General features: G+C 55.4%; 1 pseudogene and 3 gene segments (V, D, J or C); all 4 read right to left on the bottom strand.

Annotated features, from left to right (window-relative positions):
• Positions 1 to 3,614: 3,614 nt before the first annotated feature.
• Positions 3,615 to 15,404, bottom strand: LOC129514715 (immunoglobulin heavy constant alpha 2-like). The segment is given in 8 exon segments: positions 3,615 to 4,006; positions 4,208 to 4,540; positions 4,776 to 5,081; positions 10,199 to 10,224; positions 14,548 to 14,627; positions 14,722 to 14,855; positions 14,962 to 15,025; positions 15,366 to 15,404. Coding segments are annotated over 8 exon segments (1,374 nt in total).
• Positions 15,405 to 16,701: 1,297 nt separating this feature from the next.
• LOC129514714 (immunoglobulin heavy constant epsilon-like) lies at positions 16,702 to 33,516 on the bottom strand. The segment is given in 5 exon segments: positions 16,702 to 17,146; positions 17,221 to 17,541; positions 17,634 to 17,957; positions 18,141 to 18,437; positions 33,480 to 33,516. Coding segments are annotated over 5 exon segments (1,320 nt in total).
• A 550-nt stretch (positions 33,517 to 34,066) lies between these two features.
• LOC129514726 (Ig gamma-3 chain C region-like) lies at positions 34,067 to 38,043 on the bottom strand. The segment is given in 6 exon segments: positions 34,067 to 34,150; positions 34,998 to 35,128; positions 36,536 to 36,859; positions 36,954 to 37,283; positions 37,409 to 37,450; positions 37,756 to 38,043. Coding segments are annotated over 6 exon segments (1,002 nt in total).
• Positions 38,044 to 66,836: 28,793 nt separating this feature from the next.
• The window catches only part of LOC129514723 (immunoglobulin heavy constant gamma 4-like), a 5,413-nt pseudogene continuing 2,358 nt past the window's right edge, over positions 66,837 to 69,891 (bottom strand).

Raw genomic sequence — 69,891 nt, 5'->3', positions numbered from 1 at the left:
CTAGTGATGAGAACTAGGGCTCAGTGACCAGTACCAGGGTTCAGTGACAAGGACCAAGGCCCAGTGATGAGGACTAGGGTCTAGTGGTCAGCACCAGGCCTCAGTGATCATGACCAGGGCCTAGTGATGAGGACTAGGGATAAGTTACCATGACCAGGGCCTAGTGATGAGGACTAGGGTCTAGTGGTCAGCACCAGGCCTCAGTGATCATGACAGGGCCCAGTGATGAGGACCAAGGCTCAGTGATCATGACCAGGACCAGGTCTCAGTGACCAGGATCAGGGACCAATGATGAAACCAAGGTCTAGTGATTAAAACTAGGGCTCAGTGACCAGTACCAGGGTTCAGTGACAAGGACCAAGGCCCAGTGATGAGGACTAGGGTCTAGTGGTCAGCACCAGGCCTCAGTGATCATGACCAGGGCCTAGTGATGAGGACCAGGGCCCAGTGACCAGGACCAGGGCTCAGTGATCATGACCAGGGCCTAGTGATGAGGACTAGGGTCCAGTGATCATGATCAGGACCAGGGCTCGGTGATCATGACAAGGGTCTGGTGATGAGGAGCAGGGCTCAGTGACCAGGAAAAGGTCCTGGGTGCAGTGCTTAGGAAGGTTTTGTTTCATACTGTCCTTGGTGAAGGACGACTTTTGTCCTAAGCCTGTGGCTTATGCAGGACCAGATCAGGTAGACTATAGGTGAAGGGAGCCTCAACCTGGGTCATGAGGCTGATGTCCCCCCTCTCCCAAGCCTCTATCCCTCTCCTCTCCCCTCCTCTCATTTAGAGTCTGAGAACCTTTGCCTTTGAGATCAGTTTATTGCACCAGCAAGGCCTGTGTGGGGGGCGGGTGGGCAGCTTCTGAGCAGGGCTGAGCTCTGACATCCAGCTGGGCTTCCAGGAGGCTCCTCCAGGCTCCTCCCTGCAAACACAGTGGGATCAGGGCCCAGGGGAACTCCTCACCAATGCCCTGTCCCCCACCCTGCCTGCCTCAGGGGAGATGGTTCGAGTCCTGCTGTGACTGGAGCCCAGGGGAAGCTAACTCCCTGATGCTGCTGGGAGATATCTAAGCTCTGACCCCAGGACTGCCCATAATCCTCAGTGTCAGACCCCCAGGGGTGGGGAATAGGCAGGTGCCCTGGTGGGCGACCTCCCTGCCCCAGTCAGCCCAGCACTCTGCCTCCTTGCCCCTACCTGTGCCTGGCTGGCTTCTGCTCAGTACTGGGGGCCCTCTCTGCTGTCAGTTGGGCCCCGCACACTTGTCACAGTCAGTGCTGTGCTGTAGAAGAGACTCAGTAGGAAGAGGGTGAGAAGGGTGACGGTAGTGGGCCACAGGCTGGCTCCTGGGGCATCCTCCTCCAGGTCCTCCTGCGGCAGGTCCAGCACCAGCCAGGGAAGTGGCTCCCGGTAACCTGCAAGACACTGTGAGTCTGCCAGGCCCATGCCTGCATGGACGGGGGCTGAGCCAATGCCTTCCCCTCCCACACACTCTTAGGGTCAGGACAGGGGCAATGGGGGTGCCCTCTCTGAGGTCTGAGGCTGCCTTGGGGAGGATGAGGTGACAGGTGCCCAGGGAAAGGGCTGGGGCCCTTATAGCAATTTAGATAGCCAAAGAGCCCCCATCTCTAAAGGAGTCCTGGCAGGACCGTAGGGAGAGGGACCTGGCAAGGCAAGAGGGTGGGCACTGGCTCTGCTGCCGTAAACAGAGCTCAAACCCAAAGCCTCCTGGATCCCAGCTCCATGTGTTTGCTCACCAAGTCCTCACTCTTGGCTTGGCCTTGGTCTGGACCCTGAGTGGCACCAGAGAGGACCAGACTTGCCACCCTCAGGGTGCTCCAGGTTGAGACGTAAATCTGGGTCTGTAGTTCAATGTGTCAAGGGCTAGACAGGCACGTTGCCTTCCCATAAGCTACAAGGAGCAGGAGGGGGGCCCAGGTGAAGGCCACCAGCACAGGCTATTTTCAGGATCCCAGGGCACAGACCTTCTAGGTTAAATGGGATTTGGACTTGCTTGTCATTGATGACACATCCAATTATCCATCCATCCATCCATCCATCCATCCATCATCTATCTGTCCATCCATCCATCCACCTGTCTGTCCATCTGTCCATCCATCACCATCATACAACCATCCATCCATCACCCACCCATCTATCCATCTGTCCATCCATCCATCCATTCATCCATCATCCACCCATCCATCTATCCCTCCTTCCCTCCATCCACCCACCCATCCATCCATCCCTTCTTCCCTCCCTCCATGCTTCCATCCACTACATGTCCTATGATCTGTCCATCTACTGACTCTTCCTCCCCTCTCCCTCTCTAGAATACTCCTGCTTCGGGCTGGGTGCTAGCTCCCTTGGTGGCTGGAGTACCTTCTCTATGGCAGCACCTCCCCTGCAATGAACCTGTTGTTCCCTCTATTACCCTTTGGTGATTAGACCCTTGAAAGGGGAGCAGTGAGCCTGTGGGTGTGTGTGTGTGTGGGTCCCACCTCACTTTGGCCCTGGGAGCAGAGAGAGGAGCAGAAGGCCAGGTCCCACGGGGAAGCCCAGAAGGTGTCTGAGACAAGAGCAGGGGCCCCGCTGCCCCCTTGTGGGAGCGGTAAGGCCAGGTGTCCCACAGTGTCCCCGTACCGCCTCTATGCTGTCTCCTCAAACCTCCCTTTCTACCAGACCATCCAGGAGCAGCTGCACAGGGGCCCTGGGTGGGAGGTTTCTCTGCTGACTCCTCTCTAACCTGCCCCCCACCCCTACCCTATCTGTGGTTTGGGCTACCCTTGGGCTCAGGAAGGGATGGGAGACTTGAGTCTGGGCGTCAGGCGGGGGGTAGAGGCTGCCTGTGTGGGGTCAGTGGGGCACACAGGGAAGGCCTGGGGAGGTGGCCCTGGGCCTGGGAAATCTTGCTGGGGCTAGGGTGGGGATCCCCCTCACTTTCCTGGGGCTGGGGCTGGGCTAGGGACTTCCTGCAGCTGGAGGGCTCCGGTGTGTGTACAGATGCGTGAGCGTGAGCATAGAGGGGGTGGCTGTGTGTGTCTGTGAGTGAGCCGTGTACGGAGCAGTGTGGCACAGGGCAGCTCCCTGTCCAGGGCACCAGTGGGGCAACTGCATGCACCGCACCCACCAAGGGTGGTGTGGGTCCCTCTGGAATCCTGCCTCGACCCCTGACAGTGACACCAGCCTCTTCACTGGTCACCTGCTCTCCTGCCTCCCTCTGGCCCCTCAAGGCTGCCCCTAGAGGCATCTTCTGAGACACAAGAAACTGCATCATTGCCCGCAGAGGACTTACCCACTGTGCTGTGCCCTCCCCCGACTGTCAACTGCAGGTTTTGCTCCCAGCTTGTCTAACTACCATGCACACCATACGCTCACACTAATGCTCACACTCTTACACACACACACACCCATGGGTGTGAGAGGCACGTTGAGGTGCCAGGCTGAGCAAGACAAGTGAGGCCCCAAAGGGTCAGGGGCGCAGGTACCCTTTCCTCTTTGGGCCCTACCCCTGCCTCAGTATGCCACAGACCCCGAATATGGACAGACAGGCGGCCTGATGGAAGCACGGGGCTGCTTTGGGCGAGCATGGAGTTTATTTAGGGAGGGAAGGCTGGGCGGTTCAGTAGCAGATGCCGTCCACCTCTGCCATGACCACAGACACGTTGACGTGGGTGGGTTTACCCGCCAGGCGGTCGATGGTCTTCTGGGTGAAGGACAGGGGCAGGGCCTCGTGGCCCACCATGCAGGAGAACTTCTCCCCCTGCTTCCAGTCTTCGGCTGTCACCCTCAGCATGCTGGTCACGGCAAACATGTTGGTCTGGTCGGGCTCCTTCAGGGGCTCCCAGGTCAAGTACTTCTCTTGGGGTAGCTCCTGGGTCCCTCGCAGCCATCGTACGAGCACATCTTTTGGGTTGAAGCCCCTCACCAAGCACGTCAGTGTCACCAGCTCATTGAGGGCCAGCTCTTCCGACGGCGGCGGCAGCAGGTGGACCTGGGGCGGGAAGATGTTCTCTGCAAGACAGAGAGCCAGGTCAGGGATCTGGGGTGGGGGAAGAGCCTTCTTCCCCATAGCACCCCATGCCACAGTTTCCCTTTGTAAAATGTGGATGGGAGCACCCAAGCCCAGGGGCTAGAGGAAGGAAGCAGGCTTAGGAGATGCCTCACAAACTTTTGTGTGCCAAGCAGTGCCTCACGGGCAGGGTCTGGGCCCACCTATGGGTTTGGTGATGCTGACGGTGATCGGGCTCTTGGATTCAGGGTGGGTGGCTGTGCAGGAGAAGGTGTCCCCACGGTTCCATGGATCAGAACAGCCTGGTAGGACACTGGACACACTGTAGCAGCCACAGGAGTCACGCTCAGGAGTCTTCTGGATGGGTTTCTTCCCGTTGGAGGGGTTCCAGGTGAAGGTGGCACCCTTGGGGTCTTTCAGGCCACTCAGTGTGCATGTGAGGCTGGCATTGGAGCCTAGAAGCAGATCCTCGAGGGCTGGCTTCTGTAGTGACAGGCGGGGCTCATTGCACGAGGGACACGGATAAGGACAGTTACCTTCAGGAGCAGAGAGAGAGAGAGAGAGAGTGGAACAGGTCAGTGTGTGCCCTCTGCCCGCCTGCCCCCTGCCACCCTCCAGCTCCTTCATGGGGGCCCCACCTTGGCCGCTTGCTGGGAGCTCAGCCCAGCAGCCCACTGCCCTCCCCGTGGAGTGCCCTTGGGGACACGGCTCCAGGTGGAGGGTCAGAGTGAGGATGTGGGGCCCCTGCCCCTCCCCAGCCTGCCCTCTGACCTTTGCAGGGCACAGACACGGCCGTGCTGGGGCTGGAAGCGTGCTGCACTTGGCATTTCACAGATGAGTCAGCAGGGCACTGGGAGGCTGGCAGGGTCAACTGGCTGCTCATGGTGTATAGGCTCCCGGTAGCAGCCTTCACGGGGGGGAAGTTCTTGACAGATGTGCTGTCCTTGCCGGCGTTCCAGGTCACGTTCACAGGCTCCGGAGGGAAGAATCCCTGCACCAGGCAGCCGATGACCACGTACCCTTCTGACTCCTGGCGGCTGAGGCTCAGCGGGAACACACTGGGGCTGGTTTTGGACTCTGTGACACAGGACACTCTGTGAGCCAGTGGGCCAGTGCTGCCTGGACCCCTGACACGGCCTCACAGGCCAGGGTGAGGCCTATTTTTTCTTTGCACTAGAGGAAACTGCACAGAGATGGTCAGTGACAGCCCCAAGGTCATGCAGCTCATATGCCGAGGACTCAGAACGACACGCCTGGGTCCAACTGGACATGCTCGTCAGGGTTCTAGCATGACCACCTGGACAGGTTCCTCGGGGAGGGCCTCTGGTCCAAGCCACCCCCAGATTGGATCTGTGGTTATTGAACGTGGCTCTCCCGCTCACTGAGTCTGCAGGTACTCCTGGAGCCTCAGTTTCCCATCCATGCAGTGGGCCCAGACATGCTCTGCTGGGCTTTGGGTATCACCAGAGATGGGCCCAGAGGGAGAGCACGGGCCAGGACAGAGCAGCCCAGGCTTCAAGCAAGGCTGTGTAGGGGGTGACACAGGGGAGGAGAAGGCGCCGGCTCCTTCTGGGACCCCCTTCCTCTTACCAGTCAGGGTCCCAGTCAAACCACCCACCCTCACTAGTCCCATGTCTAGCCTCCCTGTTACTGACAGGTGACATCTGTGGCTTATGAGGTTTTGGAGGTTAGAGGCCCAATTCAAACTCCATCCAAAGGTGTCCCTGCTGGAAAAGCCAGAAATACAGAGTGTGGTCTACTCACATATACAGGACCAGTTCCCTGAAGTGATGGTGGGGAAAGAGGGCATTATGGGTACAACCTAACTAGCATGATCCCATGGACCCCTAAGAACACACAGAAAAATGGGGCTGAGGACTGGATCTCTGGGGGGTGATACAAACCCAACTTATTCCTTTACATTCACCTCAGTCACTAGCCTGAACAGCGCAGCTCAACCCAATACGGTCCAGTTTAGACCAGCTCAGTCCAACTCATCCTAGTTCAGCACAGTTCAGCCTAGCTCAGCCCAGCCCAGCTCAGCCCAGGTCAGCCCGGCCCAGTTCACCCCAAACCAGTTCAGCCCAGCCCAGCCCAGTTCAGCACAGCTCATCTTGGCCCATTCAGCTCAGCTCAGCCCAGTCCAGCCCAGTTTAGCCCAGCTTGGCCCATTCAGTTCAGCTCATCCAAGCCCAGCTTAGCCCAGCCTAGCCCGGCCCAGCCCGGCCCAGCCCGGCCCAGCTTGGCCCAGTTCGGCCCAGCTCATCCCAGTTCAGTGCAGCTCAGCTTAGCCCAGCCCAGGCCAGTTCAGCCCAGTTTAGCCCAGCTCAGCTCAGCCCAGCTCAGCCAATTCAGCCTAGCTCAGCTCAGCCCAGCTCAGCTTAGCCTAGTTCAGCTCAGCCCAGCTCAGCCCAGCCCATTTTAGCCCAGGTCAGCTCAGATCAGCTCAGCCCAGGTCAGCCCGGCCCAGTTCACCCCAACCCAGTTCAGCCCATCCCAGCCCTGTTCAGCACAGCTCATCTTGGCCCATTCAGCTCAGCTCAGCCCAGCCCAGCCCAGTTTAGCCCAGCTTGGCCCATTTAGTTCAGCTCATCCCAGCCCAGCCTAGCCCAGCCTAGCCCGGCCCAGCCCGGCCCGGCCCAGCCCGGCCCAGCTCGGCCCAGCTCACCCCAGCCCAGCCCAGTTCAGCCCACCCCATTCTAGCCCAGCTCTGCTTGACCCATTCAGCTCAGCTCTTCCCAGGCCAGCTCAGCCCAGGTCAGCCCGGCCCAGTTCACCCCAACCCAGTTCAGCCCAGCCCAGTTCAGCACAGCTCAGCTTGGCCCATTCAGCTCAGCTCAGCTCAGCCCAGCCCAGCTCAGCCCAGTTCAGGGCAGCTTAGCTTGGCCCATTCAGCTCAGCTCAGCCTAGTTCAGCTCAGCCCAGCTTAGCCCAGTTCAGCCCAGCTCAGCCCAGTTCAGTTCAGTTCAGTGCAGCTCAGCTCATCCCAGCCCAGCCTAGCCCAGCCTAGCCCGGCCCAGCCTGGCCCAGCTTGGCCCAGTTCAGCCCAGCTCAGCCCGGTTCAGTTCAGTTCAGTACAGCTCAGCTTAGCCCAGCCCAGGCCAGTTCAGCCCAGTTTAGCCCAGCTCAGCTCAGCCCAGCTTGGCCCAGCTCACCCCAGCCCAGCCCAGTTCAGCCCACCCCATTCTAGCCCAGCTCTGCTTGACCCATTCAGCTCAGCTCTTTCCAGGCCAGCTCAGCCCAGGTCAGCCCAGCCCAGTTCACCCCAACCCAGTTCAGCCCAGTTCAGCTCAGCTCAGCTCAGCTCAGCCCAGCCCAGCTCAGCCCAGTTCAGGGCAGCTTAGCTTGGCCCATTCAGCTCAGCTCAGCCTAGTTCAGCTCAGCCCAGCTTAGTCCAATTTAGCTCAGCTCAGCCCAGTTCAGCACAGCTCAGCTCAGCTCAGCCCAGCCCAGCCCGGTTTAGCCCAGCTTGGCCCATTCAGTTCAGCTCATCCCAGCCTAGCCTAGCCCAGCCCAGCCCGGCCCAGCTTGGCCCAGCTTGGCCCAGTTCAGCCCAGCTCAGCCCAGTTCAGTTCAGTTCAGTGCAGCTCAGCTTAGCCCAGCCCAGCCCAGCCCAGCCCAGCCCAGCTCAGCCCAGCCCAGCCCAGCCCAGGCCAGCTCAGCCCAGCTCGGCCCAGCTCACCCCAGCCCAGCCCAGTTCAGCTCACCCCATTTTAGCCCAGCTCAGCTAAGCTCTTCCCAGCCCAGCTCAGCCCAGGCCAGCTCAGCCGTTTAGCCCTGCTTAGCTTTGCCCAGCTCAGCCCAGTCCACCCCACTCAGCTGAGCCCAGCTCAGTGCAACTCAGTTCAGCCCAGCCCAGTTCGGCCCAGCTCAGCCCAACTCGGCCCAGCTTGGCCCAACTCAGCCCAGCTCAACTCAGTTTAGCCCAGCCCAGCTCAGCCCAGTTCGGCCCAGCTCAGCCTAGTTCGGTCCAGCTCAGCCCAGCCCAGTTCAGTCCAGCCCAGCCCAGCTCAGCCCAGCTCAGCCCAGCCCAGTCCAGCCCAGCCCAGCCCAGTTGGCCCAGCTGAGCCCAACTTGGCCCAGCTTGGTCCAACTCAGCCCAGCTCAGCTCAGTTTAGCCCAGCCCAGCTCAGCCCATTTTGGCCCAGCTAAGCCTACTTCGGCCCAGCTCAGCCCAGCCCAGTTCAGTCCAGCCCAGCCCAACTCGGCCCAGCTCAGCCCAGCTTGGCCCAACTCAGCCCAGCTCAGCTCAGTTTAGCCTAGCCCAGCTCAGCCCAGTCCGGCCCAGCTCAGCCTAGTTCGGCCCAGCTCAGCCCAGCCCAGCCCAGTTCAGCCCAACTTGGCCCAGCTTGGCCCAACTCAGCCCAGCGCAGCTCAGTTTACCCCAGCCCAGATCAGCCTAGTTCAGCCCAGCTCAGCTCAGTTCAGTCCAGCCCAGCCCAACTCGGCCCAGCTCAGCCCAGCCCAGCTCAGCCCAGCTCAGCCCAGCTCAGCCCAGCCCGGCCTAGAGTAGCCCCCGGTAGTCTAGACGACTGTGCTTCTCCCAGCTCTCTGCTCGGTGATTCAATGGCTTCCAGGCCCATCGTCCCTCCTTCCTCTGCTCGCTGTCCCTTCTGCCTGTCTCCATCCTCTTGGGCCCAGCAGGGTTCAGGATGGTCTGACTGAGGAGAAAAGGTCTGGACCACGTTCGGACCCACCTGCTGTAGGCCGCCCGGGGGTCTATTGCATCTGAGAGGCCCGGCCTCCCTCTGCCAGGCGGTGCACTGCTGCATGTCCCCCAGCCTGCCTCCCTCGGGGACTGGAGTGAGGATGGGGCCGAGGCCTCCTGTCAGCCTGCCTGACGGCCCTGTGGTCTCAGCAGCCCCCTGCCCTGCTCTGGGGCATTTGCCGCTATAGGCGGGCTGAGGCTGTGAGGGGTGGGCTGGGAGGGATTGCATGACTGTGCCTGGCCCACAGACGGGGTCACTTGCCCACTTCCTGTCCCACAGTGGTGGCTGCTTGCCTCCACGTCATGTCTGGTCTGTGGTCTGGCTGTGGTGGGGCCAGGTGTATGTGGCCTGGCCTGTGAGACCCCCAAGAGTCTGACTCTGGCTTGAGGCCATGTGGGTGCGAGGCAGGTGGCCCAGTCGAGGTCATTGCTTCATGTGGCTGGCTGGGGGCCGAGGTGCAAGGAAGCGAAGGCTGAGGTGGACGTGGTGGGGGGCTCAGGGACACTGATGTAGAGGTGGCCTGGGAGGTGGAGATGGAGTGAAGGCTTGCAAACGCGCCCTGGAGGGAGAAGGCTTGCCCAGAGTGACCCCTGGGGGACCTGCGGGCCTCAGTAGGCCTTATGGCCACAGGGGCGGGTGTGAGGGTGAAAAGCCAGGCCAGTCTGGCCATGACCAGTGGCTGCCTTCCTCAGCCAGGGCTATGAGCAGGTGGCGGGGGTGGCAGGCTGTACCTGTCTGGGCCCCTGGAGCCCAGGTGGGAGGGGGCAGCTGCAGGGCCACCCGTGCCCTACCCTCCCAGCCCAGGGCTCTCCTGCCGGCGCCCGGGCGGCACCCACGTGTCTGCTCCCCTGCACCCTGTGTGGCTGTCCCTGGTGCAGATCGGGTCCAGCTGGTGTCTGTGCCCATCTGATCCTTCATTCCTGCAAGCAAGGAAGATTCTGGAGCCACACACAGGAGCCCTTGGTCCGCCCCCAGGAAGGACACCACCAGGGGGAGTGGCAGCAAGCTGCAGGCTGAATGGAGGTGTCTGCTAACCATGCTGCTTCCCTGTGGGCTGGGGGGGCCCGGGGACGGGGAGTCTGGGCAGGCGGAAGGGGGAGGAGGAGGTGGATTCCGGGAGGGCGGCCCAGGGTGCTGCACACACTGCGGCCGGCTCCAGGGGTGGGGGGCTTCACTAAGAGCCCCAGGGTCCCTGCAGCAGCATCACCTGTGGGGGATGTTCCCTCCCAGGCCGCCTGCCACTTGTCCCCCGCCTGCACCCTGTGAGCACTGCTGTGCGGATGACGCCCCTGGAGCTTTCCCTTTTTGCCTGCCTGTTGGCCCCTGGATTCTGCAGCCTCTCAGGGTCTGAAGCAGTAGAGTCCCCCAAAGCAGCCCGGGCCTAGGGAGCAGGAGAAATGAGAGGCAGGGTGGGCAGCACCCACAGGTCCGGCAGATGGTCCACCTTCTCCGTCAGCCGCCCTGCTCCTCAGCCCAGGCACCCACCTGTGGGCATCGTGGGCACAGGCAGCCTGGAACACAGGGCAGAAGAGGTGTTGTTTGGCCCTGGAGGTGACATCACAGTATTGCCCACCTGGCTGCAGCCATGAATGGAGTCCCTGGGAGCTCAGGAAGCAGGTCTGAAGTGCACTCTGCTGACACTGACCCAGCGCCCTCCATGGTCAGGCCTCTGCCCAGTGTGACCCAGCTCCCTCCAGGTGTCAGTGGCTGTCCCCAGGGCGACTCAGCCACCTCAGGGTTAAGGGGATGTGCCCTGTGTGACCAGCACCCTGCAGGGTCAGGGGCTCTGGACAGCACTGGGCCCATGCGGCTTGAAAAGACCCAGGAGTCTCCTGAACCTCCTCTTGGCCAAGCCCTTCTGGCTGCGTGTGCAAGTGTCCTGGGGCTGCTGTGACAGGGGCCACAGATGGACTTGAGCAGTGGAAATTTCCCTTCCCAGCTCTGGAGGCCAGATGTCTCAGGTCCGGGGGGACAGGACCGCCCTCCCCCCACAGGCTCCACGGAGGGTCCTTCCTGCCTCTTCCAGCCTCTGTGGGCCCCACACGCCCCGGGTTGTGGCCCCGTCCCTCCGGCCTCTGCCTCCGTCTTCATGAGGCTCCTCCTCTGCGTCTGTGTGTCTCCTTGTATGTGTCTTGTAGGACACGTACCATCGGGTGTAGGCCTGGAGCTTCTCATCCTAAGCTCGTTGACTTGAATCAGATGTGCAAGACCCTTTTTCCAAACAAGGTCACATCCACAGGTGCCACGGCATTGGGGGTGGACATAGCCTCTGGGCGCCAGCGTTCAGCCCACTGTGCTGGGTCCATAAGAGAAGGAGAGAGAGAGGGACAGAGGGACCTGACGTGGTGGCCTCTTGGTGCCCGAGGGCATGTGAAGGTAGCATCCCTGGTACTGTCCCCCACGCCCTGCTCCCAGGCTGTGCTCCCCGCGTGACAGGCCGCTGCTGGCCCCGCCTGACCGGTGACCGGCACACCTCCTCCCAGGCTCGGGCAGATGCCTTCTTCCCCTGTGCAGGGGTCTCTGGTGCTCGGGTCCTGTGTGAGCCGAGCCCTGGTTGTCCTCGAGCTGGGGGCCACAAGGCAGGTCTCCTGAACTGGGGCACCAGTCAGACAAGGGAGACGCTCAGCGCTGCCCTGAGGGACCCCCAGTCCAGGGGATGGGAGGAAGGCCCCCAGGCCTGGGCCTCTGAGAACCTGCCAGGTGGGGGTGGGTCTTGTGGCAGGAAATGAGTCATGTCTCTTGTAACATTATCTATCATCTCTCTATCATCTATTCATATATCTCTCCATCTCATATCTACCTACCTACCCAAGCATCGTCGTCATCTGTTTATCTTCGATTCATCTATCTAGTCATCTAGTTACCCATCCACTTATGTATTGTTCATCCATTCATAAAACTCTCTATCATGTATCACTCATCCTTCTATTATCTATCTCTCCACCATCCATCCATTGATCTGTCCATGTATCATCTATTGGTCTATCCTTCATCTATCTATCATCTATCCATCTGTCCATCCATCCATGCATCCATCCACCCACCCAACCATCCTTCCATCCCTTTCTTTCTTTCTATCCTTCCATTCATCCCATCCTTCTATCTATCATCTATCATCTATCTATCTATCTATCTATCTATCTATCTATCTATCTATCATTTTGGATGATACTCAGGTCCCAGGGCTGCCATATACTCCGCCTCCTAGCTATGCCTCTACAGGGCCTAGGCCCATGTAGGGAGAATACAGTTCCACCCTGCACCCTCTGCAAAATTTTTTTATTTATTTAAAGTTTACTCAGTTCACATGCAGTGCAATATTGTTTTCTGGAGTAGAATTCAGTGAATCATCACGTACATGTGACTCTCGGTGCTCATCACAAGAAGCCTGCACCCTTTGTGAAAATTGTAACAAAAAAGGAGAAGGCAGTGAGGACGGTGGCCGGGACCCTGCCTGCCCCGGGAGCGGTATTTCCTACAGGGTCTGTCTCCCATCAGGAGTTACAGATCATCGCGACCAAGGTCATTTCAGAAAGCGACAGATCACCTCCTGGTTTTGGTACATGCAAGGCTGCGTGATGCAACCCAGCGGGGACTTGGGGCGGCCTTCCTCTTATCTTGGCGTCTGCCCTGTTTCCCGCAGGTCACCCACAGCTGAAGCAGATGGACAGCATGTGCTGGGGGCGGCGATAGAGCCCCTGCTCTGAGGTCTGGTTGCGTCCCTGTGACCTTGGTCACAATCGAAGTAGAGCCTTCCTGGGAGCTCAGAAATAGTCTTAAAGCTGAAAATATCCTTTACTTTACCAGCGTGGGGCCCGGGTTCCTGAGAGCGTGTGTGCCTGTGTGTGAGCGCCGTGTGGGGCTGCAGCGTGGCCTCCTCCAGTTCTTAGACCCCGCCCCGGCTTCCTTCTTTTTAGGCCAAATCCTCCGAGGCTGGAAGGAGCCCCCGAGCCGCCCGATCCTGGGTGTTCTCCCCGCCCCCCGTGGGAGGCCAGTAGCCCAGGTGTGACCCCCACAGGCTGCAGGCAAGCTGTCACTCACTTCGATTCAGATCTGTGTGACATGAGCCAGGGATGGGGCTTGTCTCGGAGGGCCACTGGCACACGTGTCGCCTCCCGTGCACAGCATCCTGGGCATTTGTACGCTGGGCGTGCGGCCAGGGCCTGAGCGATGGTGCTAAGAGTTCACATGGCCTCAGACGGGGCTGAGAGGGCTGCCTCTCCCTGGCGTCCCTCTTAGTGTAGCTTTCGTAGCTATTTTAATGTTTTCTTCCCATAGTTGGCCACTTGGTTTTCCCTTTCTGCAAAGGACCCACGGCTCACTTTCTTTCCTTGTATTGGTTCCTGAGCACTCTTTGTATATGAGGGATTAATCCTTTCATCACGTGTGTGCACATGTTGTCCCCCCTTTTCCAGGGCACTTCAGGCAGACCCTAGAGGGAAGGTGTATCCAGCCAGGGAACCACCTCTTTATTCTGAGGAGGGGCACAGCCTCACACCCAGCACTGTGCTTGGCCAGCTGGCCGTCTCTCCAGCCCCTGGGCTCCTGCCTTCCAGGCTCGTTGGGTTTCTTGTTGAGGACGGCGCTGGCTGGCCCCCAGCAGCTCTTGCTTGCACGTCTGACTTGCTCAGCTCGCTGGGCATCCCAGGCTGGCTGGTGGGGTGGGGCCCAGGATGGCCTGTGTGTGTGCTCAGGGGGTGGACAGTCTGGGGTGGGTGCCCGGTGTCCCCGGAGGCTGATGGAGGCCCTGTGCTTGGTGATTGTGCAGCTGTATTCCTATGGCCTCCTGCACTGACCATGGAAGTAGCTACTTTGGGTTTGCCCGGGGAGATGTTGCTTTTGTGTTAGCGTGGAAGGGGCAGTGAGCCCTGCTGGAGGCCAGCAGAGGTGTGAGGGACTGAGCTGTGGTGTCTCTGGGGGTGTCCAAGGCAGCAGGGAGCAGCTGGCCGGCCCCCTGGGCTGTCAGGGTCAGACCTGACCCCTGCTCCCTTCCTCGGCCCCTTGTCCACATCCTGTGGGAGACTCTGCCTCGTGGCGCCTCGCAGGACCATCAGGACCCCTTCCAGCGCTTGCTCAGGTGGCACGGGATTTGTAAAAACGAACTTTACTAAGAAACTCAGAAGGAAGGCAACAGGGCCGCCAGGCGGGGAGCGAGGGTTCAGGTGAGGCCAGGGCGGGGTGGGCAGCTGCGGGCTGAGGCGGGACCCGTGGGAAGCTCCTTCTGCTGGGCGCTCCCTCGTCCCCCAGCCCCGAGCAGTCCTGCGGCCTCTGCCCAGCCATGCTTCTCTGTCCTGGCCTTCTGCAGGGACGGAGCTGCCAGTGGATGGCAGGAAGGCGGGGCAGGGGGCCCGGGGCTGGGCACAGGGCCGGGGGGACTTGAGCTGGTGCCAGGGAGGTGGACTGAGTCTGGGCGCCGAGGTCTTGCCCTGGACTTGGACTCTGAGTCGCGGGGTTGGCTCTGGGCCAGGCCATGGGCATCCCCCTCCCTGTGCTTTGGGGGGAGTTGCTCAGGGAGATGAGGAGTGGTCCTGACCCTAGGACAGGGAGGAGCCCGGGGGTCAGCGCCCAGGCCCAGCTCAGGTCACGGTGGCAGGGACAGATGCTCTTCTGAGGCTTGTTGCCAAGTGTGGGGGGGGGGGTAGGGGCTGTGACTGGCAGGTCCCATCGGTGCCTTGGAGCTGAGCTGGAAGCTTCTGGATGCCTGTGTGCTGGGCGTCTGGCTCTGGCCCCTCCGGGGCTTTGTCTGCTTTCCTCCTCCCGCTCAGGGCCAGCAGATTGCCCTCAGCCAGGGGGAGGGAGAAAGCAAGGCCTCATCGCCGTGTCTCTGGGCCTACTGTGCCGGTCGCACGATGTTGGCGTAGTCTCGGGCGGCCTGTGGCTTCTCCTGCAGGACGGTGGCGAGTACCCACTTCACCTGGGGGGAGGGCACGTGTGAGGACAGCTCTGCCGGGAGCTCTCCCTCCCTCCGGGCTGCCCCCGCCCCCGGCACAGGGGCTCCGCATGCCCACCTTGAAGAGGGTGCTGGTGGCGCCGTAGCTCACGCTGAGCAGGAAGAGGGTGATGAAGACGAGCAGGCTGGCCCACAGCTCGTCCAGCTCCTCGCTCTCAGTGGCGTCCGCGCACAGCTCCTGGAGCTCTAGCTCTGCGGGCACCGGCCAGTCAGCCCTCCCCGGTCCAGCCGCTTCATGCGCTGGTGGGGGGAAGGCAGGCCCACCCCCCCCCAGGGGACAAGAGAATGATGCCCTGGCCTCGGCAGCCCTGCCAGCGGCTGGAGTGGCAGGCCGCCTGGTCCAGCCCGTTCTGCAGGTGCAGCTGCCCCCAGAGGGTTGGGGTCCGAGGCCCTGCGTGGTGGCCGGTGGCCGTGGGAGTGCCCTGCCCTCTCTCACCCACCCCCCGCCCTCTGGGACGGCTCTGCTTTCTGCTGCATGGCCTGGGGCCACCGGCCTGGCCACCCCAGCCCTGTGCCCACTTCCTTTATACTCCTGCCAGCCTGAGGATGTGTGTGAACTGTCCTGGGATTGCCGCCCTGCCAGGAGCCCTGAGGAGCCTGAGCTCGGGAGCCCATCTCAGAGGACCTGGAATAACCCCAGGAAGCAGTGGACTGGGTGCTCTGAGGTGCCAGGTGGGCCATGTGGACCTGCTGAGGCCTGACAGTGCCCAGAGCTGCCACCTGGCCGCACACCGGGCCCATGGCCGTCCCCAGCCTCCTGGCCCTCCCGGCCTTGCACAGGTGGGCATCCACTCTGCAGGGTGACAGTGGGCCACGTGCATTGCCCAAGGGCTCCCGCGGGGAATGCAGGAGCTGCTGTTTCCAGGCTTGTCTTCAGAAGGTGGGCCGTGTGTGGGGGGGGAGGGGCATGCCTGGGCTGGGGGTCTAGGGCTAGCAGAGACCTGTACGCAGGCTTGGCGCTTGGGTGGGGGGGGGGGGCTCAGGCCCTGGGATGGGGCCAGCGCCTGTTCTGGGTCCAGTGGGAGAAGAGGACAGAGCCCACGCTCTAGGCGTGTGCATGCGTGTGTGTGTGTGTGTGTGTCCTGGAGTGTCGGTGTGTGCGTTCTTTCATCCTTGGGGTGCAGCCTACAGGGGGTGTCTGGACTAGGGAGGCCAGGGACACAGAGGAGGCTCCCGGGTGGGGGGCGGGAGGCCTCTCCATGTCCATCCTGGATGCAGCGGTCCAGATGGGACAGGGAGGTAGGAGCCACGTGTGTCCCTGTAGGGTGCGTCTGCCCTATGGTGCTTGGTGGTGGTGGGTGATTGTTGGAGCCACTTTGCTACTTGGTGTGCCTTGAAGGACGGCTGAGGTGTGTGTGACCCCGTGTGAGGCTCATGGGAACTTTTGTGCAAGGGCTGGGGGCTTCCCTGGCATCAGTTCAGGGCGGAGTGAGGCTGAACAGCAAGACAGGGCACTGGGTGCTGACCCCGCCTGGCGTGGCCGTGTAGGCAGGGGGGCGATTAGAGGGGCCGTGTGGGAGTAGGTGTGCAGTGGCCCCAGTGTGGGGTCGGGGGCCTGTCTGGCCCGTGTGTACGAGGGAGGTGACGCTGAGGGCCTGCCGGGGTGGGGCTGTCTGGGTTTCTGTGTGCAGGCACCCGTGTGGGGGTCTGGCTTGGCTGATTTCCCCTCTCAGAGGGCCTGCGTGCGTGTGTGCAGCTGGACCTGGTGATAGGTCCGTGTCTGGAGCGGCTGACAGGAGACTTGGTGAGGGTGGAGGCTGAGACCTCGGGGGCCTTCAGGAGAGGGAGGGGCCCCGGGCTGGCTGGGGTGTCTGTGGTCCCTCCCCTGGGACCCCTCTGAGCGGGCATACTCCATAGAGGGGTGGCAGGGAGGGCCCCCCACATGGATGGCTATGGTGGACAGAGCCATAGCCACACCTCCGCCCTGCCTCGTCCCCTCCTGTCCCCTCTCCTGGGGGTCCCTTCTGTGCCAAGACATCCCTGCTCTGCAACCCTGCCCACCCCCAAGAATGGGTGTGCCCAGGGCTCTGAGCAGACACTGGAGTGTTTATTGACAAGGACAGATGGAGGGTCTTGCCAGCCCCCCTCCCCTGCCCCAGCAGGGTGGAGCCCTGGGGGGTGGCGGCGGGAGGAGGGTGGGCATCATTTACCGGGGCTTTTGGACACCCATTTCTGGAGGATCCTAGAGCCGGACAGCGCCTCATGCACCACTTGGCACGTGAATTTGTTCTTCTGCTCCCAGTCCGCCCGGCTAACCTCCAGGCGGCTGAAGATGAAGAAGGCAGGCCTGGAGCCCGAGACCTTGTGGGGCCCCGTGGTGGTGTACTGGTCTGTCTGGATGGGGCTGTCGTTTCGCAGCCATTGCACCGAAATGTCAGCGGGGAAGAAGTTCTGGATCAGGCACGTGAGGGTGACTCTGTCCTTGGTCCCCTGCTCCTCCTCCGGTGGCAGGAACAAGTACACATCCGGGGGGGCACGCTTGCCTGTGGACAGGTGTGGGGTCAGCCCAGGCTCCGGCTCAGGAGGCCCGCCCACCTCCCCTGGGCCCGTGGCTCACCGGGGGCCTTGGCAATGGAGCGCACGATGTCCTTGGGCAGGTCCGGGTGGGTCACCCTGCAATAGTAGGTCTCGCCCTCGATCCAGTCATTGGTGTTCACTGGCAGGGTGGACGTGACTGTGATCGTCCCATTGAAGTGATTCTTCTTGTTCAAAGGGCCCGGGTTCACGGGTTCATTGCTCTCCCGGGACCAGGTCAGGCTCATGCCTTCTATCCTGGCCAGGTCCACTACCAGGCAGGTGATCTTGGGCGCCTTGTGGACATACAGGTCAAGGGGGCTGGGCGGGCTCAGGTAGCTGCTCACGCCTCGGGGGTCGGACTCTGCAGTGTGTGAGAGGCTGCATGAGGGCGTGCCTTGGCCCTCATCTCTGAGCCCTGCGCATCTGGGTGTCGGGGGGACAGGGGGGTCATACCTGTGCACTTGCGAGCCTCATCTTTAAAGGTAAAGCCTTGATAGGTGACCTGGCAGGTGTAGGTTTTTTGGGATACCCACTCGCCCTGGGTGATGTTGAGCTCGCTGTGGGTAGAGGTCACGTTGCCCTCCTTTGTGCCAGGCGCAGTGTATGGGAATATGTTTGTAGCCTTTTGCCCATCCACCAGCCAGATGACCTCCATGTCACCTGGGACGTAGCCAGAGATGAGGCACAGGAGCTGGATGGTGGTGTGGGTGTCACCGACGGGGTTGCAGGAGGAGTGGAAGAGCTTCACGGTAGGCGGAATGAAGTTTAAGGCACATGCTAGGAGTAGAGGCAGCCATGTGGAGTGGCGTCTCTGAGCCCACGGGACTCATGTGTCAGCCAAGTTACCATGTTACCAGCCATGGCGGCATTCGGGCCCGCCACCACCCCTCTCCTACCGCTCCCGCCCAGCCTGTCCCTCCTCCCTCCGGTGTCATGTGGGCCAGCCCAACCCTGGCTCACCACTGAAGGTCTTGTTGATGGCGGTGGACTCAGCGTGAGCCACGCTGCAGGTGAACCTCTGTTTGGCCCACTCGCCCGAGGCGGTCACCTGGCTGACGGTGCTGTGGAGGCCGGAGGTCTCGTGGAAGGTGGTGGGGAAGGTTGTGACATTCTTACTTAGAGACCCCGCGTCCCAGGTCACAGTTGTCGACATGGGGAGATAGCCGGTGACCAGGCAGCCCAGTGTCACAGAGGTACTGGCGATGTTGTCTTTACAGCAGGAGGCCAAGGGGAACACAGACAGGCCCTGGCTGGAGGCTGTGGGGACGGGGCCAGTGTCAGTGCCTGCCTTGGGACTGTCACCCCATCATATGCCAGGCCCGCTGTTGACCTGGGGTATCCCGCTCCTGGCCGCCTGGCGGGGGGCGTCTGAGAAGGAAAAGCGTGGGGGCAGAGATGGAGGGTCACTGGGACCCCTTCTCCAGCCTTGGGGGATAGATGCTCGTTTTGGACTCTTTCCTTATTCCCTGCTTCTGCTTGGAACACTTTCTGATGAACCACTTGTCGGAAGTAGTTGCTGCCCTTACCTTTGGCCAGGACTCCCTGCCCTCAGCCCTGAGAGGCAGGAACGTGGGGTTCTTGGGGACTCCTCCTCTCCTGACCAGACAGCCCTCTCTGGTTCTCTACTGTCCCTGCAGAGCTTCCAGGAGGCCTGACAATGGGCCCCATTCATAGAAGAGGAGACCCCGTCAGAGCCCAGGTCAATCTTCCCCAGTTGATGACTTGGGTTTGCACACCTGCCTGTGCTCCCTTGGCCTAGGAGCCCAGACCCCAGGTCATGTTGGTCCTGCCTCTCAGCTCCACTCTGCCCAGCCAGTCCAGTGAGACCAGTCCCATGGCCTTGTGTCAGGAGAGAGGGCGCCAGGGACACAAACCAGCTCCACACACAGCCTCACCAGCTCTGCCTAGTCAGATTACCTAAGTTCAAGGGGGCCACCTTGGCCTAGCCTGGCCCAGGTCAGCCTAGGATAACCCATTTCAAGCAAGCCGACTCATCTGATCAGTCTGCAAGTTCAACCAAGTTCATCCAGCTCAGCTTAACTTAGCGAGCCAGCCAGGCTTGTTCCACTAGGTCAGTTCCACTCACATTATTCCCATGGACCCCTGCCACTGGGCCTAGGAACACCCTACATGACTCAGGGCCAGGCCAAACCAACTAGCGAAATAAATTTAGTCTTACTCAGCTCAGCCCGGTTCAGCCCAGCTCAGCCCAGTTCAACCTAGTTAAGCCAAGTGCAGCTCAGCTCAGCCCTGTCCAGCTCAGCCTAGTTAAGCTCATCCCAGATCAGCCCATTTCAACCCAGTTCAGTCCAACCCAGCTCAGCCTAGTCCAGTCCAGCTCAGCCTAGTTAAGCTTGTCCCAGCTCAGCCAATTTCAGCCCCGCTCAGCTTAGTTCAGCCCAGCTCAGCCCAGTTCTGCCCAGCACAGATCATCCCAGCTTAGTTCAGGTCGGTTCAGGTCAGCTCAGCCCAGCTCAACTCAGCCCAGTTCAGCTCATCCCAGCTCAGTTCAACACTGCTCTCAGCTCAGTTCAGTCCAACTCAGCCTAGTTAGGCTCATCCCAGCTCAGCCAATTTCAGCCCAGTTCAGCCTGGTTCAGCCCAGCCCAGCTCAGCCCAGCTCAGGAGAGCTCAGGCCAGTTCAACCCAGTTCAGCCCAGCTCAGCCCCGTTCAGCCCCGTTCAGCTCAGCCTCAGTCCAGCCCAGTTCAATTCAACTCAGCTCAGCCCAGTCCAGCCCAGCTCAGCCCAGTTCACCCAGCTTAGCTCAGCCCGGCTCAACTCAGCCCAGTTCAGCTCAGCCCAGCCCAGTTCAGCACTGCTCAGCTCAGTTCAGCCCAGCTCAGCCTAATTAGGCTCATCCCAGCTCAGCCAATTTCAGCCCAGTTCAGCCTGGTTCAGCCTGGTTCAGCCTGGTTCAGCCCAGCCCAGCTCAGCTCAGCCCAGCTCAGCCCAGCTCAGGAGAGCTCAGGCCAGTTCAACCCAGTTCAGATCAGTTCAGCCCAGTTCAGCCCAGCTGAGCTCAGGCTGGTTCAGGTCAGCTCAGCCCAGCTCAACTCAGCCCAGTTCAGCTCAGCCCAGCCCAGTTCACTTCTCAGCTCAGTTCAGTCCAGCTCAGCCTAGTTAGGCTCATCCCAGCTCAGCCAATTTCAGCCCAGCTCAGCTTGGTTCAGCCTAGCCCTGCTCAGCTCAACCCAGCTCAGGAGAGCTCAGGCCAGTTCAACCCAGTTCAGCCCAGCTCAGCTCAGTCCAGCTCAGGAGAGCTCAGGCCAGTTCAGCCCAGCTCAGCCCAGCTCAGCCCAGTTCGCCCCAGCTCAGATCAGCCAAGTTCAGCCCAGTTCACCACAGCTCAGCTCAGCCCAGCTCAGGCCAGCTCAGCCCAGCCCAGGTCAGCCTAACTCAGTCCAGCCCACTTCAGTTCAACTCAGCTCAGCCTAGTTCAGCCCAGTCCAGCCCAGCTCAGCCCAGTTCAGTCCAGCTGAGCTCAGGCTGGTTCAGATCAGCTCTGCCCAGCTCAACTCAGCCCAGTTTAGCTTAGCCCAGCCCAGCTCAGCACTGCTCAGCTCAGTTCAGTCCAGCTCAGCCTAGTTAGGCTCATCCCAGCTCAGCCAATTTCAGCCCAGTTCAGCCTGGTTCAGCCTGATTCAGCCCAGCCCAGCCCAGCTCAGCCCAGCTCAGGAGAGCTCAGGCCAGTTCAACTCAGTTCAGCCCAGTTTAGCCCAGCTCAGCCCAGTTCAGCCCCATTCAGCTCAGCTTAGCCCAGCTCAGCCCAGTTCATTTCAGCCCAGCTCAGTGCAATTCAGCCCAGCTCAGCCCAGCACAGCCCAGTTCCATCCAGCTTAGCTCAGGCTGGTTCAGATCAGCTCAGCCCAGCTCAACTCAGTCCAGTTCAGCTGAGCCCAGCCCAGTTCATCACTGCTCAGCTCAGTTCAGTCCAGCTCAGCCTACTTAGGCTCATCCCAGTTCAGCCAATTTCAGCCCAGCTCAGCCCCGTTCTGGCCATTTCAGCCCAGTCCAGTCCAGTTCAGCCCAGCTCAGCTCAGCCCAGTTCAGTCCAGCTCAGTGCAGTTCAGTAGAGTTCAGTGCAGCCCAGCTTAGGCCAGTTCATCCCAGCTTAGCTCAGCTCAACTCAGTTCAGCCCAGCTCAGCTCAGCCTGGTTCAGCCCAGCTCAGCTCAGCTCAGCTCAGCCCAGCTCAGCCCATTTCAGCGCAGCCCAGCGCAGCCCAGCCCAGCTCAGGTCAGCCTAGCCCATTTAGCCAAGTGCAGCTCAGCTCAGCTCAGCTCAGCCCAGTTCAGGGCAGCTCAGCCCAAGCCAGCCCAGCCCAGTCCAGTCCAGTTCAGCTCAACTCAGCCCAGCTCAGCCTAGTTCCTTCTAGCTGAGCCCAGATCAGTCCACTTCAGCCCAGCTCAGCCCAGTTCAGCTCAGTTCAGCCCAGTTCAGCTTAGCCCAGTTCAGCCAGTTTATCTCAGTACAGCCTAGCCCAGCTCAGCCCAGTTCAGCTCAGTTCAGCCCTGCTCAGCCCAGCTCAGCTCATCCCAGTTCAGCCCAGATCAGCCCAGCCCAGCCCAGTTCAGCTCAGCTCAGCCCTGCTCAGTCCAGCTCAGCCCAGGCAAGCCCAGCCCTGGTCAGTGCAGCCCAGCGGAGCCGAGCCCTGTCCAGGTCAGACAGACTTAGCTCATTTAGGCACAGGTAGCCCATCTGTTTGCCAGCCTAAATCTTGCTGGTCTGGTCAGGTTGCCCAGGTTTTCCTGACTCAGCTCAACAATGCTGCGTGCAGTGCAGCTCAGGTTAGCCTAGTTCAGCTATTTGAGCCAAGGTGAGTCAACCCAGGACAGTCCTGCCAGGCTGCCTCAGATCTGCTCAGTTGGACCTGCTTGCCCAAGCCCTTTCCATCCACATCAGCCCAGCCCAGGACAGTCCTCACTGAAGAGAGCGTTTCACCTGACCCAAGTCTCCCCGACTCCCTGAGCCGCTCAGCTTGGTTCAGATCATCTTGGCTCAGGATAGCCCAGCACCGCCACAAGTACCCAGACTGGTCAAGCCTGTCCTGTGCTCTGTCCACCAAGCTCACCCCAGCTTAGCTCACCCCAGCTTTCCCCATCCACCCTGGTTCTGTAAAGTCAGCCCAGCCTGGCCCATCTCAGTCCACTCACACAGTGGAGCCCAGAGAGACCAGCCTGGTCCAGCTGAGCCTGGAGTAGTTTGACCTCTTTCACTTAACTCCTTCCCCTCAAGCTGTATAGGGCAGACCCAGGCAACCTGGCCCACCTTATTCAGGCTGGCTCAGGCAACCCAGCTCACACACCTGAGGATGTGGGCCAGTCCAGCCTGCCGCCTAGTCCACCATAGGGACAGCTCCCTGGTGCTTCCCCCCGACCTTGGGCTGGTGGTCATTGCCCTGCTGGTTGCAGGCAGCTCCATGCTCAGGCCCTCTCTCCATGCCCTCTGCATGGTCCTGGACCTTCTCAGCCTTGGGCTCTGCCCTAGTCCTGTCGTGTCTTTGATTCTTGGCCCCTAGTCTTCTCCAGATCAGCTTTGGGCAGAGTCTTGCTCCCGTGTGTCCATGTGCAGGGAAGAGACATCTGGGAGATGAGCAGTGACCAGGAAGCTCTGTTCCTCCTGGCTGCGTAGTGGACTGCAGCTTGGGCCAGCTTGAGTGGCTGGGATACCTGAGGTGCCTGGTGCTCCAAGAGGGGGCCTGGCCTGGCTGTCTGCAGCTCCCTGGATAGGCTCCTGGACAGATGAGGTGAATCATTAGTACAATGGCTGTTATTTTTGTGTCCAGATAATAGGGCCTGGGGGGAGGGGAGCTCTGCCTCAGTGCCCTGGCTAAAAATGGGGTGGGAACCCCCAGGGCCTCAGCAGCCCTGGAAATTCCCTTTCTTTATGTTCTTGGGAAGTGTACAGCAATGGTGGGGTTGCAGGTGAGACTCCTGTGCCATGGGTGAAGTGGGCTCCTCTCTGAGGCCTCTGCTGCCCAGCTCATGGCCTCTGCCTTGATACCATGGCTGACTCTGTGCACTGCAATACTGTGGTGACCACCGGGATGCCCCAGGAAGGGAGAAGGCCCCGGGCACCACCACCACTGCCTTGAGGCAGCCCTGTGAGGAAGGGGGGGCTGTTGTGTGCATGAGAAGCCAAAGCCCACATGGCCACGTGTCTGAGACATGGATGCAGGGCTTCCTGGTGGCATGCCACCCTTGTTCCTGTGTCCCACTGCCTAGAGGAGCAGGTTGGTGGCTGGCCCCATGGGAGGGGCTGTGCGTGTGAGTGTGCAGGGCCAGAGTCCCCAGTGGCCTTTGGGGACCAGGGACCTCACCCATTACCCACACACTTGTTCCCATACTAGCATCTCAGAGCTGGGCCTCTTACTGGGGCTGCAGCTGGGTGGTGTGGCCAGTGAGGGCTGGCAGGGACCTTGGGGGGTCTGGGCCTGGCTGTGAAGTTGGCCTGTGTGTCTGCAAGTCCTCTGTAGCTGCTGGAGGCTGGGGTGGACTGTGCCGTGGATCTGTTTTCTGGTTGCCCAGCACGGGGTGAAGACCGCGGAGTGGCTTTCTGGAGGTGCCCTGGCATCGGATTCTGGGCTGTCGGGGCAGCTGTCCAGTGATGACACGCCACCGATGTGTATGGAGCTGTGATGGGCTGGGTCTAGGCCTCACCTTCACCCAGTGCAGCCCTGGGTGCCCCCCAGAAAGCCCCGTAGGCCTGAGAGCACATGCCACCCCAGCTCATCCATGTGAGTGCTGGGAGATGTTGTGCAGAGTTTTGGAGAGGGGGGCATCAGGATCCCATCATCTGGACCCAGGACACCAGGGCCAGCATTCCCATGCTGGGAGGCTGTGTGGAGGTGGTCTCTGGCTGGTCTGGTGCCCTTGGGGGAACATTCAGGCTCACCTAGGAGGCCGAGAAAGGCTATTGCCCGCTGGGGCTGGGTGGCATGGGGTGGAGCTAGGCCCTGGAAGGCCTGGATGTGATGCCTGGGGAAGGCAGTGCCCAGCCCAGCCCCTCTGCCCTTCAGAGCTGTCTGTCAGTCTGTCCTGCTTGCCCTTGTCCCGGGGGACAGGTGCTGTGTGGGAGGCAGAGGGGGAGCACCCAGTTCCCAGGAAGGACGCGTGATTCTGAGAGAAACCACAGGGCTGAGAGCCCCACCTGGGAGCCTGTTGCCCCTGAGGGCCCAGGTCAGGTGGTGCCAGGCCCGGCAGGTGCACATAGGTGAGCATGCTGGGCTAAGGCTCCCCTGGCAGCCCTGGCTCACCCTGGTGTCCCCCTACTCATTCTGCCCAGGCTGTGGGGCAGGGTCTTCAGCGCCCAGCTGGGCTCCGGGCTCTATGCCGACATCCCAGGATGTGCCGTGCTGCTGGTGGGCCCTGTCTTCAGCCTGGGCCACCCGTGGAGAAGAGAATGGCTCTCCTCTCCTCTCCTCTCCTCCCCGTTCCCAGTAGGTGGCTGAGCTCTGAGCTCCCAGGTCTGTGCTGTCCCGCTCCACTCCTCTCTGGGGCTGTGGCCCTGCCTTGGTTCCAGGCACCACCCTTGCCTCTGCCCCCTCCTGTCCAGGGGCAGGCCTGGCAGCTGCAGGTAGCAGGCATGGGGCACTCAGGTCCAGGCTGCTCTGCTCTGGCCTTCACAGCTGTCCTGCCTGCAGAGTCCCCTGCCTCCCCACAATGTTGCTCCTGGACAACAGTGACCTGGGACAGACGACAGTAAACGGGCTGCTTCTCAGCTGTGCATGCGTGTGTGTGTGTGTGTGTGTGTGGCTAATGCCCCTGTGGGTGTGTATGGGTGTCTCCCTGTGCCTGTGTGTGGGTGGAAGCCCTTATCTGGGTGTGTCTACGTGTGTGTGTGTGTGTGTGTGCGCGTGCGTGCATGGCCCATGTCTGCATGTGTGTGCATGTGTATCTCCATGTGCATGTGTGTGCATGAGGCCCATGTTTGCATGTGTGTCTCCATGTTCTTGTATGTGGGCTCATGACTGTATGTGTGTGTATGTGTGTCTCCATGTGCATCTGTTTGTTGGGGAGTCTGTGCCTCTGTGTGTGTCCCAATGTCTCCATGTGCATGTGGATGAGTCGGGTCTGGGTCTCTGTGTGTGTGCATGTGTATCTCTATGTTATTGCATGTGGGCACGCATGTGCATGTGCATCTCTATGTGCATGTGTGTGTTGGGGGTCCATGCCTCTGTGTGTCCCAGGGTGTCTCTATGTGTGAGTGTGTGTGTTTGTGTGTGTGGAGGCCTGTGTCTGCATATGTGTGCATTGTGCCTCCCTGTGTGTGTATGTGGAGACCAGTGTCTGTGTGTGTGCACGTGTATCTCGATGTGCATGTGTGTGCATGGAGGCCTGTGTGTGTGTATATGTGTGCATATGATTTCCATGTGTGTGTGTTTGCATGGGGGTCGGTGTCTGCATGTGTTTGTTTATTTTATTTTATTTATTTTTTAACATTTTATTCTCTTTATTTTTTAAAATTTTTTATTTATTTTATTTTATTTTTATTTTTTTTATAATACATTTATTTTTTATTGGTGTTCAATTTGCCAACATACAGAATAACACCCAATGCTCATCCCATCAAGTGCCCCCCTCAGTGCCAGTCACCCAGTCACCCCCACCCCCCACCCTCCTCCCCTTCCACCACCCCTAGTTCATTTCCCAGAGTTAGGAGTCTTCATGTTCTGTCTCCCTTTCTGATATTTCCCACTTATTTTTTCTCCTTTCCCCTTTATTCCCTTTCGCAATTTTTTATATTCCCCAAATGAATGAGACCATATAATGTTTGTCCTTCTCCGATTGACTTACTTCACTCAGCATAATACCCTCCTGGTTCACCCACGTTGAAGCAAATGGTCCACACAGTTTTCCAGAGTGTCTGTCCCAGTTCACATTCCCACCAACAGTGCAGGAGGGTTCCCTTTTCTCCGCATCCTCTCCAACATTTGTTGTTTCCTGCCTTGTTAATTTTCCCCATTCTCACTGGTGTGAGGTGGCATCTCATTGTGGTTTTATTCATATTTCCCTGATGGCAAGTGATGCAGAGCATTTTCTCGTGCATGTTGGCCATGTCTGTGTCTTCCTCTGTGAGATTTCTCTTCATGTCTTTTGCCCATTTCATGATTGGATTGTTTGTTTCTTTGGTGTTGAGTTTAACAAGTTCTTTATAGATCTTGGAAACTAGCCCTTTATCTGATATGTCATTTGCAAATATCTTCTCCCATTCTGTAGGTTGTCTTTTAGTTCTGTTGACTGTATCCTTTGCTGTGCAAAAGCTTCTTATCTTGATGAAGTCCCAATAGTTCATTTTTGCTTTTGTTTCTTTTGCTTTCGTGGATGTATCTTGCAAGAAGTTACTGTGGCCAAGTTCAAAAAGGGTGTTGCCTGTGTTCTCCTCTAGGATTTTGATGGAATTTTGTCTCACACTTAGATCTTTCATCCATTTTGAGTTTATCTTTGTGTATGGTGCAAGAGAGTGGTCTAGTTTCATTCTTCTGCATGTGGATGTCCAATTTTCCCAGCACCATTTATTGAAGAGACTGTCCTTTTCCAGTGGATCGTCTTTCCTCCTTTATCGAATATTAGTTGACCATAAAGTTCAGAACTCAACGAAATTGAGACCAGAAGAACCGTGGAACAGATCAACAAAACCAGGAGTTGGTTCTTTGAAAGAATTAATAAGATAGATAAACCATTAGCCAGCCTTATTAAAAAGAAGAGAGAGAAGACTCAAATTAATAAAATCATGAATGAGAAAGGAGAGATCACTACCAACACCAAGGAAATACAAACGATTTTAAAAACATATTATGAACAGCTCTACGCCAATAAATTAGGCAATCTAGAAGAAAAGGACGCATTCCTGGAAAGCCACAAACTACCAAAACTGGAACAGGAAGAAATAGAAAATCTGAACAGGCCAATAACCAGAGAGGAAATTGAAGAAGTCATCAAAAACCACCCAAGACACAAGAGTCCAGGGCCAGATGGCTTCCCAGGGGAATTCTATCAAACGTTCAAAGAAGAAACCATACCTATCCTACTAAAGCTGTTTGGAAAGATAGAAAGAGATGGAGTACTTCCAAATTCATTCTATGAGGCCAGCATCACCTTAATTCCAAAACCAGGCAAAGACCCCACCAAAAAGGAGAATTACAGACCAGTATCCCTGATGAACATGGATGCAAAAATTCTCAACAAGATACTAGCCAATAGGATCCAACAACACATTAAGAAAATTATTCACCATGACCAAGTAGGATTTATCCCCGGGACACAAGGCTGGTTCAACACTTGTAAAACAATCAATGTAACTCATCATATCAGCAAGAGAAAAACCAAGAACCATATGATCCTCTCATTAGATGCAGAGAAAGCATTTGACAAAATACAGCCTCCATTCCTGATCAAAACTCTTCAGAGTGTAGGGATAGAGGGAACTTTCCTCGGCATCTTAAAAGCCATCTACGAAAAGCCCACAGCAAATATTCTCAATGGGGAAGCACTGGAGGCCTTTCCCCTAAGATCAGGAACAAGACAGGGATGTCCACTCTCACCACTGCTATTCAACATAGTACTGGAAGTCCTGGCCTCAGCAATCAGACAACAAAAAGACATTAAAGGCATTCAAATTGGCAAAGAAGAAGTCAAACTCTCCCTCTTCGCCGATGACATGATACTCTACATAGAAGACCCAAAAGCCTCCACCCCAAGATTGCTACAACTCATACAGCAATTTGGTAGCGTGGCAGGATACAAAATCAATGCCCAGAAGTCAATGGCATTTCTATACACTAACAATGAGACTGAAGAAAGAGAAATTAAGGAGTCAATCCCATTTACAATTGCACCCAAAAGCATAAGATACCTAGGAATAAACCTAACCAAAGAGGTAAAGGATCTATACCCTAAAAACTACAGGACACTTCTGAAAGAAATTGAGGAAGACACAAAGAGATGGAAAAATATTCCACGCTCATGGATTGGCAGAATTAATATTGCGAAAATGTCAATGCTACCCAGGGCAATTTACACATTTAATGCAATCCCTATCAAAATACCATGGACTTTCTTCAGAGAGTAGGAACAAATTATTTTAAGATTTGTGTGGAATCAGAAAAGACCCCGAATTCTCTAGGTTGTCTTTGAGTTCTGTTGACTGTGTCCTTTGCTGTGCAGAAGCTTTTTATCTTGATGAAGTCCCATTAGTTCATTTTTACTTTTATTTCCCTTGACTTCATAGGTGGATCTTGCAAGGGTTGCTGTGAGAATGACCTCTTGTCATTCTTCTCTTGTTTGTGTGATTCTGGGTCTCTATCTCTTACCTCTAATTAATCTCCTCCTGACTCTGTGATACTGAAACTATCTCTTACCTCTCATCATTCACCTCCTGGTTATGTGATCTGGGTCTCTATCTCCTACTTCTCATCCTTTCCTTCCTCGTTTTGTGACTCTAGGTCTCTCTCCTACCTCTCCTCAATGTCCGCCTCATCCTATGACTCTGGGTCTCTATCTCTTACCTCTCAGTTTTCTTTCCTTGCTCTGTGACTCAGTCTCTATCCCTTACCTTATCCTTCTCCTCCTGGTTCTGTGACTGCGTCTCTCTCTTACCTCTTATAATTCTTCTTGTTTTCTGACTCTGCAACTCTATCTCTTTTTTTAAATAATAAATTTATTTTTTATTGGTGTTCAATTTACCAACATACAGAATAACACCCAGTGCTCATCCGGTCAAGTGCCCCCCTCAGTGCTATCTCTTATATCTCATTATTCTCCACCTGATTCTTGACCCTGGGTCTCCATCTCTTACCTGTCATTCTTCTCTTCCTGGATCTGTGACTCTGGGTCTCTATCTTATCTCTTATCATTATTCTCCTTGTTCTCTGACTTTGCAACTCTGTATCTTATATTTCATCATTCTCCACCTGGTTCTTGACCCTGGGTCTCTATCTTTTACCTTTCATTCTTTTCTTCCTGCTTCTGTGACTCTGGGTCTCTACTCCAACTTCTCATCATTCATGTCCTGGTTCTGTTACTCTGGGTCTCTATCCCTTACCTCTCATCATTCTCCTCCTGGATCTGTGACTCTGGGCCTCTATCTTACCTCTTATCAATCTTTGCCTGGTATGGTGACCCTTGGTCTCAATCTCTTACCTCTTATCTTTCTCTTCCTGGCTCTGTGACTCTGGGTCTCTACCTCTTTCTTACCTCTTGACATTCATCTCCCATTTCAGTGTCTATGGGTCTCTATCTCTTTCTTCTTATCATTCTCCTCCTGGTTCTGTGACTCTGCATCTCTCTATCTTACCTCTCATCATTCACCCGTACCTTGTATGATTCTGGGTCTCTATCTTTTACCTCTCATCACTCTCCTCCTGGTTCTGTGACTCTGGGTCTCTACTTCAACCTCTTATCATTCACCTCCTGGTTCTGTGACTCTGGGTCTTTATATCTTACTTCTCATCATTCTCCTACTTGTTCTGTGATTCTGGGTCTCTATCTCTTACCTCTCATCATTCATGTCCTGGTTCGGTGAATCTGGGTCTCTGTCCTTTACTCCTCATATTTCCCCTCCTGGTTGTGACTCTTCATCTCTATCTCTTATCTCTCATCAGTCACTTCCTGCTTGTGTGACTCTGGGTCTCTACCTCTTACCTCTCATTCTTCTCCTCCTGGTTCTGTGACTCCGCGGCTCCATCTCTTACTTCTCATTATTCACCTTGTGTTGTGTGACTCTGGGTCTCTATCTCTTACATTCATTTTTCATGTCCAGGTTCTGTGACCTTGATCTGTATATCTTACCTCTCATCATTCCCCTCCTGGTTCTGTGATTGTGGGTCTGTATCTGCAACCTCTCATCATTCACCTGCTTGTTCTGTGATTCTTGGTCTCTATCTCCTACCTCTAATAACTCCCCTTCTGGTCTGTGACTCTTCATCTCTATCTCTCACTTCTAATCATTCTCCTGCTTTTGTGACTCTGTCTCTCCTTTTCTTAACTCTCATCCTTTTCTTCCTAGGTCTGTGACCTGCTTCTCTATCTCCGGCTTCTCATCTATTTTCTATGGTTCTTTTACTCTTGAGTGTTCCAATACATAGTTTATACTTGTGTAAATGTCAAATAGTATGTGTGAGTCACTGGGGTCACATGGTAGTTGAGGGGTGTCCAAGTATGAGGACAATATTGGAGGCTTACAATTGGGAGCCCCAGAACCTTTTGGGTAGTAAGTCTCACAGAGTAGGTGTAGCACCAAGGGTGAGCAAATAGCTTGACTTGTTTTTGGTGTCAGCAAAGAGGACATGGGCTCCTCCTGATGTAGGATGTCCAGTTCTTCCTTTGGGTGTAGTGGACAGGATGTGGGATCATTGGTCCAAGGAATGAGACAGGGGCAGGTGCTGGCACACAAAGTAAGAAGGGGCTGGGCAGGCTGTGTGGTGCGTTGGCAAATAGGCTTCTCAGGTAGATGTATAGTGTGAAGGGGATGGAGGGTGTGGCGTGAGCCTCAGGATGGTAACCTGGAGCCTCCAGGGTCCCTGAGGACTGGCTCATTCTCCTGGATGTGCTCTCTGTGCCACAGCCATCATGGGGCCCAGGCCAGGAGTCTGTGGCTGCCCCTCCTGTTGCCCTGGCCACTGGTGAGACAAACCCTTTTCTGCAGACAATTCCCTCTCAACCACAGGGAGCTGGAAGGGTGTTTCCTTTTTTAAAAGGTATTAAAAATTGCACTGTTGGGGATTTACCCCAAAGATTCAGATGCAATGAAACACCGGGACACCTGCACCCCGATGTTTCTAGCAGCAATGTCCACAATAGCCAAACTGTGGAAGGAGCCTCGGTGCCCGTCGAAACTTGAATGGATAAAGAAGATGTGGTCTATGTACACAATGGAATATTCCTCAGCCATTAGAAATGACAAATACCCACCATTTGCTTCAACGTGGATGGAACTGGAGGGTATTATGCTGAGTGAAGTAAGTCAATCGGAGAAGGACAAACATTATATGTTCTCATTCATTTGGGGAATATGAATAATAGTGAAAGGGAATAGAAGGGAAGGGAGAAGAAATGTGTGGGAAATATCAATGAGGGAGACAGAACATGAGAGACTCCTAACTCTGGGAAACGAACTAGGGGTGGTGGAGGGGGAGGAGTGAATGGGTGACGGGCACTGAGGGGGGCACTTGACGGGATGAGCACTGGGTGTTATTTTGTATGTTGGTGAATTGAACACCAATAAAAAATAAATTTATTATAAAAAAATAAAGATTACTATCTCTTGGGATAGTACCAACCACACCTAAGAGCATCACTTTCTTCTTTTTTTTTTATTGGAGTTCAATTTGCCAACATATAGCATATCACCCAGTAGAGCATCACTTTCCAAGCTTTGAATGATTGTTGAAAATTAGGTTTCTAGCTTATCTTACACTTGACTAGGATTCATCATCTGAGATTTTATTTCTGAGATTTTTTTGTATATTTTTTTATTGTAGTTTGATTTGCCAACATATAGCATAACACCCACTGCTCATCCCGTCAAGTGCCCCCCTCATTGCCTATCACTCAGTCACCCCATCCCCCCTTCCACTTCCCTTTCCACTTCCCTGGAAGGGTGTTTCCTGACCAGCCCCGGGGGCTGTGGCCATGCTGACCAAGATTCTGTCTCCTTCCCAGACCTCAGGCTGCACTGTCGGCTTGCAGACTCAGAGTCGGGAAGAACAGACGGTGGCTTGGCTCGTGGCCTCTCAGCCTCATGTTGGCCTGGGGAAGCCCAATGCTGCCAACGACCCTGCCTATCTTCCCTGGAGATTTTACTGGGAAAGGCTAGCAGGTGTGGTCCTGCCTCTGCCCTGAGTCGTGTGTGTCCCCTACAATCCAGGGGCATCTCTCTTGGACCTGAGACCTTCCAGTCACCACAAGGAGAGAATCTCAACTTCGTAATCACTGGCCCTGGATCCGTGGCCTGAGTAGACCTGCATGTGACCAACCCTTCCCGAGTCTTCATTGGTGCCCTGCCTGCCCTCACTCCTCGTTTACCTGGAAAAAACGGTCACTCTGTGCCCAGGTGAAGTTCACACGACATCCCCTGAGGGTCTCTCCTGACCCAGTGCCCGGATCACTTGACTGGCATCCTGCTTTGCTTACCTTTGCCAATGCTCTCCCCATGGCCTCGCCTGGCCTGGCCTTCACCAGTGATCCCATTTGGTCCTCATGCCTCAACCCAACCGGCCTGTGTCGGCCTAAATGTGTCCCTCAGATTCCAGTCTTGTGCCCTGACCCACGACCTCAGAATGTGGCTGCATTTGAGATGGGTTCTTTGAGAGGTAGCAAGGTGAAAGGAGGTCATAGCCCCATCAGCATTGCTGGTCCTCCATATGGACTCCTGTCCTTGTAAGAGCAGGTGTCAGGATACAGGCAGCACAGGAGGTCAGCCAGGGAGGACACGGGGAGGGGCCCTGTGAATCCTGCATCTCCCACTGCTGGCTACTATGACTGTGAAAGCATAAATGCATGTGGTTTAAGCTGCCAGAATGGGGGTATTTGTCTAGAAACCTGCACTGACTAATACACACCCAACACATGCCCTTTGCTCTGTACACAGCCAGGGCGGGCAGCCACTGTGCCTCCAGCCCCAGGCTGGGTCTGCTCCCCACCCGACTCCCATGACGGGAGGAAGCCAATGCATGGTGTGGCATGGCTGTGGATTTCACCCGCCCATCAACATAGGAAGACTTTCTCCAGTGATTTCTGGAATTTTTAAAGATTTTATTGTCGTTAAGAAAAGAAAGAAACAGTAATAGAAATTAATGAGCTCCAGAAATGTAAAGAGATTAAAACAAGCTAGCCAAGCTAAAACAGTGGCTTTCATTGCATGATCCCTGCACATTCTCTCCCAGGGGGCACAGGGGCTCTGTTTCTCCTCCCCGGCATGCCCATCTGAGGCCACATAGGGGCTCCCACCTGGCACTAGCTCCAGGACAGGCAGAGATCCAGGCCTAGGGGTTCTCCGGCCATTACCCATGGCTGCAGGCTCTCTCTCTGACCCCTGCTACTCCCTGGAACTGCGAGCTAGCAGGAGTTCCTGCCCCATGGGACTCAGGTCCAGGCCACAGGACAGAGTGGGCTGGGTCTGCTGCCTTGGCCTCTCAGGACCCTCCAGCTCTGTCCATGGAGCCTGCGTCCCCCTGCCTGGCACCAGGTCAGCAGGCCCCTCTCCAGGAGGGGTGTCTGGGTGACATCACTGCTTCCCCAAGTGTTGTCGTCTAGCAGCTGTGGGGCTCCTGCAACAGCCTCAGGCCCAAGCCCTCTCACTGTGGTCTCCTCTGGTGGAGAAGACCTGGTTGACCATTCGCGATATGTCAGGGGTTTCCCCATTGGGTGACAGCAGCCCATGGCTTCCTCTCGACGTGCCAGAACGTGCCTGTCTGGGGGCATCCTGAATTCTGGAGCCTGGTCTGGATGGGGTGTTCACAGAGGCCATACCCTGCCCAGATAGACACTGGACTCACAGCCGTTTGCCTCTTGGGGGATCAACGTGCTGGTCTACCTAGGGGCCATCCCCTGAGGGCCATTCTGCCTGATACCTCAGTGTCCACATGGCCCAAGGCATATGTTGGTGGCTGCTAGGAGGGGCCAGCAGGTGTCCATCAGCTCAGGTTGGGGGCATTCTTGGTGTTCTCTTGATTCTCCAGACAGTGGGCCAGGGGGCAGGGACAGCCCATGGTGGCCACGAGGCCAGATGGTAGAGGTGCAGGCCCAAGATGACCGTGAGGTCAGAGCTTGGTGAGGTAAGAGGGCATAGGAGCAGGCCTGGAAGCATCTGAGTGACACAGATTGAGGCACCTGGATCCCGCATTGGATCTAGGGCAGTGCTGGACATCCTTCCCAGAGGGCTGGCCCTAGGCCCCCTGTCCGATCATGTTCCTGTAGTCGGGGATAATTGAGCGCTTCAGCTCCACCACTGACGAGAAGATCCACTTCACCTGCAGCAGGGAGGGGAGGGTGTGAGCTTGGCCTGGACCCCCACGGACAGCCTCCCTCCATGACCAAGCTCCTGCCCCCAAGGCTAGGTAGTGTGAGGGGATCCTGGAGGGGACAGTGTGGGGGAGAGGGAGCAGACAGTGAGAGGACAAGGGTGGGACAGAGAAGGGACAGTGTGGGGGTAGTGAGGAGATAGTGAGGAGATAGTGAGGAGACTTTGTGGGCACAGTGAGCGACATTGTGGAGATAGTGAGGGGCCAGTGAGGAGAGAGTAGGGGACACTGAAGAGTCTGTGTGGGGACACTGTGGGGACAGTGATGGGACAATGATGGGACAGTGATAGGACAATGAGGGACAGTGAGGAGACTGTAAAGAGACAATGAGGGGACAGTGAGGAGACAGAGAGATCAGCGTTGAGATAGAGAGGGGACAGTGAGGAACATAAGGGTACAATGAGGGAACATTAAGGAGACAGGGAAGGTACAATGAGGAGACTGTGAGGAGATAGTGTGGGACAATGAGGGGACAGTGAGGAGACAGTGACAGGACTGCAAGGAGATGAGAGAAGAAAGTGAGGAGACACAGAGGAGACATTGAATAGACAGTATGTGGACAGTGAGGAGACAGTGAGGGCACAGTGAGGTGATAGTGAGTAGATAGTGAGGGGACAGTCATGGGGCAGTGAGAGAACATTGTTCCAATAGGAAGAGGACACTGAGGAGACAGCAAGGAGACGACGTGCCACAGTGTGGGATAAGCATGTGTGCTGTGTGTGGTCAATGTGGGGACATGGTGGAGACAGCGACGGGACAGTGGGCCATAGTCCAGGGACAGTACGGGTGTGCCCACCTTGAAGAGGGTGACAGTGGCGCTGTAGCACACGCTGAGCAGGAAGAGGGTGATGAAGATTGTGATGGTGGTCCACAGCCCGTCCAGCTCCCCGTCCTGGTCCTCAGCACAGCTGTCATCCAGGATCAGCTCTGGACAGGAAGGGGGTGGTTAGTCTCATGCATGCCTGAGGGGCAGATTCCCTAGGGACAGTCACAGCCCTCTCCAACCCTGGGTGCCAGCCTCAGCACCCCAGCCCTACCGCTTGCGCCAGGCCAATGGGGGACCCGCTCTGCTCTGCCCTGTGCTGGGACCCTGTGGGGAGAAGGGTGCCCACCTCCTCTTGCCCTGGGGTCCAGGCCCTTGTGGGAGGGTCAGCGGAGAATAAGGAAGGGCCCAGAGTGACAGGGAGTGTCCCTAGTGAACAAGTGGGTGGGAGCATCAGGATAAGCTGGTTTGTGGGGGTTTTGTGCACGTCAAGAGGGGGTGTAGGCTCCCTGGGGCAGAGGAGGGCGGGTCGGTGTGGTCAGTGTGTGGATGAGCTGCTGAGCAGATGACGGGCAGTGGAGGGGGTGGGGACCAGGGTGTTGTCCATGGTGAGGGTTCCCAAGACTGGCTCTGCTCTGGGCACTGCAGCTGGTCCTGTGTGAGGACCAGGGTATAAGGTCTCTCTCTCTGTGTGTGTGTGTGTGTGTGTGTGTGTGTGTGTGAGAAGGTGGCGGTGCTCAGCACGATGGGCTTGTTTTCAGTGGATCTGGACTCAGCGTCCATGTGGAGGTCTCCAGTGGTCCCTCCCCTGGGCACTCAGGGACACCTGCCTCTGCCCCACTGGGGCACGGGGTGAGGTCCCCATGAGTGGACAGGCCTGGTCCCAGGGGGGATGAACTCAGGGGGGACCTCGTCACTGGAGGCAGGGTGGGGGACTGTACATGGATGGAGTGTCGTGTCTGAGGGCAAACAGGGCCTGTCCCCTCCTGACAGGACAAGCATGGCTACTGCGTTGACACAGAGCTACCAAGCAGAGCTCTCCGCAGGTCCAGGGGACAGGGAGCCCAGGGCATGAGGACAGGCCAGTGTCCCACAACTCGGTACAGAGGTGGGAAGGTCTGTGTGCTCATTTCCCTGAGGGGCCCTGGAGGGGACAACTCCTGCCGTCCCCGTCCACACACCCCAGCCCTGGCTAGCTTCTGGCTGGATTGAGGGCGCACAGGGGCTGCACCTCTGCCAAAGTGCGCTCCCCAGGCTCAGGCGGCTCCCGGCCCCACGTTGTGGCAGCCTGTGCCGCCCTCCCCACTCGAGGTGCAGAGCTCACCCACCAGTGGTGACACCTTAGACTCAGAGCTGGCCTGCCCGTACCACCCAGGGCCCGGGTGTCACGAGCTCTACCTCGGAAAGAACCATGACAGCGTGCAGGGTCCCAGGGCAGTGCTGGGTGCTTTATTTCATGCCAAGTGCCTACCCGGGGTTATGTACACAGGGGCGGGGGCTCAGGCATCCTCAGGGGATCCTGAGAGCCAAGGTGGGGGGCTTGCTGGGTGCCGGGCGTGTTGCTCATTTACCCGGAGAATGGGAGAGGGAGAGATCTGTGTAGTGGTTCTGTAGAGTTTCGTGCATCACCACACATGTGAAGGGGTCTCCCCCCTGCCAGCGGCTCTTGTCCACAGAGAGCTTGCTGTACAGGAAGTAGGACCCGTCCTCGTCCAGCTGGGGCGGGGTCATGCGGTGCTTCCTCTCGGGCTCCTGCTGTCCATTGCTCTGCCACTCCACATCAATCTCAGGTGGGTAGAAGTCTTTGACCAGGCAGGTGATGCTGACTGTGTCACTGGATGACAACTCCCTTTGGGATGGCGGCAGGACATACACACTGGGCTTATGGGCCCTCCCTGTGGGGTAAAGGGTCAGCACAGATGGTCACTGTCAGGGTGGAGGACTGGACCCTACACGGGAGCTCTCCTTCCCTGAAGCCCCTCTGCCCACCTCTGGCCTTGGAGATGGTCCTCTCGATGGGGGACGGGAGGCCTATGTGGTTGACTCTGCACGTGAACTGCTTCCCGGTGAGCCAGTCCTGGTGCTCGATGGGGAGGACGCTGACCACACGGTACGTGCTGTTCAACTGCTGCTCCCGAGGCTGGGTCTTGGCTGCGTGCACCTGCTTACCATCCACGAACCAGCTGATCTGCACCTCAGGGTCCTCACGGCCCAGATCTAACACCACACAGGTGACCTCGGGTGTTCGGGTAATCCTGAGGATGTCCTTGGGTTTCGGGGGAAAGATGAGGACCGAAGGCCCTCCCAGAGGTTCAGGGACTGGAATGGGAGACAGTTAGGGTCAGCTTTTGGGTGACTTCCTTTTTAGCACCCATTCCCCTATTAGTCAGTGCCTGGATGTGCACCATCTTCTTGGGTTGCAGAGCGGGGCCCTGCTGACTCACCTGGGCATGGGGGTATCTCACTGCATCTGCATTCATTGACCACTGCAGAGAGAGCAGACTGGGGTTATTGGGAGCGTGGGGTGGGCACAGGTCATGGGGTGAACTTAGGTCAGGCCAGCTCATGAGGGGATCCCTGACCAGTGGCACCCAATGGGCCCCGGGAATGCAGTGGGGAATGCAGCCTGTGATCATCTGGACCAGGCAGCCACGCCCAGAGGACACCCTCCCAGAAAGGGGAGGCCTTGAGGGCGGGGACACTGAGGTGACTCCCCGGTGACGTGGGCCGGGAGGGACAGCTGACCTGGCCTGTCCCCGAGTGGACCCCTCTCTGAGGTCCGACGTCTCACCTGGCTTGTCTACTTTAGTGTTGCTGGCCGGGTGGGCCACGTTGCAGGTGAAGGTCTCGCTGGGCCACCTGCTGGAGGGCACTGTCACCATGCTGCTGAGGGAGTAGAGCCCTGAGGACTGCAGGACGGACGGGAAGGTGTGCACACCGCTGGTCAAGGAGCCGTAATTCCAGGACACGGTTACAGGCTCGGGGAAGTAGCCTGACACCAGGCAGGCCAGGGCCACCGTGGAGCCGGAAGTGGACCCGCAGCTGGGGGCCAGTGGGAAGACCGAGGGGGCCGTGGTGGAGGCTGCAAGAGAGGAGGCTGTGTGACCCCCAGGGTCTCAGGGGTCCAGGCCTGGGGTGGCTCTGATCACCACGCCCACGTGCTTCAGGGAGTCTGCACACCAGGCGCATGGCCCGGCTCGCTGTGGCCACAGAACCTGGACTCCTCGGCCTGGTCAGTGCTGGGTGACCACCTGGATCACGTCCCCAGGGCCTCGGCCCCTGGGTCCCCGCTCAGGTTTTCCCTGGCTGCCCCACCTGACCACGGCCTCTGTGGCAGCCCCGACCTGGGAGCCCTGTGCCCAGTGGGCTCCTGCGGGCCCCTGAGCCCAGGCCTGCTGTCCCCGTCCGACCGCGTCTTGCCCCAGCAGGGATTTGCACCCACTGCCCAGGCCCCTCAGCACGGAGCTCTCGTCCTGGGCTGCCATGTGCCCTCCAGGTGCCACGACGTCAGGGTCAGCTCTGCAGCCAAGCACCCGGGGCCGGATCCCGTCCCTGCCCGAGCCGTCGGGACTGCCCCAGGCCTTCCAGGCATGGCTTCCTGACGTCCCTCAGGGCTGCTCCCGCCTTGGCCCCGGCCTTTGCCCCCCGTGCTCTGGGGCCCGGGCAGCTCCCACAGGCCTCCCGCACCCAGGGCTGCCCTGAGCCTGTGCGCCCCTCGGGGTGGGAGGGAGCGCGGCCCTGCCCTGGCTGTCCCGTCCTGCGTGGTGACAGCAAGTAGGCTGCAGCTCAGACGCCGCCACCCGCCGGCCTGTCCCCTTGGACCCTGGGCCCCGCTGCTCAGCTCAGGGCCCTGAAGCTGCCCCTCGCACGCCCACCACGGCTGGCAGCCCTGCCTGGGGCTCCCCACGGGCCCCTTGGTCTCCTGCCTCTGGCTCCTCGGCCCTGCACCCCGGGACCCGGCTGGCCATGACCCCCCTCCCGGGCGGGTCTCAGGGGCCTGCAGGACCGCGCTGCTGCCCTGACTGGAAACCCGTGGCTCCCTCCTTCCTAGAGTGGCCCCCCTTCCCCTGGGCCCCAAGGCCTTCCCGGGGAGGCTCTGCTCCCCACCCGGCCTCACCGCCTCACACTCCCCGGGTCCAGGAGGCTCAGCTGCCCGGACCCTCAGCCCCTGAGCGGGTGGCGCCGGCTCAGCCGCTGCGCAGTGCAGCCCCGCTTGGCGCTCAGGCCTCGGCGCTGAGATTCTGGAACAAGGCGGCACCTCCCTGGCCCCTGGGCCTCCCAGATGGGCATGTTCCGGGGCCTCGCTGAGCTGAGATCTGAGTGCACCCCTGCCCCTCCTGCTCCCCACCTGCCCTGCTCCCCTGCACCTGCTCCCCTGCTTTCTGAGATCCTGGGGTGACCCCTGCACCTCCTGTCCCCATCTCCCCCTGCTTCTTGCACCAGATCCCCTGATCCCTGAGCTCCTGGGGTTACCCCTGCCCCCCCTGCTCTCCCACCTGCCCTGTGCACCTTAAACAGCTCCCCTGCTCACTGAGCTTTGGGGAGACCCCTGCCCTGCCTGCTCCTTCACCGGCCCCTGCTCTCCTGCACCAGCTCCCCTGCTCCCTGGGCCCTTGGGGTGACCCCAGTCCCTCATGCTCCCCCACTTGCCAGTTCATCTCCTCTACTCCCCTGCTCCTTGGGCTCCTGGGGTGACTGACCCCTGCCCCTCCTGCTCCCCCACCTGTCCCTGCTTCCCTGCATCAGCTCCCCTGCACCATGAGCTCCTGGGGTGACTCCTGCACCTCCTGCTCTCCCACCTGCCCTGCTCACCTGCACTATCTCCCCTGCTCCATGATCTCCTGGCATGATCCTTGCCCCTACTGCTCCCCATCCTGCTCCTGCTCCCCAGCACCAGCTCCCCTGAGCACTGAGATCCTGGGTGACCCCTGCCCCTCCTGTTCCCCATCTGACCCTGCTCACCTGCAGCATCTCCTTGCTTCCTGGGATCCTGGAGTGACTCCTGCCCCTCCTCTCCCCTACCTGCCCTGCTAACCTGCACCTGCTCCCCTGCTCCCTTTGCTCCTGGGGTGACCTCTGCCCTTTCTGCTCACCCACCTGCCCCTGCTCCCCAGCATGAGCTACCCATTCCCTGTACTCCTGGATGAACCCTGCACCTCCGGCTCCCCACTTGCCCTGCTCACTTACACCAGCACCCCTACACCAGCTCCCCTGCTCCCTGGGATCCTGGGGTAACCCCTGGCTCTCCTGCTCCTCCACCTGCCCCTCTCCCCTACACCAGCTCCCCTGCACACTGACCTCCTGGGGTGACCCCTGCCCCTCCTGCTCTCCCACCTGCTCTGTTCCCCTGCACCAGCTCCTCTGCTGTCTGGGCTCTTGGGATGATGCCTGCCCCCGTTGTTCCCCACGTGCCCTGCTCACCTGCAGCAGCTCCTTGCTTCCTGGGCTCCTAGGGGTTGGCCCCTGCCTCTCCTGCTCTCCCACCTGCCCCTGCTCCCCTGTTCCAGCTCCCCTGCTCCCTCAGCTCCTGGCGTGACCCCTGCCCCTCCTGTTCCCCACCTCCCCTGCTCACTTGCACCACCTCCGCTGCACTGGCTCCACTGCTCCCTGAGCTCCTGGGGTGACCCCTGCCCCTCCTGCTCCCCCACCTGCCCCTGCTCACCTGCACCAGCTCCCCTGCCCCTGGGCTCCTGGGGTGACCCCTGCCCCTCCTGCTCCCCCATCTGCCCCTGCTCACCTGCACCAGCTCCCCTGCCCCTGGGCTCATGGGGTGACCCCTGCCCCTCCTGCTCCCCCACCTGCCCCTGCTCACCTGTACCAGCTCCCCTGCCCCCTGGGCTCCTGGGGTGACCCCTGCCCCTCCTGCTCCCCCACCTGCCCCTGCTCACCTGCACCAGCTCCCCTGCCCCCTGGGCTCCTGGGGTGACCCCTGCCCCTCCTGCTCCCCCACCTGCCCTGCTCACCTGCACCAGCTCCCCTGCCCCCTGGGCTCCTGGGGTGACCCCTGCCCCTCCTGCTCCCCCATCTGCCCCTGCTCACCTGCACCAGCTCCCCTGCCCCTGGGCTCCTGGGGTGACCTCTGCACCTCCTGCTCCCCCACCTGCCCCAGCTCAACTGCACCAGCTCCCCTGCCCCCTGGGCTCCTGGGGTGACCTCTGCACCTCCTGCTCCCCCACCTGCCCTGCTCACCTGCACCAGCTCCCCTGCCCCCTGGGCTCCTAGGGTGACCCTGGCCCCTGCTCCCCCATCTGCCCCTGCTCACCTGCACCAGCTCCCCTGCCCCTGGGCTCCTGTGGTGACCTCTGCACCTCCTGCTCCCTACCTGCCCGGCTCCCCTGCACCTGCTCCCCTGCTCTCTGAGATCCTGGGGTGACCCCTGCGCCTCCTGCTCCCCACCTGTCCTGCTCCCCTGCACCCCCTCCCTTCTCCCTGGCCTCCTAGGGTGACCCTGGCCCCCTGCTCCCCCACCTGCCCTGCTCATCTGCACCCTTTTCCTTCTTCCTGGGCTCTTGGGGTGACCCCTTCCCCTCCTGCACCCGACCTGCCGCTGCTCCCCTGCAGTAGCTCTCCTGCTGCCTAGGCTCCTGGGGTGACCTCTGCCCCTCCTGCTCCCCACCTGACCCTGGTCCCGTGCACCTGCTGTCCTGCTCCTGGGCCCCTGGGGTGACCCCTGGCCCCCTGTTCCCCCACCTGCCCTGCTCATCTGCACCCTCTCCCTTCTCCCTGGGCCCCTGGGGTGACCCCTGCCCCTCCTGCACCCCTACTGCCCTGGTCACCCGCACCCACTCCCTGCTCCCTGAGACCCTGGGGAGACCCATGAACCTCCTGCACCCCAGTTACCCCTGCTCCCCTGCACCAGCTCCCATGCTGCCTGAGCTCCTTGGGTGACCCCTGACCCTCCTGCTCCCCTCCTGTCCTGCTCAACTGCACCTGCTCCCTTCTCCCTGGGCTCCTAGGGTGACCCCTGCACCTCCTGCTCCCTACCTGCCCCTGCTCGCCTGCACCTGCTCCATGCTCCCTCTGCTCCTGGGGTGACCCCCATCGTTCCTGCTCCCCTTCCTGCCCTGCTCACCTTCACACGCTCCCTGGGCTTCTGGGGTGACCCCTGCCCCTTCTGCACGCCACCTGCTCTGCTCCCCTGCACCAGCTCCCATGCTGCCTGAGCTCCTTGGGTGACCCCTGACCCTCCTGCTCCCCTCCTGCCCTGCTCACCTGCACCAGCTCCCTTCTCCCTGGGCTCCTAGGGTGACCCCTGCACCTCCTGCTCCCTACCTGCCCCTGCTCGCCTGCACCCGCTCCATGCTCCCTCTGCTCCTGGGGTGACCCCCATCGCTCCTGCTCCCCTTCCTGCCCTGCTCACCTTCACACACTCCCTGGGCTTCTGGGGTGACCCCTGCCCCTTCTGCACACCACCTGCTCTGCTCCCCTACACCAGCTCCCATGCTGCCTGAGCTCCTTGGGTGACCCCTGACCCTCCTGCTCCCCTCCTGCCCTGCTCACCTGCACCAGCTCCCTTCTCCCTGGGCTCCTGGAGTGGCCCCTGCACCTCCTGCTCCCCACCTGCCCCTGCTCCCCTGCACCCAGCTGTTCTTCTCCCTGAGATCCTGGGGTGACCCCTGGCTCTCTTGCTCCCCTGCTACCCCTGTTTCCCCGCACCAGCTCCCCTGCTCCCTGAGCTCCTGAGGTGACCCCTGTCCTTCCTGTTCCCCCCTGACCTGCTCTCCTGCACTTGCTCCCCTATTCCCTAGGCCTTTCGGGTGACCCCTGCCCCTCCTGCACTCCCACCTGCCCTGCTCCTCTGCACCAGCTCCCCTGCTCCTTGGGCTCATGGTGTGATCTCTGCCCTTCTCCTCCCCCACCTGCCCCTGCTCACCTGCAGCATACCCCCTGGACCCTGGGATCCTCAGGTGACCCCACCCTCCTATCCCCCCGACCTCACCTGCACACCTGCATCAGCTCCCTGCTGCCTGGGCTCCTGGGGTGACCCCTGTACCTTCTGTTCCCCCACATGTCCTGCTCCCCTGTACCAGCTCCCCTGCTCCCTGAGCTCCTGGAATGACCCCTGCCTCTCCAGCTCCCCACCTGCCCTGTTCACCTGCAACAGCTCCCCTGCTCTCTGAGCTCCTGGGTGACCCTTGTCCCTCCTGCTCCCCCACCTGCCCTGCTCCACTGCACCAGCTTCCCTGCTCCCTGAGGTCCTGGTGTGACCCCTGCCCCTCCTGCTCCCCCACCTGCCCTGCTCCCCTGCACCAGTTTCCCTGCTCCCTGAGGTCCTGGGGTGACCCCTATATGTCTTGCTCCCTAACTGCCCTGCTCTACCATAGTAATTCCCCTACTCGCTGAACTAGTGGGGTGACCCTTGCCTCTCTTTCTCTCCACATGCCCTGCTACCCTCCACCAGCTCCCCTGCTCTCTGAGTTTCTGGGGTGCCCCCTGCCGCTCCTTCTCCCCTACCTGCCCTGCTCCACTGCACCAGCTTCCCTGCTCCTTGAGCTCCTGGGGTGACCCCTGCACCTCCTGCTCCCTACCTGCTCGGTTCAACTGCAACAGCTCCCCTGCTCGCTGACCTCGTGGGGTGAACCCTGCCCCTCCTGCTCCCCATGTGCTCCTGCTCCCCTGCACCCAGCTGTTCTTCTCCCTGAGATCCTGGGGTGACCCCTGGCTCTCTTGCTCCCCTGCTGCCCCTGCTCCCCTGCACCTGCTCCCCTGCTCTCTGAGCTCCTGAGGCAACCCCTGACCCTCCTGCTCCTGTTCCCCTGCTGTCTAAGCCTCTCGGGTGACTCCTGCACCTCCTGCACCCCAGCTGCCCTGCTTCCCTGCACCAGATCCCCTGCTCCCTAAGCTCCGGGGGTGACCCTTCTCCCTCCTGCTCTCCCACCTGCCCCTGCTCACCTGCACCAGCTCCCCTGCTCCCTGAGTTCTGGGGGCTGCCCTCTGCTTGTGCTCCCCCCGTGGCTCGTGCTCCCCCCGTGGCTCCTGTTCACCCAGGGATGCTCTCTCCCGGTCCCAGGATCTCACAGACACGGGCACTCCTGCCCTCCTGTCCTAGGATCTGTCCCCAGAGCTCCATGATCCACACCCCAGTCTCTGTGTGCTCCAGGTCTGCCCCTGCCCTGCGTCCCACCCCCGACCCTGTGTCCCGGATTGGATCCTGCCCTCACCCCTGAGCTCCCATCCATGTGGATCCGCCCCTCAGCCCCTCTGCTGACCTGGGATCTGGGTCCCGCGAGCCTATGCTGGTCCCCCTGCTCCACCCCAACTCACCTCTGCTCATCTGATGCAGCTCAGGGCTGCTCGGCCCTCACCTGTGACCCTCCCGGGGGCATGAGCTGCTTCCTTAAGTTGGACAGGCCCCGGGCTCCCTGGGGTGTCTTCCCCTCCTCTGGTGAGTCAGCCCCCCCCCACGTCCTCACCTGGGACCCACCTGTCCGTCTAGACATTGCTCTTGCAGTGGCTCATGCAGTCTAGGCCTGGGCCCCTGCAGGTGTGATGAAGGGCAGCCCTCAGGCTCCTGCCCACCGGGCCCGTCATGTTCCTTGATGGTCCAGGTCCTTCCCCAGCCATCAGCGTGTCGTGCATCCACCCTTGTTGGCTGGGTGTGTTCGTCCCGTCGCACTCGACCGATGTGTTCCTGGGATGTCACGTAGGCCTGCGGGCGGCCTGCCCTCCCCGTTGCCGGCTCAGCTGCTGCTGCCTCCATGGGTCCTGAGGGCCTGGTGTCTCCTCAGGTCCTGTGGCTGGTTCTGCTGCCCCACCTCCCTCCCTCTGTCCTGGCTCCGAGCACACTCCACTCATCTCGGGCCGGGCTGTGGCGGCGGCTTTTCTGTAGCCTTGGTCCCCCTGCAGCCTGCCCCATCCCTGCTCTGACGAAACCCCCCTGGGGCTCCTTGTGGCTGAGCTCTGTGCCCACAGCCCTGCTTCCTAGGTCCCAGCAGCCCTGGGAAGATTAACAACAGCATTGAAACCAATGGCCTGGCCAGCATCCTGAAGTTCCCTTTTCTTCTGGGCGCTTTCTGTGTTACAGAGTCTGGGGGGAGTCTGGACATGGTCAAGGCCTGCTCATGTGGGTGTGTGTGGGTGGAGTACGGTGGGTGCCCAGAGGCCCTAGGGGTTAACCCAGGAGCCCTGGGACGGCCCCATGTGCTGCTGTCTGCTCTCAAGCTCCTGCAGGTATATGTCTGAAGCTTGGTACCTACTGCCCAGAGCCACCAGCCATCCCTGGGTCCTCAGGGAACCCAACCCTGGTGGGCTCCTCTCTGTGCCCTGACCAGCGAGCAGTGTGGCTGTAGCCCTGGGATTTGTCCTGTCCTCCCAGGAGAATGCCGTCTGCCCTGTCGCCATCCATGGTGGCAGGTTGAAATAATTTAACCTAACATGGGGCATTTGGAGGACGACCTATCTGGGCCTCCACAGCCAGCCCAGGTCATGTTGCAGCCTCATCTGGTCTCCCTTTGGCCTCTGAAGCTGAGCTGGGAGCCTCGTGGGCTGGCCTGACCTACCCCCACATGTCCCTGCTCTGGGTGCCTGTGTGGTTGCCATCAGGGGGCCCCCACATGTCTGAAGACTGGGGGCCTTTGCTGCCCACCCTGAGCCTGTGCTGCAGCCCCATCCAGGGTGTCCACACAAACTGCACAAGCCTTTTAGGCAGGAATCATGTGTGAAGTGCATCAGGGCTCTCATGGTCAAGCCCCCAACACACCTGCACCCCTTGAGTCCCACCCTGGAGTCGGCCCTGTGGGCACCTGTGGGTCCCATACCAGTCTTGTGTGCCGAGGGAGGGGGCAGCTGGAGAAGGCTCCGTGCTGTCCCATTCCAGCTCACGACTTCAGGAAGGCAGGGCGACTACGACAGTGGGAGGGTTGGTGGCCTGGGTGTTAGGGCCGAGCGAGGGAGGAGCAGGTGAGCAGAGGGGCTCTTGTGTGGAAGGAAGGAATTGTGCAGGGACTGCGGTGGGGGAGCCCGGGGACAGCAGCCGGCAGAGCAGGGCTGACCAGGGCAGCACCTTGGACAGGGCCTGCGTGGGGGACGCGGGGCCGGGCTGCCTGGGCCAGGGCTCCGGGACGGGCCTGCAGGGGCGGTGAGCACCACGTCCGCCCTGCCCTTGACCTCAGCGGGATGTACTAGCACTGGCTCCTCGTGCCTACCCACCGGAGCACCCCGTGCTTGCTGTCAATCACAGCGAACCTGGGCACCTGGTCGGGCTCTGGGCCGTGTGGAAACTCCTTTCTGCTCTCTCACCTATGGTCCTGAACCTGTTCTGAAAGAGCACGGTCTTCTGGTTATAGGGTTACAGAAGCAGGCACGGGGAGGAGAAAGCAGCTCGGCAGGGAAGTCGCTGGCGCTGGATGGCGTCGTGGGTGACACGGGCTGACGGCTCTCCATGTGGGCAGTGAGTGACTTGTAGACTTGTCAAATCACTGGGAGCTCAGGAAGCAGGTCTGAAGTGCACTCTGCTGACACTGACCCAGCGCCCTCCATGGTCAGGCCTCTGCCCAGTGTGACCCAGCTCCCTCCAGGTGTCAGTGGCTGTCCCCAGGGCGACTCAGCCACCTCAGGGTTAAGGGGATGTGCCCTGTGTGACCAGCACCCTGCAGGGTCAGGGGCTCTGGACAGCACTGGGCCCATGCGGCTTGAAAAGACCCAGGAGTCTCCTGAACCTCCTCTTGGCCAAGCCCTTCTGGCTGCGTGTGCAAGTGTCCTGGGGCTGCTGTGACAGGGGCCACAGATGGACTTGAGCAGTGGAAATTTCCCTTCCCAGCTCTGGAGGCCAGATGTCTCAGGTCCGGGGGGACAGGACCGCCCTCCCCCCTACAGGCTCCACGGAGGGTCCTTCCTGCCTCTTCCAGCCTCTGTGGGCCCCACACGCCCCGGGTTGTGGCCCCGTCCCTCCGGCCTCTGCCTCCGTCTTCATGAGGCTCCTCCTCTGCGTCTGTGTGTCTCCTTGTATGTGTCTTGTAGGACACGTACCATCGGGTGTAGGCCTGGAGCTTCTCATCCTAAGCTCGTTGACTTGAATCAGATGTGCAAGACCCTTTTTCCAAACAAGGTCACATCCACAGGTGCCACGGCATTGGGGGTGGACATAGCCTCTGGGCGCCAGCGTTCAGCCCACTGTGCTGGGTTCATAAGAGAAGGAGAGAGAGAGGGACAGAGGGACCTGACGTGGTGGCCGCTTGGTGCCCGAGGGCATGTGAAGGTAGCATCCCTGGTACTGTCCCCCACGCCCTGCTCCCAGGCTGTGCTCCCCGCGTGACAGGCCGCTGCTGGCCCCGCCTGACCGGTGACCGGCACACCTCCTCCCAGGCTCGGGCAGATGCCTTCTTCCCCTGTGCAGGGGTCTCTGGTGCTCAGGGTCTGTGTGAGCCGAGCCCTGGTTGTCCTCGAGCTGGGGGCCACAAGGCAGGTCTCCTGAACTGGGGCACCAGTCAGACAAGGGAGACGCTCAGCGCTGCCCTGAGGGACCCCCAGTCCAGGGGATGGGAGGAAGGCCCCCAGGCCTGGGCCTCTGAGAACCTGCCAGGTGGGGGTGGGTCTTGTGGCAGGAAATGAGTCATGTCTCTTGTAGCATTATCTATCATCTCTCTATCTATCACCTTTCTTTTCTTTCTTTCTTCTTTCTTTCTTTCTTTCTTTCTTTCTTTCTTTCTTTCTTCTTCTTTCTTTCCACACATCTATCATCTATCTATTTGTGCAAGTCCTCTGTAGCTGCTGGAGGTTGGGGTGGACTGTGCTGTGGATCTGTTTTGTGTTTGCCCAGCACAGGATGGGGACTGCAGAGTGGCTTTCTGGAGGTGCCTTGGCATCGGATTCTGGGCTGTCGGGGCAGCTGTCCAGTGATGACACACCACCGATGTGTATGGAGCTGTGATGGGCTGGGTCTAGGCCTCACCTTCACCCAGTGCAGACCTGGGTGCACCCCAGAAAGCCCCGAAGGCCTAGAGCACATGCCACTGCAGCTCATCCATGTGAGTGCTGGGAGATGTGCAGATTTTTGGAGAGGGGGGCATCAGGTTCCCACCATCTGGACCCAGGATGCCAGGGCCAGCATTCCCATGCTGGGAGGCTGTGTGGAGCTGGTCTCTGGCAGGTCTGGTGCCCTTGGGGGGACATTCGGGCTCACCTAGGAGACCTAGAGAGGCTGTTGCCCACTGGGGCTGGGTGGCTTGGGACAGAGCCAGGCCCTAGAAAGCCTGGATATGATGCCTGGGGAACGCAGGGCCCAGCCCAGCCCCTCTGCCCTTCAGAGCTGTCTGTCACAGTCTGTCCTGCTTGCCCTTGTCCCGGGGGACAGGTGCTGTGTGGGAGGCATGGGGGGAGCACCCAGTTCCCTGGAAGGACGCGTGATTCTGAGAGAAACCACAGGGCTGAGAGCCCCACCTGGGAGCCTGTTGCCCCTGAGGGCCCAGGTCAGGTGGTGCCAGGCCCGGCAGGTGCACATAGGTGAGCATGCTGGGCTAAGGCTCCACTGGCAGCCCTGGCTCACCCTGGCGTCCCCCTACTCATTCTGCCCAGGCTGTGGGGCAGGGTCTTCAGGGCCCAGCTGGTGCTCCGGGCTCTATGCCGACATCCCAGGATGTGCCGTGCTGCTGGTGGGCCCTGTCTTCAGCCTGGGCCACCCGTGGGGAAGAGAATGGCTCTCCTCTCCTCTCCTCTCCTCCCCGTTCCCAGTAGGTGGCTGAGCTCTGAGCTCCCAGGTCTGTGCTGTCCCGCTCCACTCCTCTCTGGGGGCTGTGGCCCTGCCTTGGTTCCAGGCACCACCCTTGCCTCTGCCCCCTCCTGTCCAGGGGCAGGCCTGGCAGCTGCAGGTAGCAGGCATGGGGCGCTCAGGTCCAGGCTGCTCTGCTCTGGCCTTCACAGCTGTCCTGCCTGCAGAGTCCCCTGCCTCCCCACAATGTTGCTCCTGGACAACAGTGACCTGGGACAGACAGTAAACGGGCTGCTTCTCAGCTGTGCATGTGTGTGTGTGTGTGTGTGTGTGTGTGTGTGTGTGTGTGTGTGCCAGTGCCCCTCTGGGTGTGTATGCATGTCTCCATGTGCCTGCGTGTGGGTGTAGGCCCTTTTTTGCGCGTCTACGGGTGTGTGTGTGTGTGTGTGTGTGTGTGTGTGTGTGTGTGTTTGGGCTCAAGTCTGCTTACGTGTGCACATTGTCCTATGTGCATGTGAGTACTTGGGAGCCAGAGTATGCCTGTGTGTGCATGCATGGGCAGGTGCATGTGTGTGCATGGCGGTCTGTGTCTGCATGTGTGTATACTCTCTCCCTTACCTCTTATCATTTCCTATTGGTTCCTTGACTCTGAGTCGCAATTTCTTACCTTTCTTCAATCTCCTCCTGGTTCTGAACTCAGCATATCTGTCTCGTACCTCGTATCTGTCTCTTGCTGGCTTAGTGACCCTAGGTTCCTATCTCTTACCTTGCATCCTTGTCCTCCTGCTTTGTGATTCTGGGTCTCTATCTCTTAATTCTCACGTCTCTTCCTGGTGACTCTGGGTCTATCATTTATCTCTCAATTCTCCCCCTGGTTATTTGACTCTGGGTCTCTTTCTCTTATTCTCATCAACCTCCTCTTGTCTCTGTGACTCTGGGTCTCTAAGTCCAACGCTCATTTACTTCTTGCCTTTCTGTAACTCTGGGTCTCTATCTCTGCTTCTCAAAATTCCTCTCCATTTTGTGTGACTCTAGGTCTCTATCTCATGCCTCTCACCAATCTCCTCCTGCTCTGTGACCCTGGGTCTCCATTTCTTACCTTTCACCATTCACCTCCTGGTTCTGTGACCCTCCGTCTCTATCTCTTACTTCTGATCTGTATTCTCCTGGTTGTTTTACCCTGGCTCTCTATCTCTTACTTCTCGTCAAACTCCCCTCTGGTGTGTAACTCTGGGTCTCTATCTCGTATTGTTGTCTCTCTCCTCCTGGTTCTGTACCCTTGTCCCTATCCTTATTTCCTATCTGTCTCTTCCTGGGTCTGTAACTTTGGGTCTGTCACTCTTACCTCTCATCACTTCATCCTGGCTGTGATACTGGGTCTGTTACCTCTTATGAATCTCTTCCTGGTTCTGAACACTGTGTCTCTATCTCTTACCTCTCATGAATCTCTTCCTCATTCTGTGACTCAGGGTTTCTATTTCTTACATTCCATGATTCACCTCATGGTTCTGTGACTTGGGTCTCTATCTCTTACCTCTCATCATTCACCTCCTGGTTCTGTACCCTCATGCTCTATCTCTTACCTCTGATCTGTCTCCTGCTGGGTCTTTTACCCGGGTCTCTATCTCTTACCTCTCTCATCTCTCTCCTCCTGGTTCAGTGATCCTGGGTTTCTCTCTTAATTTTCTTCTGTCTCTTCCTGGCTCTGCAACTCTGGGTCTCTATCTCTTACCTCTCATCATTTGCCTCCTGCTTGTGTGACTCGGGTCTCTATCTCTTACTCTTATTAGTCTTCCCTGGTTCTGTGACACTGGGTATCTCTCTCTCTATTACTTCTCAAAATTCTCTTCCTTTTTGTTGGACTCTAGGTCTCTGTCTCTTATCTCTCATCAATATCTTCCTGCTTTGTGACTCCTGGTCTCTATCTCTTACCAGTCATCTACTCCTCCCTGTTCTGTGACTCTGGGCCACTATCTCTTACTTCTCAACATTCTCCTCCTTTTTGTGTGACTCTGTGCCTCTATTTCTTACCTCTCATTATTCACCTGTGGTTCTGTGACTTTGGGTCTCCATCTCTTACCTCTCTCCTCCTGCCCTGTGACTCTGGGTCTTTATATCTTACCTCTCATCAGTCTCCCTTGGTTCTGTGACATTGGGTCTCCATCTCTTACTTCTTAAATTCTCCTCCTTTTTTGTGTGACTCCAGGTCTCTATCTAATAACTATCACCAATCTGCTCCTGCTTCTGTGACCATGGGTCTCCATCATGTACCTCTCATCATTCACCTCCAGTGTCCGTGACCCTTGGTCTCTATCTCTTACTTCTGATATGTCTCCTGATGGTTCTTTTACTCTAGCTCTCTATCTCTTACCTCTCATCAATCTCCTGGTCTGTGACTCTGGATCTCCATCTCTTACCTGTCATCTCTCTCCTGGTTCTGTGACCCTGAGTCTCTATCTCTTACTTCTCATCTGTCTCTTCCTGTTTATGTGACTGTGGGTCTGTAACTCTTATCTCTCACCATTTCCTCCTGGCTCTTTGGCCCTGAGTCTATCTCTTACCTCTCATCAAACTCCTCCTGGTTCTGAAAGCTGGGTGTCTATCTTTCTTTTTTAATAATAAATTTATTTTTTATTGGTGTTCAATTTGCCAACATACAGAATAACACCCAGTGCTCACCCCATCAAGTGCCCCCCTCAGTGCCTGCCACCCAGTCACCCCCACCCCCGCCCTCCTCCCCATCCACAACCCCTAGTTCGTTTCCCAGAGTTAGGAGTCTTCCATGTTCTGTCGCCCTTTCTGATATTTCTACCCATTTCTTCTCCCTTTCCCTCTATTCCCTTTCACTATTATTTATATTCCCCAAATGAATGAGACCATATAATGTTTGTCCTTCTCTGATTGACTTATTTCACTCAGCATAATACCCTCCAGTTCCATCCATGTTGAAGCAAATGGTGGGGATTTGTCATTTCTAATGGCTGAGGAATATTCCATTGTATACATAAACCACATCTTTTTTATCCATTTGGGTGTCTATCTCTTACCTTGGATCTGTCTCTTGCTTGTTCTGTGTCCCTGGATCTCTATTTCTTACCTCTCATCATTGTACTCCTGGTTCTTGACTCTGGGTCCCTATATCTTACATGACATCATTCTCCTCATGGTTCTGTGACTTTGGGTCTCTATCTCTTACCTCTCATCATTCTTTTTGGTTTTGTGACTCAAAGTTAGTAAATCTTACATATCATTATTCACCTCCTGGTTCTTGACTCTGTGTCACCCTCCCTTACCTCTCACATTTGACTCCTGGTTTTTGACTCTGGGTTTCTATCTTATGTCTCAGCATTTTCCAGCTTTTTGTGTGACTCTGGGTCTCTATTTCATAGTTCTCATCTTTCACCTCCTCCTTCTTTGTTTTTAAAATATTTTATTTATTTATTTATTCATGGGAGACACACAGAGTCAGAAACATAGGCAGAAGGCACAGCAGGCTCCATGTAGGGATTCTGATGTGGGACTCAATCCTGGGACTTCAGGATCATGCCCTGGGCTGAAGGCAGGCAATAAACCGCAGAGTCACCCAGGTGTCACTGGGTCTTTATTTCTTACCACTCATTATTCACCTCATGGTTCTGTGACTTTGGATTACTAACTCTTTCCTCTCATTATTTTCTCCTGGTTTTGTGATTCTAGGTCACTATATCTTAGTATATCAGATTAACAGCAGACCTCTCCACAGAGACCTGGCAGGCCAGAAAGGATTGGCAGGATATATTCAGGGTCCTAAATGAGAAGAACATGCAGCCAAGAATACTCTATCCAGCAAGGCTCTCATTCAGAATAGAAGGAGAGATAAAGAGCTTCCAAGATAGGCAGAAACTGAAAGAATATGTGACCACTAAACCAGCTTTGCAAGAAATATGAAGGGGGACTCTGTAAAAGAAAGAGGAAGTCCAAAGAAACAATCCACAAAACAGGGACTGATGCAGGGTTTCAGACTGCATAAAAAGGCAAGACCCATCTATTTGCTGTCTACAAGAGACTCATTTTATTTATTTTATTTTAATTTAATTAATTAATTAATATTTAATGTTTTTTAGGTAATAAATTTATTTTTTATTGGTATTCAATTTGCCAACATACAGAATAACACCCAGTGCTCATCCCATCAAGTGCCCCCTCAGCGCCCGCCACTCAGTCACCCCGACTCCCTGCCCACCTCCCTTTCTACCACCCCTTGTTCCTTTCCCAGAATTAGGAGTCTCATGTTCTGAAGAGACTCATTTTGAATATTTTTTTAATTTTTTTATTTATTTATGATAGGCACACAGTGAGAGAGAGAGAGGCAGAGACACAGGCAGATGGAGAAGCAGGCTCCATGCACCGGGAGCCCGACGTGGGATTCGATCCCGGGTCTCCAGGATCGCGTCCTGGGCCAAAGGCAGGCGCCAAACCGCTGCGCCACCCAGGGATCCCAAGAGACTCATTTTAGACGTAAGGACACCTACAGCCTGAAAATGAAAGGTTGAGAACCATTTATCATTCAAATGGTCCTCAAAAGAAAACAGGGGTAGCCATCCTCATATCAGATAAATTAAAGTTTATCCCAAAGACTGTAGTAAGAGATGAAGAGGGACACTATATCATACTTAAAGGATCTATCCAACAAGAGGACCTAACAATAATGAATATTTATGCCCCGAATGGGGGAGATGCCAAGTATATTGATCAGTTAATAACCAAAGTTAAGACATACTTAGATAATAATACATTTATACTGGGAGGCTTCAGCATGGCGCTTTAGGCAAATGACAGGTCTTCTAAGCACAACATCTCCAAAGAAACAAGAGCTTTAAATGATACACTGGACCAGATGGATTTCACAGATATTTACAGAACTTAACATCCAAACGCAGCTGAATACGCATCTTCTCAAGTATACATGGAACTTTCTCCAGGATAGACCACATACTGGGTCACAGATCAGGTCTGAACTGATACCAAAAGATTGGGATAGTCCCGTGCCTGCTTTCAGACCAGAATGCTTTGAAACTAGAACTCAATCACAAGAATAAAATTGGAAGAAATTCAAACACGTGAAGTTTAAAGAGCATCCTGCTAAAAGATGACAGGGCCAACCAGAAAATTAGAGAAGAATTAAAAAGATTCATGGAAACTAATGAGAATGAAGATATAACCATTCAAAATCTTTGGGATACAGGGATCCCTGGGTGGCACAGTGGTTTAGCGCCTGCCTTTGGCCCAGGGCGTGATCATGGAGACCGGGGATCGAGTCCCACGTCGGGCTCCCGGTGCATGGAGCCTGCTTCTCCCTCTGCCTATGTCTCTGCCTCTCTCTCTCTCTGACTATCATAAATAAATAAATAAATAAATAAATAAATAAATAAATAAACCTTAAAAAAAACCCAAAATCTTTGGGATATAGACAAAGCAGTCCTGAGAGAGAAATACATTGTAATACAAACATCCCTCAAAAAAATTAGAAAAAACTCAAAAACACAAGCTAACCTCAAACCTAAAGGAACTGGAGAAAGATACAGCAAATAAAACCTACACCAAGCAGAAGAGGGTTAATAAAGGTTCAAGCGGAACTCAATGAAATAGAGACCACAAGAACTGTAGAACAGATCAAGAAAACCAGGAGATGCGTCTTTGAAATTATTAATAAGATAGATAAACCATTAACCAGCCTTATTAAAAACAACAGAGAAAAGATTCTAATTAATAAAATCACAAATGAAAAAGGAGAGATCAAATGGGTAGGAAATATCAGAAAGGGAGACAGAACATAAAGACTCCTAACTCTGGGAAACGAACTAGGGGTGGTGGAAGGGGAGGAGGATGGGGGGTGGGGGTGAATGGATGACAGGCACTGAGGGGGCACTTGACAGGATGAGCACTGGGTGTCATTCTGTATGTTGGCAAATTGAACACCAATAAAAAATAAATTTATTAAAAATAAAATTAAAAAAAAACCTCCCAAGACATAAAAGTCCAGGGCCAATGGCTTCCCAGGGGAATTCTATCAAACATTTGAAGAAGAAACAATACCGATTCTACTGAAGCTGTTCCAAAAGATAGAAAGGGATGGAATACTTCCAAACTCATTTTATGAGGCCAGCATCTCCTTAATTCCAAAACCAGACAAAGACCCCACCAAAAAGGAGAATTAGAGACCAATGTCCCTGATGAACACAGATGCAAATATTCTCAACAAGATACTAGCTAATAGGACCCAACAGTACATTAAGAAAGTTATTCACCATGACAAAGTGGGATTTATCCCCAGAATGCAAGGCTGGTTCAACATCTGCAAGTCAGTCAATGTGATATAGAACATTAACAAAAGAAAGGACAGGAACCATAGGATCCTCTCCATAGATGCAGAGAAAGCATTTGACAAAATACAGCATCCATTCCTGATCAAAGCTCTTCAGAGTCTAGGGATAGAGGGAACATTCCTCAGCATCTTAAAAACCATCTACAAAAAGCCCACAGCAAATATCATTCTCAATGAGGAAACCCCAGGAGCCTTTCCCCTAAGATCAGGAACACGACAGGGATGTCCACTCTCACCATTGCTATTCAACATAGTAATGGAAGTCCTAGAATCAGCTATCAGGCAACAAAATGAAATAAAATACATTCAAATTGGTAAAGAAGCAATCAAATTCTCCCTCTTCACAGATGCCATGATCCTGTACATAAAAAACCCAAAAGACTCCACCCCAAGGTTGCTAGAACTCATCCAACAATTCCGCAGTGTGGCAGGATACAAAATCAATGCCTAGAAATCAGTGGCATTTCTTCTTTTATTAACGATTTTATTTAATTATCCATGAGAGAGAGAGAGAGAGAGAGAGAGAGAGAGAGAGAGAGGCAGGGATGCAGGCAGAGGGAGAAGCAGGCTCCATGCTGGGAGCCCAACAGGGGACTCAATCCCGGGACTCCAGGATCTCGCCCTGGGCCAAAGGCAGGTGCTGAACCGCTGAGCCAACCAGGGATCCCCATCAGTGGCATTCACTTTTTTAAAAATAAATTTATTTTTTATTGGTGTTCAATTTGCCAACATATAGAATAACACCCAGAGCTCATGCCATCAAGTGCCACCCTCAGTGCCCATCACCCAGTCACCCCCACTCCCCACCCACCTCCCTTTCCACCACCCCTAGTTCGTTTCCCAGAGTTAGGAGACTCTCATATTCTGTCTTCCTTTCTGATATTTCCATCGGTGGCATTTCTATACACTAACAATGAGTCTGAAGAGAGAGAAATTAAGGAGTCGATCCCATTTACAATTGCACCCAAAAGCATAAGGTACCTAGGAATAAACCTAACCAAAGAGGTAAAGGATCTATACCCTAAAAACTATAGAACACTTGTGAAGGAAGTTGAGGAAGACACAAAGAGATGGAAAAATATTCCATGCTCAGGGATTGGCAGAATTAATATTGTGAAAATGTCAATGTTACCCAGGGCAATTGACATGTTTAATGCAATCCCTATCAAAATACCATGGACTTTCTTCAGAGAGTTTGAACAAATTATTTTAAGATTTGTGTGGAATCAGAAAAGACCCCGAATAGCCAGGGGAATTCTAAAAAAGAAAACCATATCTGGGGGCATCACAATGCCAGATTTCAGGTTGTACTACAAAGCTGTGGTCATCAAGACAGTGTGGTACTGGCACAAAAACAGACACATAGATCAATGGAACAGAATAGAGAACCCAGAAGTGGACCCTGAACTTTATGGTCAACTAATATTCGAGAAAGGAGGAAAGACGATCCACTGGAAGAAACACAGTCTCTTCAATAAATGGTGCTGGGAAAATTGGACATCCACATGCAGAAGAATGAAACTAGACCACTCTCTTGCACCAGACACAAAGATAAACTCAAAATGGATGAAAGATCTAAATGTGAGGCAAGATTCCATCAAAATCCTAGAGGAGAACACAGGCAACACCCTTTTTGAACTCAGGCCACAGCAACTTCTTGCAAGATACATCCACGAAGGCAAAAGAAACAAAAGCAAAAATGAACTATTGGGACTTCATCATGATAAGAAGCTTTTGCACAGCAAAGGGTACAGTCAACAAAACTCAAAGACAACCTACAGAATGGGAGAAGATATTTGCAAATAACATATCAGATAAAGGGCTAGTTTCCAAGATCTATGAAGAACTTGTTAAACTCAACACCAAAGAAACAAACAATCCAATCATGAAATGGGCAAAAGACATGAAGAGAAATCTCACAGAGGAAGACATAGACATGGCCAACATGCACATGAGAAAATGCTCTGCATCACTTGCCATCAGGGAAATACAAATCAAAACCACAATGAGATACCACCTCACACCAGTGAGAATGGGGAAAATTAACAAGGCAGGAAACAACAAATGTTGGAGAGGATGCGGAGAAAAGGGAACCCTCTTGCACTGTTGGTGGGAATGTGAACTGGTGCAGCCACTCTGGAAAACTGTGTGGAGGTTCCTCAAAGAGTTAAAAATAGACCTGCCCTAGGACCCAGCAATTGCACTGTTGGGGATTTACCCCAAAGATGCAGATGCAATGAAACGCCGGGACACCTGCACCCCGATGTTTCTAGCAGCCATGTCCACAATAGCCAAACTGTGGAAGGAGCCTCGGTGCCCATCGAAAGATGATGGATAAAGAAGATGTGGTCTATGTATACAATGGAATATTCCTCAGCCATTAGAAATGACAAATACCCACCATTTGCTTCAACGTGTATGGAACTGGAGGGTATTATGCTGAGTGAAGTAAGTCAATCGGAGAAGGACAAACAGTGTATGTTCTCATACATTTGGGGACTATGAATAATCGTGAAAGGGAATATAAGGGAAGGGAGAAGAAATGTGTGGGAAATATCAGAAAGGGACACAGAACATAAAGACTCCTAACTCTGGGAAATGAACTAGGGGTGGTGGAAGGGGAGGAGGGCGGGGGGTGGGGGTGAATGGGTGACGGGCACTGAGGGGGACACTTGACGGGATGAGCACTGGGTGTTATTCTGTACGTTGGTAAATTGAACACCAATAAAAATTAATTTATTAAAAAAAGAAGATGTGGTCTATGTGTACATTATAATATTATCAGCCATTAGGAATGATGAATACCCACCATTTGCTTCCATGTGGATGGAACTGGAGGATATTATGCTGAGTGAAATAAGTCATCGGAGAAGGACAAACATTATATGGTCTCATTCATTTGGGGAATATAAAAAACAGTGAAAGGGAATAAAGGGGAAAGGAGAGAAAATGAGTGGGAAATATCAGTGAGGGTGACAGAACATGAGAGACACCTACCCCTGGGATACGAACAAGGGGTAGTGGAAACGGAGGTGGGCAGGAGGTTGGGGGTGCCTGGGTGACTGGCACTGAGGGGGGCAATTGATGGTATGAACACTGGGTGTTATGCTATATGTTGGCATATCGATCTCCAATAAAAAATATCTACATAAAAAGAAAGTTGTCTAGGTAAGTTGGTGGGGACTGGTGGCTTGGGTACCCTGCTCCTCCACCATTTGGTCTGCCCTCCCTCACCTCCTGGTTCTTGACTATTAGTCTCTCTCGTATCTCTCATCATTGTCTCTTGTTGCTGTGACTCTGTGTCTGTATCTCTTACTTCTTATCTGTCTCTTCCTGGTTCTGTGCTTCCGGGTCTGTATCTCTTACGTTTCATCATTTCCTCCTATTTCTATGTTCTGAGACATAATATCTTACCTCTCATCAATCAACCCCTTCGTGTGTCCCTGGATCTCTATTTTTTACATCTCATCAATCTCCTCTGGTTCACTGGCCCTCCTGTCTATTTATCAGCTCTCATCATTCTCCTCCTCCATTCTCCTCTCTCCTCCTCCTCCTATTTCAGATAGAGACTCTGGGTCTCTATCTCTTACCTCACATAGCTCACCTTCTGGTTCTGTGACTCTGTATCTGCAACCTCTCACCTTTCTCTTGGTTCTATAACTCTGGGTCTCTCTCTGTTAGTTTTCATTATTCTCCACCAGCTTCTGTGACCCTTAGTCTCTATCTCTTACTTCTCATTTCCCTAACTGGTCCCGTGACTCTGGGTTTATATCTCTTACCTCTCCATTCTACTACTGGTAATTTGACCTTGGATCTCTTTCTCTTACTCTCCTCAATCTCCTACTGCTCTGTGACTTAGGGTCTCTATCTTTCACCTTTCATCGACTTCTCCCAGTTCTGTGACTCTGGGTCTCTATCTTTTACCTCTCATTTCTCATCCTGATTATTTGACTCTGGGTCTGTTTCTCTTAATCTCATCAATCTCCTCTTGGCTCTGTGATTCTGCGTATCTATATCTTTTTTTAAAAATAAATTTATTTTTTATTGGTGTTCAATTTGCTAACATACAGAATAACACCCAGTGCTCATCCCATCAAGTGCCCCCCTCCGTGCCCGTCACTCATTCACCCCCACCCCCCACCCTCCACCCCTTCCACCACCCCTAGTTCGTTTCCCAGAGTTAGGAGTCTTCATGTTCTGTCTCCCTTTCTGATATTTCCTACCCATTTCTTCTCCCTTCCCTTATATTCCCTTTCACTATTATTTATATTCCCCAAATGAATGAGAACATACACTGTTTGTCCTTCTCCGATTGACTTACTTCACTCAGCATAATACCCTCCAGTTCCATCCACGTTGAAGCAAATGGTGGGTATTTGTCATTTCTAATGGCTGAGGAATATTCCATTGTATACATAGACCACATCTTCTTTATCTTCTCATCCATCATCTGTTGATGGACACCGAGGCTCCTTCCACAGTTTGGCTATTGTGGACATGGCTGCTAGAAACATCGGGGTGAAGGTGTCCCAGCATTTCATCCATTTTGAGTTTATCTTTGTGTCTGGTGCAAGAGAGTGGTCTAGTTTCACTCCTCTGCATGTGGATATCCAATGTTCCCCAAGCCATTTATTGAAGAGACTGTCCTTTTTCCAGTGGACATTCTTTCCTGCTTTGTTGAATATTAGTTGACCATAGAGTTGAGGGTCCACTTCTGGATTCTCTATTCTGTTCCATTGATCTACGTGTCTGTTCTTTTTAATAAATTAATTGTTTAATAAATTAATTTTTTATTGGTGTTCAATTTACCAACATACAGAATAACACCCAGTGCTCATCCCATCAAGTGTCCCCCTCAGTGCCTGTCACCCATTCACCCCCACCTCCCGCCCACCTCCTTTTCCACCACCCCTTGTTCATTTCCCAGAGTTAGGAGTCTCTCATGTTCTGTCTCCCTCTCTGATATTTCCCACTCATTTTCTCTCCTTTCCCTTTTATTCCCTTTCACTATTTTTTATATTCTCTGAATGAATGAGACCATATATTGTTTGTCCTTGTCCGATTGACTTGCTTCACTCAGCATAATACCCTCCAGTTCCATCCACATTGAAGCAAATGGTGGGTATTTGTCATTTCTAATGGCTGAGGAATATTCCATTGGATACATAGACCACATCTTCTTTATCCATCATCTGTCAATGGGCACCAAGGCTCCTTCCACAGTTTGGCTATTGTGGACATTGCTGCTATGAACATCGGGGTGCAGGTGTCCCGGCATTTCACTGCATCTGTATCTTTGGGGTAAATCTCCAGCAGTGCAATTGCTGGGTCGTAGGGCAGGTCTATTTTTAACTCTTTGAGGAACCTCCACACAGTTTTCCAGAGTGGCTGCACCAGTTCACATTCCCACCAACAGTGTAAGAGGGTTCCCTTTTCTCCGCATCCTCTCCAACATTTGTGGTTTCCTGTCTTGTTAATTTTCCCCATTCTCACTGGTGTGAGGTGGGATCTCATTGTGGTATCTCTTTTAATTTGTATTTCCCTGATGTCCAGTGATGCAGAGCATTTTCTCATGTGCGTGTTGGCCATGTCTAGGTCTTCCTCTGTGAGATTTCTCTTCATGTCTTTTGCCCATTTCAGGATTGGATTGTTTGTTTCTTTGGTGTTGAGTTTAACAAGTTCTTCATAGATCTTGGAAACTAGCCCTTTATCTGATACGTCATTTGCAAATATCTTCTCCCATTCTGTAGGTTGTCTTCTAGTTTTGTTGACTGTACCCTTTGCTGTGCAAAAGCTTCTTATCTTGATGAAGTCCCAATAGTTCATTTTTGCTTTTGTTTCTTTTGCGCTCGTGGATGTATCTTGCAAGAAGTTACTGTGGCCAAGTTCAAAAAGGGTGTTGCCTGTGTTCTCCTCTAGGATTTTGATGGAGTCTTGTCTCACATTTAGATCTTTCATCCATTTTGAGTTTATCTTTGTGTATGGTGCAAGAGAGTGGTCCAGTTTCATTCTTCTGCATGTGGATGACCAATGTTCCCAGCACCATTTATTGAAGAGAGTGTCTTTCTTCCAGTGGATCGTCTTTCCTCCTTTCTCGAATATTAGTTGACCATAAAGTTCAGGGTCCACTTCTGGATTCTCTATTCTGTTCCATTGATCTATGTGTCTGTTTTTGTGCCAGTACCACACTGTCTTGATGACCACAGCTTTGTAGTACAACCTGAAATCTGGCATTGTGATGCCCCCAGATATGGTTTTCTTTTTTAAAATTCCCCTGGCTATTCGGGGTCTTTTCTGATTCCACACAAATCTTAAAATAATTTGTTCAAACTCTCTGAAGAAAGTCCATGGTATTTTGATAGGGATTGCATTAAATGTGTAAATTGCCCTCAGTAGCATTGAAATTTTCACAATATCAATTCTTTCAATCCTTGAACTTGGAATATTTTTCCCTCTCGTTGTGTGTCACGGTTTCTTACCTCTCATGAATCTAATCCTGGCTCTGTGTCCCTGGATCTCTATTACTTACCTGTCATCAATCCTTTCTGGTTCTGTGACCCTGCTATCTCCTACCTCTCATTAATCTCCTTGTTCTGCACTCTGGGGATCTATTTTCTCTGATTATTTCTTGCTGGTTCTATGATACTCAGTCTCTGTCTCTTACTTCTCATCATTCCTCTCTTGCTTCTGTGACCCTTAGTCTGTATCTCTTACTTCTCATGTCTACAAATGGTTCCATGGCTCCGGGTCTCTATCTCTTACCTCTTTTCATTTGCCTCCTCTTGTGTAATTCCACATCTCTGTCTCTTACCTCTCATCAATTCCTCCTGCTCTGAGACTCTGGGTCTCTATCTCTCAACACTCATCTACTCCAAGTTCTGTGACTCTGGGTTTCTATCTCTTACCTCTCATCTCTCCTCCTGGTTATTTGACCTTGGGCCTCTTTCCCTTACTCTCATCAATTTCCTCTTTGCTCTGAGTCTCTGGGTCTCTATCTCTTTCCTCTCATCAATCTCCTCCTGGCTCTGTGACACTGGGTCTCTATGTCTTACCACTCATCTAACTTCACCTTTCTATGACTATGGGTTTCTATCTTTTACTTCATCATTCACCTCCTGGATCTTGATCTGGTTCTCTATCTCTTACCTCTCATCACTTTGCTCCTGGTTATGTGACTCTGGGTCTCTATAATACCTCTCATAATTCACCTCTTGGTTCAATAATTCTTAGTCTCTATCTCTTACCTCAGCATTCACCTCCTTGTCTGTGACTTTGGATCTGTATCTGCAACATCACCCTTCTCTGGGTTCTGTAACTCTGGATCTCTATCTCTTAGTTTTCTTTTTAAAAATTTATTTATTTATTTATGATAGTCACACACACACACACAGAGAGAGAGAGAGAGAGAGAGAGAGAGAGAGAGGCCCAGAGACATAGGCAGAGGGAGAAGCAGGCTCCATGCACCGGGAGCCCAACGTGGGATTTGATCCCGGATCTCCAGGATCGTGCCCTGGGTCAAAGGCAGGCGCCAAGCCGCTGCGCCACCCGGGGATCCCTATCTCTTAGTTTTCATCGTTCTTCTTCTGCTTCTGTGACCCTCAGTCTCTATCTCTTACTTCTCATTTCTCTAAATGGTTCTTTGACTCCAGGTCTCTATCTGTTACCCTCAATTCTATTCCAGGCTATTTGACTCTGGGTCTCTATCTCTCACCATTCATCTACTCCTCCTACTTCTGTGACTCTGTGCTTCTATTTCTTACCTCTCATTTCTCCTCCTGGTTATTTGACCTGTCTCCTTATCTTACTCTCATCAAGCTCCTTGGCTCTGTGTCTCTAGGTCTTTATCTCTTATGGGTCATCAATCTCTTAATGTTTCTGCGACTCTGGGTTTCTGTTTCTCCTCATCATTCACATCCTGCTTCTTGACTCTTGGTCTGTATCTCTTACCTCTCATCAACCTTCTGGTTCTGTGTCTCTGGGTCTCTATAATACCTCTCACCATTCATCGTCTGGTTCTGTAACTCTAGGTCTCTAACTCTTACCTCTTGCCATTCACCTCCTGGTTCTGTGACTCTAGTCCTCTATCTCTTATCTCTCACCATTTTCCTTTTTTAAAATAAATTTATTTTTTATTGGTGTTCAATTTGCCAACATATAGAATAACACCCAGTGCTCATCACCCCCTCAGTGGTGCTGGGAAAATTGGACATCCACATGCAGAAGAATGAAACTAGACCACTCTCTTGCACCATACACAAAGATAAACTCAAAATGGATGAAAGATCTAAATGTGAGACAAGATTCCATCAAAATCCTAGAGGAGAACACAGGCAACACCTTTTTTAACTTGGCCACAGTAACTTCTTGCAAGATACATCCATGAAGGCAAGAGAAACAAAAGCAAAAATGAACTATTGGGACTTCATCAAGATAAAAAGCTTCTGCACAGCAAAAGAAAGAGTCAACAAAACGAAAAGACGACCTACAGATGGGAGAAGATACTTGCAAATGACCTATCAGATAAAGGGCTAGTATCCAAGATCTATGAAGAACTTCTTAAACTCAACAGCAAAGAAACAAATAATCCAATCATGAAATGGGCAAAAGACATGAACATTTTCCTTTTTTTTGCGTGTGATTCTGGGTGTCTATCTCTTACCTTCCATCATTCACCTCCTGGTTGTGTGACTCTGAGTCTGTATGTGAAAGTACTCACTCTTGTCTTGGTCCTTTAACTCTGGGTCTCTATCTCTTAGTTACCATCTTTCTCTTCATGGTTCTTTGACTCTGGGCCTCTGTCACCTACTTCTCTTCCTTCTCCTCCTGTTTGTGTGACTCTGGGTCTCTTTCCTTTGTCTCTCATCCTTCTCTTCCTGGGTCTGTTACACTGGGTCCCTGTCTCCTATTTCTCATCTATTTCCTCTGGTCTGTTACTCTTGTGCTGTTTGATGCATAGTCTCTGAAGCTTGTGTAAATCTTATATTCTGTGTGTGGGTGACCGGATGCATGTGGAGATGTGAGGGGTGTCTGCGTGCTCGGACAATATTTCAGGGTCACATTTGGGAGCCCTAGAGCCTGTGAGCAGTAATACTCACAGGGTAGGCATCGTAGCCCTGAGGGTGAGAGTGTAGTTTTGTCTGGGCTTGGTGTCGACAAGGAGGACATGAGGTCCTCCTGTTATGGGAGATCCTGCCATACCCTTGGGAGTGGTGGGGGGGATGTGGGATGATCATTGTTCCAGGGAATGGAAGTGGGGCAGGTGCTGGCACGCAGAGTAAGAGGGGGCTGGACAGGTTGTGTGGACACTGGCAAATAGGCTTTTCAGGTAGATGTGTTGTGTGAAGGGGCAGGAGGGTGGGCGTGAGCCTCAGGATGGTAACCTGGAGCCTCCAGGGTCCCTGAGGGCTGGGTTGTTCTCCTGGATGTGCTCTCTGTGGCAGGAAATTCATGGGTCCCAGACCAGGAGTCTGTTGCTGCCCCTCCTGCCTCCCTGGCCACTGGTGAGGGTGAGACAGCCCCTGTTCTGCAGACAATTCCCTGTCACCCACAGGGATCTGGAAGGGTGTATCCTGACCAGCTCAGGGGGCTGCGGCCATGCTGATCAAGATCTGTGTTCTTCCTGGGCCTCAGGCTGCACTATTGGACTGCAGACTCAGAGTCTTCTCCCCACTCCCACTGGTGCCAGAATGGATGGTGGCTCGCTCCTGGCCCCTCAGCCTCCTGCTCACCTGGGGAAGCCCAATGCTGCCAACATCCCCACCTCCCTTCCCTGGATACTTTACTGGAAAGAGCTGGGAAGTATGGTCCTGCCTCTGCCTCTGAGTAGTGTGTGTCCCCTACAATCCAGGGGCATCTCTCTTGGACCTGAGACCTCCTAGTCACCACAAGGACAGAATCTCGACTCTGTAATTGCTGGCCCTGGATCTGCAGCCTGAGTAGATCTGCGTGTGAACAACCCTTCTTGAGTCTTCATTGGTGCCCTGCCTGCCCTCACTCCTCGTTTACCTGGAAAAAACGGTCACTGTCCCCAAGTGGAGTTCACATGACATCCCCTGAGGGTCTCTCCTTACCCAATGCCCTGATCACTTGACTGGTGTCCTTCTTTGCTTACCTTTGCCAATGCTCTCCCCATGGCCTCGCCTGGCCTGGCCTTCACCAGTGATCCCATCTGGTCCTTGTGCCTTGACCCAACTGGCCTGTGTTGACCTAAATGTGTCCCTCAAATTCAAGTCTTGAGCCCTGACCCAGGACCTCAGAATGTGGCTGCATTTGAGATGGGTTTTTTGAGAAGTAGCAAGGTGAAAGGAGGTCATAGCCCCATCAGCATTGCTGGTCCTCCATATGGACTCCTGTCCTTGTAAGAGCAGGTGTCAGGATACAGGCAGCACAGGAGGTCGGCCAGGGAGGACACAGACAGGGGCCCTGTGAGGCATGCATCTCCCACTGCCGGCTACTAGGACTGTGAAAGCATAAACACATGTGGTTTAAGATGCCAGAATCAGGGTCTTTGTCTGGCAGCCTGCACTGACTAATACACACCCAACACATGCCTGTTGCTTTGTCCACAGCCAGGGCGGGTAGCCATTGTCTCCAGCCCCAGGCTGGGTCTGCTCCCCACCCGACTCCCATGGCTGGAGGGAGCCAATGCATGGTGTGGCATGGCTGTGGATTTCACCTGCCCATCAACAGAGGAAGCCTTTCCCCAGTGATTTCTGGAAGTTTTAGATTTTATTGTCTTTAAGAAAGAAAGAAACTATAAGGAAATTAATGAGCTCCAGAAATGTAAAGAGATTAAACAAGCTAGCCAAGCTACAACAGTGGCTTTCGTTTGTGTGATCCCTGCACATTCTCTCCCAGGGGGCACAGGGGCTCTGTTTCTCCTCCCTGGCATGGCGGTCTCAGGCTATGTAGGGGCTCCCACTTTGCAGTAGCTCCAGGACAGGCAGAGATCAAGGCCTAAGTGTCCCCGGCCATTACCCATGGTTGTATGCTCTCTCTCTGACCCCTGCTTCTCCCCTGGTACTGCGAGCTAGCAGGAGTTCCTGCCCCATGGGACTCAGGTCCAGGCCACAGGACAGAGTGGGCTGGGTCTGCTGCCTTGGCCCGCCAGAACCCTCCAGTTCTGTCCATGGAGCCTGTGTCCCCCTGCCTGGGACCGGGTCAACAGTCCCCTCTCCAGGAGGGGTGTCTGGGTGACATCACTGCTTCCCCAAGTGTTGTCGTCCAGCAGCTGTGGAGCTCCTGCAGCAGCCTCAGGGCCGGGCCTTTCTCACTGTGGTCTCCTCTGGTGGAGAAGACCTGACTGACCATTAGCGAAATGTCAATAGTTTCCCCATTGGGTGACAGGGGCCCATGGCTTCCTCTCGACGTGCCAGAACGTGCCTGTCTGGGGACATCCGGCATTCTGGAACCTGGCTTTGATGGGGTGTTCACAGAGGCCAGACCCTACCCAGATAGACACTGGGCTTTCCATCCCTCTGTCTCCTGGGGGAATGAATGAGCTAGTCTACCTAGGGGCCATCCCCTGGGGGCCATACTGCCCAATGCCTCAGTGTCCACATGGCCCCAGACGTATCTTGGTGGCTGCTAGGAGGGGCCAGCAGGTGTCCATCAGCTCAGGTTGGGGGCATTCTTGGTGTTCCCTCGATTCTCCAGACAGTGAACCAGAGTGCAAGATACAGCCCATGGTGGCCACAAGGCCAGATGGTAGAGGTGCAGGCCCAAGATGACTGTGAGTTCAGAGCTTGGTGAGGTCAGAGGGCAGAGGAGCAGGCCTGGAAGCAGGCTAGTGGCACAAACCAAGGCACCCGTTTCCTACATGGGGTCTAGGGCAATGCTGGACATCCATCCCAGAGGGCTGGCCCTAGGCCCCCTGTCCGATCATGTTCCTGTAGTCGGGGACAATTGAGCGCTTCAGCTCCACCACTGACGAGAAGATCCACTTCACCTGCAGCAGGGAGGGGAAGGTATGAGCTTGGCCTGGACCCCCACAGACCACCTCCCTCCATGACCAAGCTCCTGCTCCCAAGGCTAGGTAGTGTGAGGGGATCCTGGAGGGGGTGGTGTGGGGAGAGGGAGCAGACAGTGAGAGGACCAGGATGGGACAGAGAAGGGACAGTGTGGGGGTAGTGAGGGGACAGTGAGGTTACAGTAAGGAGGTAGTGTTGGGACTCTGTGGGGACAGTGTGGGTCCTGTGAGGATCAGTATGGAGACGTGAGGAGACTCTGATGGAATTGAGGGGACGGTGTGGGTATAGGGGACAGTGATGTGATCGTGTATACGAGGGGACAGTAAGGAGACAATGTGGAGATATTGTGGGGAGAGTGAGGGGACTTTGTTGAGATATTGTGGGGAGACAGTTGAGGGGACAGTGATGAGACAGTTATGAGATGGTGAGGGGACAATGAGGAGATAGTGTGGGGGGCACTGTGGGGACAGTGAGAGGACATTTAGGGGACAGTGTGGGGACAGTGTGAGTATAGTAATGGGACACTGTGGTGGCTATGTGGGTCCTGTGAGGAGACAGTGTGGAGACAGTGATGATACTGTGAGGGGACAGGCGATAGTGAGGTGATGTGTGTAGACAGCGAGGGAACAGTAAGGAGACAATCTGGGGACACTGTGGGGAGAGAGAGGGGACATTGTTGAGACAGTGAGGGGAGAGCAAAAGATGACTTAGGGCCAGTGAGGAGACTTTGAGGAGACAGTGTGGGGACAGTGAGGAGATAGTGTGGAGGTAGGGGACAGTATGGAGACAGTGAGGGTCTAGTGAAGAGTAAGTGAGGTGACAGTGAGGAGACCGTAAGGAGTCAGTGAACAGACTCTTAGAGGACAGTCAAGGGACAGTGATTGGACAGTGAGGAGACAGTGTGGGGACAGTGAGAAGAAACCAATGGGACAGAGTGGGGATAGTGTAGACAGTGGGGAGACAGTGAGGAGACAGGGAAAAGACTGAGTGGACAGTGCAGGGACAGAGAGGGACTGTCTGGAGACAAGGGGGACAGTAAGGGGACAATGAGGGGACATTGAGGAGATAGTGAGGGGACAGTGTGGGAACAGTGAGGGGTAGTGATGGGACTGTGAGTGGAGAGTGATGAGATAGTGAGGAGACAGTGAGTATATCACGAGGAGTTAGTGACAGACAGTGATGGACAGTGAGGAGAGCGAAAAGACAGGAGACAATGTGGGGACAGTCAGGAGACAGTGAGGAGACAGAGGACTGAAAGGGGGAGAGTGAAGGGACAGTGTGTGGTTATTGTGAAGGCAATGATGACAAAAAGGAGACAATTGGGGACAGTGTGGAGATCATGGGAGGAAAGTGTCTGAACAGTGTTTGGATAGTGACAGGACAGTGAGGTGACAGTGAGAGTACGTGTGGAGTCAGCGATAGGAAAGTGAGGAAATAGTGAGGAGACAGTGAGGGGACATGTGGGGACAGTGAGGATGGGACATTGTGGAGACAATGAGGGTACATTATGAAGTCAGTGATGGGACAGTGAGGAGACAATGAGGCAAAAGTGAGGAACATGTCATAGGAAATAGGAGACAGTGAGGGGACTGTCATGAAAGTGAGGGGACAATAAGGAGACAATGTGGGGACACTGAGAGGGAGTGAAGGCACAATATGAGGACAGTGGGGAACCATGTGGAGACAGTGAGGGGACAGTGATGCACTGTGAAGGGACAGTGATGAGAGAAGGTGTGGACAGTGAGGGGACAGTGAGGGGACAGTGAGGATATAGTGAGAAGAAAGTGAGGGAACTGCCAGACAAAAAGGAAAGGTCCATGAGGGGTCAAGGATGAGACAATGTAGGGACAGTGAGGGGTCACCATGTGGTCATTGTGGGGTCTGTGTGGGCACATGGTGAGGACAGCGACGGGACAGTGGGCCATAGTCCAGGGACAGTACGGGTGTGCCCACCTTGAAGAGGGTGACAGTGGCGCTGTAGCACACGCTGAGCAGGAAGAGGGTGATGAAGATGGAGATGGTGGTCCACAGCCCGTCCAGCTCCCCGTCCTGGTCCTCAGCACAGCTGTCATCCAGGATCAGCTCTGGACAGGAAGGGGGTGGTCAGTACTGGGCCGGCGGAGGGGCAGATTCCCTGAGGGACAGTCACAGCCCTCTGCAACCCTGGGTGCCAGCCTCAGCACCCCAGCCCTACCGCTTGGGCCAGGCCAGTGGGGACCCGCACTCCCTCTCTGCTCTGCCCTATGCAGGGACCCTGTGGGGAGAAGGTGCCTTGACTGCCACACCTCCTCTTCCCTGGGGGACCAGGCCCTTGTGGAGGGTCAGCAGAGCCCAGGGCCCAGGGAAGGGCCCAGAGTGACAGGGAGTGTCCCTAGTGAACAAGTGGGTGGGAGCATCAGGATAAGCTGGTTTGTGGGGGTTTTGTGCACGTCAAGAGGGGGTGTAGGCTCCCTGGGGCAGAGGAGGGCGGGTCGGCGTGGTCAGTGTGTGGATGAGCTGCTGAGCAGATGACGGGCAGTGGAGGGGGTGGGGACCAGGGTGTTGTCCATGGTGAGGGTTCCCAAGACTGGCTCTGCTCTGGGCACTGCAGCTGGTCCTGTGTGAGGACCAGGGTATAAGGTCTGTGTGTGTGTGTGTGTGTGTGTGTGTGTGTGTGTGTGTGTGAGAAGGTGGCGGTGCTCAGCACGATGGGCTTGTTTTCAGTGGATCTGGACTCAGCGTCCATGTGGAGGTCTCCAGTGGTCCCTCCCCTGGGCACTCAGGGCCACCTGCCTCTGCCCCACTGGGGCACGGGGTGAGGTCCCCATGAGTGGACAGGCCTGGTCCCAGGGGGGATGAACTCAGGGGGGACCTCCTCACTGGAGGCAGGGTGGGGGACTGTACATGGATGGAGTGTCGTGTCTGAGGGCAAACAGGGCCTGTCCCCTCCTGACAGGACAAGCATGGCTA

Source organism: Nyctereutes procyonoides, unplaced genomic scaffold (assembly GCF_905146905.1).
Source record: "Nyctereutes procyonoides isolate TBG_1078 unplaced genomic scaffold, NYPRO_anot_genome, whole genome shotgun sequence".
Taxonomy (NCBI): domain Eukaryota; kingdom Metazoa; phylum Chordata; class Mammalia; order Carnivora; family Canidae; genus Nyctereutes; species Nyctereutes procyonoides.
The sequence above is the reverse complement of the archived record's forward strand: the minus strand, read 5'-3'. Positions and strand labels throughout refer to the sequence as shown.